This window comes from Aotus nancymaae, unplaced genomic scaffold (genome assembly GCF_030222135.1).
Source record: "Aotus nancymaae isolate 86718 unplaced genomic scaffold, 86718_ANA_hifiasm-v0.15.2.pri h1tg000022l_1, whole genome shotgun sequence".
NCBI lineage: Eukaryota > Metazoa > Chordata > Mammalia > Primates > Aotidae > Aotus > Aotus nancymaae.
In genome coordinates, this window is record NW_026988435.1 from 1,715,772 (window position 1) to 1,776,719 (window position 60,948).

General features: G+C 44.5%; 3 non-coding genes and 5 pseudogenes across 3 annotated transcripts; 4 read left to right on the forward strand and 4 right to left on the reverse strand.

The window, feature by feature from the left end:
* Positions 1-1,713: 1,713 nt before the first annotated feature.
* TRNAG-CCC (transfer RNA glycine (anticodon CCC)) lies at positions 1,714-1,784 on the forward strand. Its single transcript has one exon. It is a non-coding gene; the product is annotated as a tRNA-Gly (tRNA).
* A 6,568-nt stretch (positions 1,785-8,352) lies between these two features.
* On the reverse strand, positions 8,353-9,588 carry LOC105707701 (FAM231A/C-like protein; annotated as a pseudogene).
* Positions 9,589-13,067: 3,479 nt separating this feature from the next.
* On the forward strand, positions 13,068-13,139 carry TRNAE-UUC (transfer RNA glutamic acid (anticodon UUC)). Its single transcript has one exon. It is a non-coding gene; the product is annotated as a tRNA-Glu (tRNA).
* Positions 13,140-14,593: 1,454 nt separating this feature from the next.
* On the forward strand, positions 14,594-14,913 carry LOC135276346 (large ribosomal subunit protein eL42-like; annotated as a pseudogene).
* A 1,176-nt stretch (positions 14,914-16,089) lies between these two features.
* Positions 16,090-16,163, forward strand: TRNAN-GUU (transfer RNA asparagine (anticodon GUU)). The gene has a single exon. It is a non-coding gene; the product is annotated as a tRNA-Asn (tRNA).
* Positions 16,164-21,493: 5,330 nt separating this feature from the next.
* Positions 21,494-41,137, reverse strand: LOC135276332 (NHP2-like protein 1; annotated as a pseudogene).
* A 2,247-nt stretch (positions 41,138-43,384) lies between these two features.
* LOC135276333 (neuroblastoma breakpoint family member 6-like protein) lies at positions 43,385-52,898 on the reverse strand (annotated as a pseudogene).
* A 5,447-nt stretch (positions 52,899-58,345) lies between these two features.
* Positions 58,346-58,851, reverse strand: LOC135276347 (ras association domain-containing protein 3-like; annotated as a pseudogene).
* Between the last annotated feature and the right edge of the window lie 2,097 nt (positions 58,852-60,948).

The following is a 60,948-nucleotide window of genomic DNA, read 5'->3' on the forward strand; positions in this document are numbered from 1 at the left end:
CTGAGTATTGGCAAGAGCTGTTAGAATGATGAGCATAGAGGGAAACAGGGTGCAGAGAATAAGGCATTAGTCATTGTACTGAAGAAATAAAGGGACTTGACATGGCTTTAGGCTGAAGTTAGGTGCAGATTAAAGCTGCGGAAGGGTCACTCGGCAAATAGTGTGGCACGTAAATGGTGTGGACTACACTGGCTGTAATTTATCTGCTTATGTTAATGGTCACAAGAGCTGATAGTGGAAAAGTGTGGTATTAAAGCAGCAGTAAGCTTGTGGAGTATCCAATACACTTAAACACCATTTTTTGAATTGAACTGAAATTGATATGTTGTGAAAACGAGAGTTTATCCAAAGAAAGATTTTCTTTGGGAAATAGGATGGATGGTGGTGAGGATAAGTGTCTAGGCGGGGTAGAGGCAGCTTTCAGTGTCTGCTGAAACACCCACGGCCACTGCATACTCTTTGGGAGATGCTGGCTTGGGGCTGATCAGAGTGTTGAGGTAGAGGGTGGTACTTGATGCTGACAGGGAACTCCCTGGTGTGTTGAGTTTTATTATCTGTGACTCTGAGATGCATATGAGACCTTTGTAAAGTTAGAAGTTGAGAGTAGAAAGTACATGTTTGTATTTTAGAAAGAGATTTGGGAATACATGTAGCTCTGGTTGATATAGACAATATGTGAAGGTTTATTGGCCAGAGCTGGTATGTGTCTTGCATGTTGGGTGGAGAATGGATAGAGCCACAGCTCTGCGAGGTCAGTGTGAAGGGTGATTTCCTTGTTGGGCTCAAGTTTATAACTCAGCTGGGACCTGGCTTGGCTTCTTGACTAGGGAAGAAGCATGATTTCATGTCACAGCTCCTGTCTTTGAAAAAGTCGTAATGACTCCCAGACCCTACGTGTGGGCAAACTCTAGATTTTTCTCTTCATTGTAAACCCTCCAGGGAAGATTGAGGAAAGAAACCACTCTACTATTTGAACTTCATCAAAAGACTAATATATTAATATTTTGACCATCAATATTTCCTTAAACCAGTCTACTCCTTACATAGCTAATACATCAAGCATATTAACTTAGGAAATTGGATTCTCCCAGACAACGAATCATTGACTGCAAACGTTATTAATCTTTTTGCATCACATTTCCTTTAAATGCATTCTACATCTTTGAGCACACAAATAATAGTATTATAATGATTATAAGACCGATCGTTAATTACTCTTTTGCTAAAAATCAGCTACAAAGCACTAACTCAGTGGACCAACCTTTGTGTCTTCATTATCTCTACCTTGATTCTGGCCTTTTATTTTCTCTTTCTTCTAATTCTAATTCTGCTTCTGCTTCTCGTTTCCTCCTCGTTTAGAACTTTACTCACCTAAACCACCAGTTAGGTTACCTTCTCAGAACCAAGGCAGCAGTTTGAGGTTGACAATTGAAGATTTAGGATCAGAAAAAAGAAACACGAATGAATTTTTGATGTTTCATTATCAGGGGTTTGTAATTCAGGTAGAAAGACCTTTTTCAGAGTTAACAGTTTGATCTGAAAAATAAGCTGTTTTAATATTTATAACATTGTCTAGTAAAAGTTTTCTATAAAAACATTTTTTGCGGATGTCTTTGTTAGCTTTTAGTCGACACTTGAAAAAGCCGCTTGTAAGAGTTTCTAGTCTTTCTGTATACTTCTTTCATTCTTCCCCCAGACCCTAGTAGGAGAGAAGCATTGGTGGTTCAGTGGTAGAATTCTCGCTTCCCAGGCGAGAGACCCGGGTTCAATTCCCGGCCAATGTAGTTAATTTTTGAGCTTCACTTTCCTATTGTTCCTTTACCCTTCTGCCCTGCAAAATCATACTGCATAGCCTAAGAGTGCATTTAAAGGCTTCATCACCACAAGGTGAAGTGATGACAACAGTCACCAAGGTCATGCAAAAAGACATTCAGGAGACTAACGCGGGACCCTTGCAGTTGTTGGACTCCACAAACCACTTAGCAAAGTGGCAAATACGAAGTGTTGCTGGCCAGTCGCCGCGGTTTTCATATTGGTACCTGTTAGTTTCATCTATTCTCTCGGCGGATCCCTGCAAACCCAAAAAAAAATCAGGTTCCTGATTCACGTGCTGCACCTTAGGCTTCCCACTGAGGCATAATGGTGAGGATCAAGAAATGAAGCTCCCGGAAGGAGAGACGCTGTGGGCGGGGCAGTCACCTCAGAGGTCCAAGAGGCATCAGCGACCCAAGAAAGGGGAAGTGTGTGGGGAAGAATCTGCGTGGAGATGAGGGGAGCGTGGAGAGTGGTACTTGTGCAGTGGACCCTCGGGGCTGTACCCCAGATACCGAGAATCGAATTTGCTAACATCGTAGCTACCGGGGCCTCCGAGTGTTTTGTGGGCCCATTAGTGTTCAGAGAGGGATTCCGGAATCTGCGTCTGGCAATGTGTGTCAACAGGTGTTGGCCTGAAATTTGGCTGGGCATAGTGGCTCGCGCCTGTAATCCCAGCACTTTGTGAGGCTGAGGTGGATGGATGGCTTGAGGTCAAGAGTCCAAGACCAGTCTGGCTAACATGGTGAAACCACGCCTCTACTAAAAATACAAAAATGAGCCGAGTGTAGTGGTGTGAACTTGTTATTCCAGCTACTTGAGAGGCTGAAGCAGGAGAATCACTTGAACCCAGGAAGCAGAAGTTGCAGTGAGCCAAGATGAGGCCACTGTCCCCAGCCTGGGTGACAGAGGGAGACTGTCTCAAAAAAATAAAAAAGGTGTTGGCCTGAAAATTACATTTATATTTATTTTTTAGTTTTTTTTTTTTTTTTTTTTTTTTTTTTTTTTTTTAAGAGACAGGGTCTTGCTTTGCTGCCCAGGCTGCATTGCAGTGATGCACTCCTAGCTCACTGTAGTCTGGAACTCCTGGGCTCCAGTGATCCTCCCACCTCAGCCTCCAGGGTAGCTGAGATTACAGCTAAACCACCATGCCTGGTCCAAAAAAATATATTTGTAATATAGGAAAGCAAAGAACAGAATCTGGGAACTGTTTACCTGCTTGTGCTGTGAGGATGTTACTGCACTAGAGACACAACAAACGGCAACGGGTGATGAATTTTCTTCCAAAAGTTTTTAGAAGATTTTCTCTCCATTTAACAATCGCTTAAAATCTAGGACCAGCCACATTGGGGGAAATTTTTTTTCTTTCTGTTTCAAAAGTGAACCTCAATTTATTCAATATGAAAACTTTTCTAAGTGTGACTCCTCTGTACGTGTTGTGTATTAGACAATGCTGATACTAGGTTAGAACTAACTGGCTTGTTTTCTTTTTGTATTTAAAACTCTTTGGGGGATCTCTGACTTTCAAGAAGAAATTCTGAACTGCAATACATAATTGTTTTCTGTTTTTGTTTTAGAGATGAGGGTGTTGCTTTCTCACCCAGGTGGGAGTACAGTGGTGTGGCCACAGCTCACGGCAGCTGGCATTACAGGTGTGAGCCATGGAGCCTGGCCCATAATGTCTTATTTTATTTAGCTCTAAACAACAATCAGATGTTAGGGAAGAAAAATGTAGAAGGCCTGATTCATGAAAAGGAAATTGATGAATTACTTATGCCATGCAGCAAAAATGTTCAGACTCTAGAGTCCCAAAAGTATCTTATAGTTTTGCTGAAGGTGGCTGGTTACAAATACCAGCTGCTGCCAGGAGGCCAGTTGCAGAAATAGGAATGTAGCAGTTTTGAGTATTTCTTCCTTATGTTTATATAGATATAAATTCTTTGTTTTTTTCAGTCTTTATCTCCTTAGTCATCTAAAATAAGGTGTACCAATTTTATACCTTAGTACATCTGTAATTTACAGGAGACCACGAAGAACACTGAACATATCAATGAAGGTTTTGGGTCCTCTTCTCCATTTATATATAGGATAAATGTTAAGCAGAAAAAATGGCTTTGCTATTGTTTCTACTTGGATGCCAAGTTGACAAAGGGTGAGCTGATAATTAGGCCCTTCCAGGGAGCCTCTCTGCCTTAGAGATATTAGCAGGAACAAGCAGAAATTTTATGTAAAGGAGAAGCACACGTCCCTGAGTGGGCTCAAAGCACCAACCTTTGGGTTAACAACCCAACACGCTAACCTATCGCACCAGAGATGAGAATGCTGGCTTCGTGTGATCCCAAGAAGAAGAAAATACTATTAAGTAAGGCTAACCTGTAGTGCCTTCGGCCTTGCTCTCACTTGCTTCAGAAGTCAGCGCCCCTTGAGATACTCAGGTCTGTGACCGCCGGTGCCTGAGCCTCGTGGGGGAGCTTGTACACCCCTCGCCAACTCTCCTGCGATCGGTGCCGTCGGTGCAATCGGTGCGGTCAGTGCAATCGGTGCAGTTGGTGGGAAAGGATCCAGGAAAATGACTGCGTCAAAAGAAGAAACTTGAAAAAGAGTGAAAGAGGCTAGGCGTGGTGGCTCACGCCTGTAATCCCAGCACTTTGGGAGCTGAGAGGGGCGGATCACGAGATCTAGAGATTGAGAACATCCTGGACAACATGGTGAAACCCCGTCTCTACTAAAAATATAAAAATTAACTGGGCGTGGTGGCTCGTGCCTATAGTCTCAGCAACTCGAGAGGCTGAGGCAGGAGAATCGCTTGAACCCGGGAGGCAGAGGTTGCTTGTAGTGAGCCGAGATCGCGCCACTGCACTTCAGCCTGGAGACAGAGCAAGAATCCCTCAAAGCAAAAACAAAAACAAAACGGGAGCGAAAGAAGGCAGAGGTGGAGATGAGACAACGAGACCTCCCAGGAGGCTTGTTGTAGAGGCAGTGGCCGGTCCTGAGAGGTGAGATTTTTTGAAATCATGTAGCAGAATGGGGTGAAGGAAACGGAGAGGCGCATGAAAGAGAGAAAAGCAGGAAAATCTGCAGACGTCCAGGAATAAAGCAGAGAAAATAGTGTGTGTTTTTACATTAAAAAATATAAGTAGTACGATGGTTGTCAGCAGGCTTCGAGGTCGTGTAGTGGTTAATACCTACAGCCTCGGTTCTAATCCAAGTCACAGTAGTGTTTTCTACCCTGTGATTGTGGCTAACAGACCTGCAGTTTGCTTTGCCTTTAATCCCAGTGACCTCCAGAGAGCAGAGTAAACCGCTAGCCCGGAGCGCACCGCAGTCAGAAGAGGAGTTCAGCCCACAGCGAGTAAACTAGGGGCGGCCTGGCCAAAAGGAAAACTTGGACGTGCTCTTTGTCTCACAATCCCATGGGCAAAGATGCCACCTCTCAAGGACTCTTTCTCTGTAGCTTCCACTGATGAAATAATACGGTTATAGTCTTTTCTGGTAGAGAAAACAGCTCTATCAGTGGGACTTTTGAAAAACCCAAAATGAGGAAGAGCTTTTAATGAGTTTACAATAAAATCTACACTGGTTGTCATGACTACACCGGCTCGCCTCCATTCCCTGTCCACTAATTCTTATGAGAACAGTAAATTATTATTATTAATTAGCAGTAGTAGTATAATTATCTGAGATGTAGTCTTGTTCTGTGACCCATGCTGCAGTGCAGTGGCTCAGTCTCGGCTCACTGCAACCTTCGTTTCCTGGGTTCAAGCAATGCAAACAGTAAATTATTAAACTACAGTTCACATAAAGTGCACAAGTCTTTAGTTCAATTTGTTTAACTTTGATAAATGTAATCACCACCCAGCTCAAGTTAAAAAAATTGTCATCACCTGAGAAAGGCCTGTAGAGCTCCTTTCCAGGCAACTCCCACCCTGTGTCCTCTTAGTTAATAACTACTCTGATGTCTATTGCCATAGGTTACAATTGCCTGTTCTTAAAATTCACATGAGTGAATGTATATATCTTTGGTATTTGGCCTTTATTCTGTAGTTATGTTCATTATACTCATGAGATCTATTAATGTAGTATCATAGATCACTTCTGAATTTTGGTTTTGATGTTACTGAAGTCTTGTGATGAATTTTTTTTTTTTTTTTTTTTTTGAGACAGAGTCTCACTCTTTTACCAGGTGCCAGGCTGGAGTTCAGTGGCATGATCTCAGCTCACTGCAACCTCCTCTTCCTGGCTTCCAGCAATTCTCCTGCCTCAGCCTCCCGAGTAGCTGAGACTACAGGTGTGTGCCACCACACCCAGCTAATATTTGTATCTTAGTAGAAACAGGGTTTCACTATGTTGGCCAGGATGGTCTTGATCTCTTGACTTCCTGATCTGCATAACAGTCTTTTGTGCACTTGAGATTCATGGAAGTACTTCAATTGTTGAGTAATGACCTGATTATAAGTTTAACATTAGTATAATTTGTCAGTCTTCTAGAATGGTTTTTCACCAGCAATGACACTTGAAGTGCTACCAAATTCTTGTCAGCATTTGGTGTACTAACTTTGTGAAATGTAGCTATGCTTTCAGAACGGTCTGGCCAACATGATGAAATCCTGCCTCTACTAAACATACAAAAATTAGCCAGGCATGGAGGCATGCACCTGTAGTCCCAGCTACTCAGGAGGGGGAGGTTGCAGTGAGTGGAGATGGTGCCATTGCACTCCAGCTTGGGTGGGGAAAAATGTAGCCACACACTGGTGAGTGTTTAGCGCTATCTCAATGGGGAATTAATTTGTACCTGCCTAAAGAGTGATACTATCTAGCATATTTTCTTATGGCTTCCAACATATAAGATATTCTCCTTTGCAAAAGCCTATTTGAATATTTTGCCTGATTCTATTTGGCTTAGCTCTCTATTACTGATCTATGGAAGTTCTCTTACATATTCAGAAATTGAGTCATTTTTCAAATAAGTATATTGCAAATGAATTTTCCCAGTCTGTGGCTTGACTAACAACTGAAAATTGTCAACTGAAAAATTACACAAGTTATAAACTTAGAAAGGAGATTTTATTTTTTATAAAGGTTTCAAGCGTGCAACGTGGCCATTCTGACAGACTGGGAGGCATACCCTCCTGCTGAAACCGGAAAAGTAGGTTTCCAGGGAGGGAAGAGTGGAGCAGGTATTTATGTAGATCTGGCTGGCCACATATGCATATTCAACAGGGAATAGGAGAGCTATGAATATTCATGAAAGGATCCTGCTGCATGCATGCTGAAGAAACATGCCTGCTACATGCAACCCATATTGACTTTGGGGTGGAGACAACATTTAAATGCATTATAATTAGGCCTCATGTTCAAAAGGTGAAGGAGGGACATAAAGGCAATCAGGTGCACAGCCTCTGTAAACTGGCCAGAACCAGTCCACAGCCAGAGGTCTCTTATCGAGAGAAAGTGACTGAAATCAGTCTCTTGTCCAATCAGAGCTGTAGTTATGGCTTGTGTGTGGGGGTGGCTCAGTCAGTGTGTGGTACTGGGTGAGCTGCGAGGGCTTCAGCATTGCTTATCTCAAGGCCAGTGCTGGTGTAGCTGCTAGAGAACAAAGGAAGAAGAAAAATATCTGTGGCAATTAGAACATACTTTATTCTTTAAGTTGAGGGGTGCATGGCTTAACCTTGCCTGGCATGGCCTTACATCTTGTGTATAATGTGGTGTCTTCCTGCTGTAAAGAGTCTGCTCTGACAGTCTCGTGGTCTCTGTTTTAACATTAGTACTGGTTGCGTGTGTCTAAACCAAAAGAGGGAGACAGTCTAAGGACAGGTGCCTGACCTTCCAGATACTGGCCAGGAAGTCAGTGCTTAAGACTTCTCTGGGGTCTCCTTGGCGAAGGGGTCTGTCTAGTTGGTTGGGTGGCTTTGGAGTTTATTTTTAGTTCTCAAAGCATTTAATTTTGATGAAATTTTGCCTTATATTTTCTTTATTTTTAAAACTTGTTATGCTCTATAAGAGATCTTTCTAATCAGGATAGTAAATGTATTATTTTAATTTTATCTCTCTATGGGTTCCAGAGTTCTAGTTTTAATTTTTAAATCGATGACATCTAAAATTCTACTCCTAACCAAAACATTCTTGGGGGTTACCAAGACAATTTCAAAAATCTTCCATAAATGGTCCTTAAAGAATTTACTGGGATCCTGGGCTGCAGGGCACAGTGGCTTTAGTGCACCTCTGCTCTTAAGACTATTCAGAAACTGTCTCTGTGAATCCAACACGCTGTTTAAAGATCAGCAATTTAGGGCTTGCTTGCGGCTCGCAGTTATGTGGCAGCTGCTTTCTGGATCTCGTGAACGCCTGCATGAATACTTCTCCAGGAATTTTCTAACTTTGAATTCTTAAGGTATTTCCAGTGGCTTAGTGATCTCTTTCTTTTGCTTACTGCCACATACATACCACCAAATCCTGCACTCCAAGCTTCTTCTGCACCCTGGACTCCCAACCTCCAGTTAGACAATCTACATCTTCCCGCACCTGCCTCAAGCTCCATCAGGCCACTGTGCCTCCCGCAGCAAGCAGGCCAGGTGGGATCTGGATTCCTTGTACACTTCTGAGGCAGGTGGCCAGGGATGTGGATGATTCGGGTGGGAGTGGGTAAGGTTGAGGGCAGGAGTACACTGCAGTCTTCTGTCTTCGACCTCCCTGATCCAGATGCTGCTCTCTCTCCGGTTATCTGCCTTCAGCCCTGTGTGGGAAATCAGGTCTGCACCCTGATCTTCCTGACTTCTCATTTTGTGAGGAACCTGAAGGGATGAACCATTGCTCTTGTTCCGTGCATTCTGTCCAAAAGGTACCATTCTCTCTACTTGCTCCGGGGCCTACCCACTTGTTGGGGTCTGTGAGAACGGCACGTCTGCTGGGGTCTCTTGACCTGGAAGAGAGTCCCAATAACTGGAGGACAGAGTGCATGCAAGAAAAGATAGACAGAAAAGCAGGGTCTGGAGGACTGAATGGGGAATGCCCCCATCAGCAGTTTATTCTGTGCACAGGGTCTCATTATATACTTTTCAGCCTGCAGTGGCTGACATCAACATTGGGAGATTACTTACAACGAAAGGAGAACAGAACGTTACAACATCATGAGCCTGGGATTCAAGATAAAACTAGTTAAAGGAGAAGCATACAATCAACTGTCTTAAAGATTGATCCATAAATGATAAAACAAACAGGTGACCTTTTCCAACTTATCAGATAATCCAGAACACAAAAGCAAGATCCTATTTTACAAAGATCGAAGCAAGCTACAAATCTTAAAGATAACAATTGCAGATGTCATGTGAATAGTCACAAGGTTCCGTGACTATTTGGTTAACAAAGTCATAAAACTACCCCAGAGCAGGTACTTCAAGAAACACAATGCCTAGTAAAACCACACAGCCTTCACCCAGCCCTTAGGTCAGTGGACCAGAGATAAACTTCTGCAAACTCCACTTCTTTCAATTCTTTCTTTCCCTTAGCTCGACTGCCTCTGGGGGGAGAAATGTGTCTGGCCTCAAACTCCATTATGGCAGGGACACTTAGGGGTCTCTACGCTGGAGCGATCCCCACACCCACTAAGCTGTGGTGCTCAGGCTGGAATGTCACCCAGTACAGAGGCTGTGCAGCCCTTCAGTTCTGACTGCCCCACAGCAGCAAGACAAAGGCCACCGGGCATGCTGTGGTGGAACAGAATTCAGAGGCATGGGCCAAAGGTGTCTCTTTCCACAGTCCCTTTGCAGACCCCATGGAAGTAGGCACCCCTTTGAGGAGCAAGGTGGCCCAAGCCCTGGCTTCACATGCAGGCTCTTTGGTCCAGTGGGTCCTCTCTGTGCCTGGTATAGCCAACTGTTCATGCATCTCACCTGATTTCCCCTCCTCCACCACCTGAGCTCCTCCTCCACCCCCTTGCTCTGCTGTCCTTAGCACAGCAAGATCCCCAGCCCTTGGAAAAGCCCTATCCCCAGTGCTGGGGGAGGGAGTTGGGTCCAGGTCATCTAATCCCAGAAGAACAGAGAACTTGAGGCAGGAGAGAATCCTTTCCCTTTCCCTTGCGGGGTCTCTTGGCACAGCCTATCCAGGGGCCTGTCAGGGTCCAGATATCCTCTACCTTCCTTGAGGACCTGAATTTCCAAGTCCCCAGGGTTGGTCAACGTGGAGTCTTTCCCATTGTTCATCTAGGAACTGTAGGAATATCTCATGGGGCCCTCTCTTACCCATTAGAGACACCCAGAAAATACTCCAGCAGAAACTGGGTACAGGGCACTGGACAGCTATAATTATAATTACAAGATGTGGAGGTCAGATATATTTTGTGACAGTTTTCTCTCTGTCTGTGGCTTGCTGGCCTTTCCACTTTCTCAGTAGTTTCTTTTGATGAGAAGATATGACTAATGCTGATGAAGTCTAATTTATCCTCTTCCTTTTATATGCATTTCTTTCTGTGTCCTACTAGTTGGTAGGCTAATCTTTGCCTTCCAACAAGTCTCAAATTATCCTGAAAATGCTTTATACTGCTAGCTTTTCAGTTTTGGTATAAAATTACTTCTGTGTGCAGCATGAGGGAGAATAACAGTGTTGGTTTCCTCCACCTCCACAGGAAAGTCCATCAATTGAAATGATTTATTTTCTTCAATTGAACTGCTTTTATTGACAACACGTTTATTGACCCGTATAGCTATGGATCAGTTCCAGGCCCCTTCACTCCGTCTATTTATCTATTTGTCTCTCCCGATGCCTTGCCTATAATAGCTTATAGTTAGCCTTAAAGTCAGACAGTGCAAGTCCTTGTTTTGTTCTTTTTCACACAGTGCAATAAATTTTGAAACAGGCAATAACTCATGAAACCCTTGCACACATCAGGATATGCTGTCACTTGCTCCCTTTCTGATATGGTTTTGTTGTGCCCTCACCCAAATCTCAACTTCAGTTGTATCTCCTAGAATTCCCATGTGCTGTGGGAGGGGCCCAGGAGGAGGTAATTGAATCATGGGGGCTGATCTTTCCTGTGCTATTCTCCTGATAGTGAGTAAGTTTCACTCTCTGATGGGTTTATCAGGTGTTTCCCCTTTTGCTTCTGCCTCATTTTCTCTTGCTGCTGACATGTAAGAAGTGCCTTTTGCCTCCCGCCATGATTCCGAGGCCTCCCCAGCCATGTGGAACTGTAAGTCCAATTAAACCTCCTTTTCTTCCCAGTCTCAGGTATATCTTTGTCAGCAGCATGAAAACGGATAAATACACTCTCATTTCAGAGTGCGACACATGCTCTCACTCACGTATGCTGGTTGCTGACTTGTGACCAAAGATTGTCTATTGTTCCCTCTGGGGACAATGAATCTCCAGGTGTCTGCAGGAAGGATGAACATGCAAAAAGTCCACAACACTCAGCACAGAGTCTGGATTTAGTCCCACTAGTATGGATGGGACTAATACTCTTGAAAAAGGGACCCCAGAGAGTTCTCTCACCCTCTTTCTGCCCTGATGATATGATGAGAAAGTGGCAGTCTATAAGCAGAAAAAAGCCCCTCACCATAATCCTACCATGTTGGCACGTTGATCTCAGACTTCCAATCTCCAGAACTGTGAGAAATAAATTTCTGTTGTGAGTTAGCCACCCAGTGTATGGCACATTGTTATAGAAGCCCGAACTGAGACAGGTGGAATCCCACGGAAAGTCTCTAATTTGCTAAGCTGGTCATCAGGTGGGATGTTGTCAGCTGGAAACAGGAAGAGCTGGCATTTCGTGCATAGGCAGGAAGAGAGTGGACAGAACCATTGTCATTGGCTTTGTCTGCCTTGGCAAACTGGAGACCGGGACTCGGCTCACCTTCGCCAGCCACAGGAACACTGGGAGGACCTCCAGAGGAGGTTAAGTCAACTAAATGGTAACTTTAGATCCTGAAACCTCATAGGATTTTTTCTCTTCCCTTTGATCTCTCTTCTGCCTAACCAATATGACAGGAGTCACCGCCTTTCTTTCCCTTCAGAAAGGGATCCCTTTCAGACAGGACCGAAGTGGTCAGCTGTTTACCCTTGGTTTCTCTGCAGACTCAACTGAAGAAACCTGAAGCTCCAGGAGAGGCGCGTGAAGCCAGCTGTCTGCCTGGCTGGCCCTGGTCAACAGGCTTGGAAGAGGCCGATTTGGAGGACAGAATGGAAGAAAAGACCTAAAGGCAGAATCTCATTGTGTCCAGATGTTAAAAGCCTCAAATCCTGAAATCCTACTGTGTAGGGGAGGGAGGGAGTCTGGAGCTGGTTGGACCCCCAAGCCTTCATCTGGAGACTCATCTGCACAAGCCCAGAGAGCAGGACTATGCGCATCAATGGTTCTCAAGAAGGGGCAACTTCGCCCTCACACCCGTCTCCCATCCCCGCAGGGACACTAGGCTGCGACTAGGGGAAGCGGGGAGGGAGAATGTCAAACCGCTGGAATCTCTCTCGTCAGCGGAGGCGAGGGATGCTGCTAAACACCCTAGATCCACCCGAGGGTCCCTCCCACACCCCAAAGTAGCTATTCCGCGGAGGTGGAGAAACTCGGGTGTAGATCAATGTCCACTCACTTGGCCGACAGGAAATCATGAATTGGCGACTAACTGGATCTTGGATCTGAGAAAAAACTCCAGCGTTAGAGGAAACTCTTGGGTTTTGCCCGAAGCGTATGGAAGTGTGGCTTTGCAGTTGCCTAAGATGGGAAAATGGCAGTCGTCGCAGGTTGCAGGGGGAAGGTCAGAGACCAGTTCAGGGCCCCGATCCTTCCTGGAAAGAGTTTTCCATCCAGCCCGCCTCAGTTTCTGCATCCATTTGAGTCCTTTATGATGTCAGGGATGCCGGGGTCTGAGTGCTCTATGATGCTGAGGGTTTCCTGGTCTCACCACGGGCACCTCCCTGCTCCCGTCTCCTCCCGGCAACCTGGTGCGTGGCTCAGGCCCCAGCAACCCGCGACCGCCTTTCCATGGACTGCTGCCTGCAAAGGCGCATCTCTAGGTCAGTGGTCACGTGCAGCTGGGAGGCTGCACGTGGCTCAGGAACTCGGGACTTGTGACCTTGGTGGGCCTCACTGAGCACCCATTGCATTGCCTGTGTGCTCTTATTTTGGAGATTAGAGGGAATGGCCTTGTGAGATGACTTCAGGAGCCATCAGTGACCCCCAAAAGGCAGAAGTCCTCCCAGAAGCACAGGGAAACTGTCACTTTGGACCAAAGACAGGAGAGACACCACTGTCTTCTGTCTCCCTGGTGGTCTAGTGGCTAGGATTCGGCGCTTTCACTGCCGTGGCCCGGGTTCGATTCCCGGTCAGGGAAGTTTTGGCACCAGCTTTTCTCCCACGGGAATCTTCCTACTCTGCTGTCAACCAGCCTGCTCCAAGGGCCAGATGCAGAACAGTCTCCGCTGTGAGTTGTGAACCCTGGTAAAGGAGGGCAAGTCCTGGTGGACTGCCTCTCAAGACACCACTCTGGCTTATCTCCATGTCAGTTATCCACTGAAGTAGCCTTAGAGAGTGACTGAGCATCTAACTCAGGTATATGCAGCCGTGCAGAGTTGCCAGCCCCTGCAGATCTGCACCAAGAACCACACCCTTTTTGCCACTACCGCACCAGAGGCACTGATGGGGCTGAGCTGTGAACTAAGAGAGAGGCCAAGCCAAGTCATGGTATTTGTGTGTACACTGGCCCATCAGCTGAGCCTCCCCACCTCGGTTTGCAGCTACCTGCTTGTTAGGCCTTTGGAAGAGGTGACTGGAGGATGGTAGAGGAGTGAGCGCAGATGACATCCTCCAGGGCCCTTCTGTTTGGAGATTGAGTGGTGGAGGAAGATGATGTTCGCTGACCAAACAAAGGCAGCAGGTGGAGTAGGCACACATGGAAAACCGTTGCCGGTGTCCTAAGCAGAAGGCAGGTGTAAAAATCAGCTCCACGACGTCCGGCAGAGTGGCTGGGGTGAGAGGGTGGTGGCTGCGGGGTGGGAGCCCCTGCTGATAGGAGGCCTGGGTTGTCACGTGGGTGACTGGGTGGAATCTTTGGAGGAGGGAATGGCGGAAGCTTCCATCTTTGGTGGAAGAATGGCGAGCGGTGAACACACCGCCAGGGGAGAGGAGGCTGTGCTGTCCCTGCAGGTTATGTGCTCATTCATACTTATCTAGCAGGGGAGAGACTGTGGTCACGAAGGGGTTCTCCAGGGTGAAACCTCCTCATCGCACTCTAGACTTGCTGATTGAGGTGATTTCCTCAATGTGGGAAACGGTGTTTGTGCTAGACGAGGGCTGTGCTGACATAACCGGGTTCAAGACTGGCATCGCTTCACACCCACCCAAAAACGTTTATGGCTTCCTTCTCTCTCTCTTTTTTCTGTTCTAAAGTTGCCTCATCTTCACATCTCATCATTTTTCAAGAGTGTCTCTCTCTCATTAAAAGCCCCACTAAATATATGAAATATCACAACCAGGAAGACTGCAATGACTACATTATTCATTCGTGGAAGCTGTAGACCAGCCAGATTGACAGTCGCTTCATAGTTTCTGCTAAAACAGTGAGACATAGAGCACGTTAAAGGTTTCTCTTTGACGGGCCCCTTGTTTGTGAACTATTGCTTTCTGGCTTTCCAGCTGCAGATAAAGGCTGCAGCTGGTGAAAAAACTGAAAGCAAAGCAAGAGACATGTGGGTTCACTCCAGTGGGTCCAAGATATAGCCAGACTGTACCAGGATTAGGATTAGAACCGCGGTTGCTGCTTTCCGTGCCGGTAGCGCTCACACCGACATGGTGAATGTTCCTAAAACCCGCCGGACTTTCTGGAAGAAGTGTGGCAAGCACCAATCCCACAAAGTGACACAGCACAAGTAGGGCCAGGATTCTCTGCATGCCCAGGGAAAGCGACATCGTGACAGGAAGCAGAGTGGCTATGGTGGGCAAACTAAGCCGATTTTCCAGAAAAAAGCCAAAACTACAAGGAAGAGTGTGCTAAGGCTTGAGTGCCTTGAGCCCCCTGCAGATCTAGGAGAATGCTGATTACTCAAAGATGCAAGCATTTTGAGCTGGGAGAAGATAAGAAGAGAAAGGGCCAAGTGATCCAGTTCTAAGTGTCATCTTTCCTTTTATGAAGACAATAAAGTCTTGAGTTTATGTTCAAAAAGAAAAGAAAAGAAAGAACCGAGGTTGCTGCAGGCATGCAGAGCTCTAACTGCTGTAGAATCCCAAGGCGCCCCACACGTACTGCCCGTCGTTTTGCTTCCCTCCCCCACCCCGCCCTCTCCTCTCTCTTTCTTTCTGTCTTTCTTCTTTCCTTTACTTCTCTCTTTTGACAGAGTTTTGCTTCACTGTCCAGGCTGGAGGGCAGTGGTGAGATCTCGGCTCACTGCTACATCTGCCTCCCAGGTTCAAGCGATTCTCCTGCCTCAGCCTCCCTAGTAGCTGGGACTGCTCACGTGCACCACCACGCCCGCTACTTTTTATATTTTTAGTAGAGATGGGCTTTCACCATGTTGGCCAGGCTGGTCTCGAACTCCTTACTTCAAGGGAGTGATCCACCCACCTCGAGATCCCAAAGTGCTGGGATTATAGGCGTGAGCTACGGCGCCCGGCCCCCTGTTTTTTTTTTTTTTTAACATGAAATCATTTACACTATTTTTACTTCTTTATTCTCGGACAGCTACAGGTTCTTGTGATTTTCTCTCATGTGTTCTCCTCATTTTCCCCTCTCCATTCTGATACATGTCCCATCTCCTCTGCATCTGGCCGGTGCCCTCTGCACAGGCATCCTGGGTGGTCCCGTCATCTCGTCCTGGTGTCCTTTGCTTCTTCCTCCTCCCTTTCCTGTTTCCCCTTTTGAAACCCCTGCCTCTTCCTCACTCCCGCCCCACCGACCTCATCTACTGAAGCTGAGTTGAGTGAGGGGAGAGCAAGCAGAGCAGATGATTTCCTGAAGGTGGCGCACAAAATCCAGAAAGAGCCACGAGGAGTCATTTCCCTTGAGCCTCACTAGGCTGAGGCTGGGGTCACAGATCCAGGCATTTCCAGAGGCACTGGCTTCTGAAGCAGGAGCTGGTCAGTGTAGGGCAAAGGCCATCTGACCACCCCTTTGGCTTCAGAGTCACCCAGTGCACGAGTTTCTAACGGGAAAAAATGATTAGTCAACTCAACCTCTCGTTTTGCGAGGATTTGGAGTCTGCACACTAGTCCTGCAGAAAGCTAATGGCAACCCCTAGAGTTTAGTGATTGCTTAATCTATGTTGAGATGAAAACAAAAGGTTTAGATTGTCTCTGTGGCACAATTGGTTAGCACATTTGGCTGTTAACCGAAAGGTTGGTGGTTCAAGTCCATCCAGGGACTGCTTTTAAATGTTGGCAGTTGTGCACAGATAAATGTTGGCATTTGTTCCCAGATGTGGTGGCTCATGCCTGTAATCCCAGCACTTTGGGAGGCCTAGGCTTGAGCTCAGAAAAAGACCAGTGAGACTCATATCTCTTAAAAAAAAAAAAAAAAAAAGCCAGGTGTGGTGGCTCACATCTGTAGTCCCAGCACTTTGGGAGGCCAAGGCAGGCAGATCACCTGAGGTAGGAGTTTGAGACCAGCTTGACCAACATGGAAGAAAACCTGTCTCTACTAAAAATACAAAACAAAACTAGATGGGCGTCGTAGCACTTGCTGATATTACAGATACCATCTACTCACGAGGCTGAGACAGGAGAATTGCTTGAACCTGTGTTATAAATGCCATAATCCATCTAGATTACTTTTGGTCAGACGATCAGATGTGGTTTTTTTGTTTTTATTTTTAAGATGATTCTCACTCTAATCACCAGGCTGGAGTGCAGTGGCACCATCTTGGCTCACCGCAACATCCACTTCCGGGTTCAAGTGATTCTCCTGCCTCGGCCTCCCGAGTAGCTGGGATTACAGGTGCCTGCCACTATGCCTGGCTAATTTTTGTACTTTTGCTAGAGATGGGGTTTCATCATGTTAACAAGGCTGGTCTTGACCTCCTAACCTCAGGTGATCCGCCTGCCTGGGCCTCCCAAAGTGCTGGGATTACAGGCATGAGCCACCACTGGCCATCCTCTCTGCTAATTCTAATATCATGTTAGGTCTGTTCAATTTTGATTATCTGATGATTTCCCTCTTTATGGGTCATCGTTTCCTGGCTCTTTGCATACTAGGTGTCCTCTAATTGGATGCTGGACGTCGTGAAGTTTACCTTCCTGCATACTAGCTATTTTTAAATTCATTTTTTGTCCTTGCCAGGAGGAAGTCATATTTTATAATTTCTATAAATTGTCTTGAAGTTTGTCCTGGAATGCACTTAAGTGATGTGTAAAGAGTTTGATCCCTTTGGATCTTGCTTTTATGAACTTTTAGGTGGTTCAGGAATAGTGCTCAGTCCAAGGCTGATTATATTTGATTACTAAAGCATTATGAATGATGAATAATTCCATTCTGGCTGGTGTGAATAGATACTGTTTTCTGCACTGTGTTAGTAGCTGGGGTTACAGGGACATGCTGCCATGCCTGGCTCATTTTTGTATTTTTAGTAAAGATGGTGTTTTGTCATGTTGGCCATGGTGGTCTCAAACTCTTGACTTCAGGTGATCTGCCTGCCTCCACCTCCCAAAATGCTGGGATTACAGGCATGAGCTGCAGAGCCAGGCCTAAAAATATATACTTTTGCTGGGCATGGTGGCTCATGCCTGTAATCCCAGCACTTTGGGAGGCCAAAATGTGCAGATCACCTGAGGTCAGGAGTTCGAGACCAGCCTGACCAACATAGTGAAACCCCATCTCTACTAAAAATGCAAAAATTAGCCAGGCGTGTGCATGCCTGTAATCCCAGTTACTCAGGAGGCTCAGAAAGAAGAATCGCTTGAACCTGGGAGGTGGAAATTGCAGGGGTCCTAGATAGAGTCACTGCACTCCTGGGTGACAAAGCAAGTCTCCATCTCATATATATTTATATATATATATGTATATATATTCCCATATACTTGGCTTAAGATCCAGATATAGCTTCAGATTGGTTTTCTCTCAGGCAATTCAACCTGTTCTGCAGCTGTGCTCTGAGATGGAGGGTAGTCAAGCAGGACCCCCAGGAAATAACTCCTGAACTTTCCGAGACGTCATCACTTACTCGGTTTCAGCCTATGGAGAAATTCAGGCATTAGAAGAGAATGAAGAGAACTTTATGAGATGTCCTGATCTCAAACTTAACTTGTTGTGTTGCCCTCAACGTCCCCTGCTGAAATGATTGCCTGGTGACAACTGTGCCCTTCCCTCCTCAGCACTGTGACTAGCAGGACACGGCATGAGGTGTGGTTCCCCGTGAGCAGATTGTTAGTTAGTAATGGCAGTCCTTTCATGTTTCTTTAGAATCACTTGTGTGTTTCCAACCTTCACAAAAGCAAGGGTGCTGCCACCCCATTTCAAACGGGGGACTGGGGTCCTTTCACATGTGAATGGAACATGATAACCCCTGCACTACAGAGACCCCTCACAGTCTCTGGCACAAGACGTATTTCTGAAAATGTTAACATCTGCCATTTTTAACTACTGGAGTCTCCAATACAAGAAATTCGACTGCTTTTCAAAATTTTAGTGAAAAAGACACCAGGAAACACAATCCCTTAGGCAGAGAGGCTGAACCTCGTTGAGGGTTCCTCATTTAGCCCCAAAGCCAAGATCCTAGGGACCCTCAATCTGGCTTCGGGATCCCACATCTCACGCAGGGTTTCCGGAAACTAAGCGCCCCTGTGCAGGATTCTCCCGGCTGACTCTCTCTGGCTCCCAGAAGCTGCAGGCATCAGTGCGTATTGAGCATCGGAGCCCTGAGTGCCCCACGCCGCAAGAGTGTGGACGCTGCCCCTTCAAGGCTGCAGACTGTGCATCGGGGGCCTTTTTCATCAGCACCGGCCATCAGGCTCTTGGCTCTTGACAGGAAATCATGCTTCGGGTCCTACCGGGAGCCATAGGACCCTCCCTGCTCGCCCTTTCCCCAGCTTGAGGGGTCTGACCGGCTCTTTCCTTGCCAGCCCTTTGGCCTCAGCACCTCCACATCTTCCAAAGGACATCCTTCACTGCCACTCTCACTTAGTCTATTCAACTGAATTTAAGCTGTACTTCTTCACATGTTCAAGTTCTAGCAGGTACCCTAGCAGAGGCTGTATCTCAAGGCATTTGGCTGTTTGAAAATATTGAACAACCAACTCAGACCAAACTATGCTTCTTGGCCTGCATTGAATGTATGTGAATCTCAGGCTGTGAGGTTTATAAAATGCCAGGGTTTCACTGAGCCGTCACTGCCGAAGGACACAGGCAGCCTATTCAGATTTCATGATCACAGCATCTCCACCTCCATCTTGAGATTTTTTTTTTCTAAGCGCCGTTTTATTGCATTCTTTCATTCATAAGACTTGAAACTTTTTATTTGCCTTTTTAATGTTCCTGCTCAACAGGTCTTGAAGTGAATTGTAAGAAAGAGGTAAGGGCAGTGTTCAGAGAAAGGCAGCATCTGTGAAGTTTTCACATTTGCCCCACAGCAAGAGGTCAACAGGCAGAGTTGCCTTTTGCTTAAAGATGTTAATATTTTCTCTAAGGTCTTCTTTAGAAGAGAATGTGAAACAAGTTTGAGGAATGAAATGCCATTTGCTCCAGCAGCTGCTTTTCTTACTGCGGTGGTTACCACGTTTCCTTCACGTCCAAAGTTCAAATGCTCCCACCCCAGGGAAAGTGACAAAATGTTGACTTTTCAAGCAATGTGCAGCTTGAAGCTTCTCTGCAGGCTGAACAGGAAGTGGGGGTTCCTGACTCTTCAAGAGAAGCCATACAGAGAAGTCTTAAGCGTGTCTCTGGACCCTGAGCACAGGCCAGGAAGAGGCTTGAAGGTGAGGGCAGAGTCAAGAAAGGCTGGAAAGACAGGCTGACCCACTCTCCCCAGGGTACCTTCTTCAGGACAGTCATTTGCTCTAATTCAGTGACCAGGAAAGGAGAGACTGTGCAGAGCAGCGTCCCCACTCCAAACATAAATTGCTACCTAGATGTGGAGTCTGAGTAAAATATCAGCATCAAAAAGAAGTCTGGTTGGCCAGGCCAGTGACTCACGCCTGTAGTCCCAATACTTTGGGAAGTCTAGGCAAGCTGATCCCTTGAGCTCTGAGTTTGAGACTAGCCTGGGCAAAATGCCAAAACCCTGTCTCTGTGTAGCATGCCTGTGGTCCTAGCTACTCCAGAGGATGAGGTTGGAGAATCGCTTGAGCCCGGGTGTTTGAGGCTGCAGTGAGACATGATCATGCTACTGCACTGCAGCCTGGGTGACAGAGCAAGACCCTGTCTTCAAACCAACCAATAAAAACCTGTGATTTTTTTTTTTTTTTTTTTTTTGCTCTGAGTATTGCATGGATGAGAACAAAGAATTCCAACTAAGGTGGAAGCAGTGCAGATGTGAAAGGTTTTATGGGAAACATCCAGTGCTCTGTCAGGGACCCCAGGCCTGGCTTGTAAGTGGTTCCATCCAGGCTCTGCGGGTTCCTGCAAGTCTCTGTGTCCTGATGTTGGAGGTCCCAGGGGCTGAGTGCTTAGCCTCTTCTCAGCCTGGGTGCCTCCCTTTCCTTTCTCCTGGTAATCTGGTCCACTGTCCGGGCTTCCATGGCCATCTCTCCAGAGCCATGCTGTTGCCTTGAAAAGAGACATCTCTAGATCAGTTTTTTCCCCATTAAATTGGAATATGAATGTATTTATTAGTGTGCTCACCAAAATAAATGACACATTAATTAGCACCCTCCTCATGGGATAAAGAATACATATGACCCACACTGTGGCAGGAAACAGGGGTGAGGGCTATCAGAGCTGCTACCACGTGTCCCCTGAAGAAATCTCGATTCACCAGAGTGAGTTGCTTCCTTGGATTCCATCATCTCTGCTGTAGCTACCAGCCAGGTCTCCATGATCTTCCCACAATACTTCACCACAGCAGCAGTCCATGTTATTTGCCCTTGCCACTCCTGCCTCTTTCAAGACCCCAGTCCACTGACCCATGTCTCATGCACCCACCTCAGAAATCTCACAGCACGTCTCTTTTGTATGCTGCTGCCCGGCCGCCATCAGGGCACAATTGTGGGGTGAAGGAAGAGCATCCAAATGCAAACAGCAGGGGCACATTAGTAAATGACACTTGGACATAAACCTAACAACCTCACGGAACACACGTTTTCTCTGAAAATGATACATAATCCCCTAGAAGCAAAGGAAAGCCCTCACTCATATGGACGTGTATGAATGATTCCACACCCAGGCCAAGGGATACATGGTGGATGCTGTTTACTTCCATTGCACCTGCACACAGTAGAAAGTTAGCGGCTGAAAGCTAGAAGCAAATCTGTAGCCCTGTTCCCATCAGGCTTTCCTGGCCCTTCCTGCCTTTGATGGTGATACCACTCTGCTTCCTGTGTTCTGAACATTTGTTCATTTTTCAATAGAGAGAATAACAGGATGAATGATGACAGAGAGAGGGTAGATGGAGAGAAGGTGGAAAACAGCCCTGTAAAACAGAACAAAAACAATACAAAACCCCAGAAACCAGATTTAATTCTACAGTATTTTATAACAAGAGAAAGCAGCTGAAAATAACCTCAGGAGGAGGAGTCAGCAGAGAGAATGGAGCCGAGGCCACAGGTTTAGACTAGGAGGCTTTCAGTGGATTGCTGAATGGACTGAATCAGCTGTGAGCCTTTGATGGTGACAGAACAGGTGATGACCGGCCTGGAGACCCCACACACCCACCCCAGTGTCTGCTTGGAGTACACAGACATTCCAGGCAGGCCCAGCACATTCTCATCTTCACACAGCAGTGGAAGGTGTGAAATGATCTCTAGCAGCTCGGTGTCTACAGCCACCACAGTGAACTCACACATACCTCTGTTGAGGGCTTTGATGTCTTCATTGGCTCCTGTGTGAAACTGTTATAGTTACATGACTGCTAAAGGAGGTCCGATAGTTTCTTGGTGAGGAGGACATCTGTGAGGGGACAGGCCTTTGGGTTTACATCGACCTCAGAGCTGCAGTTCCAGTGGCTCCGCACTCCTCAGGGAGCACAGCAGACGTCAGAACCTCCGGCTCAGTTTTGACTTGGGCATGTGACAGCCTTTGTGGGCATCGCGTGCACTTCACCTTTTGGAGAAAACTTTGAAAGACAGGAGGAATGAAAGAAAGTGTCGCTAGTTCCCTGGTGGTCTAGTGGCTAGGATTTGGTGTTTTCATTGCTGCAGCCTGGGTTTGATCCTGGTCAGGGAGGACGTGCTTGGACAAGGTGTCCAAAAGCAGCAGCTCTTCCCCTTGTTACTACAATTCGCGAGGTGCCCCAAGGCCCAGATGCAGGAGAGTTTCCGACAACTCCGGTGAAGAGGAGGTAATGGCGATGCTCTACCTGTTCCTCATGCGCTCGACAGAAAACCTGGTTCCTACCCTTTTCCTCCATGGGCACCCTGGCACTCCTGTTCTTTTCCTCCTCGGGCACCCTGGCACTCCTATTCTTTTCATGCCTCCATTCCTCACATGGCAGTACTGGCTTTAGAGGTCAACCAAGCAGCTTCCTCAAGGTGACACAGCCATGCATCGATTGACAGCTGGGTGGGGTCCTGCCCTACTTGCTGGGCTGCCGTTGCTGACAGAATGAGCTCTGCTTCTGGTAATGGCTGCTTGTGGATTTCAGAGTAACTCTCCCACAGATAATGACTACAAACTAGAAAAACGTATTTCCGAAAAAAAGATTTGATGTTGGAAGACTGAACAAAAGCAGGCAGACATGTGGAAGAATAGTGTGGAGTGAGTTTTCCATTTTGCAAACTTTTGGTGGAGAGCTGTTAACTGAAAATTCATGCAATTTGTAAGGTTACAGAGGAGACTTTATTTATTTAATTTGAGATGCAGTCTCGCTCTGTCCCAAGCTGGAGTGCAGTGGCAGGGTTTCCACTCACTGCAACCACTGCCTCCTGGGTTCAAGTGATTCTCCTGCCTCAGCCTCCTGAGTAGCTGGGGATACAGGCTTGCACTACTGCACCCAGCTAATTTTTGTATTTTTAGTAGACACGGGTCTTCACCATGTTGACTATGCTGACCTTGAACTCTTGACCTTGGGATATGCCTGCCTCAGCCTCCCAAAGTGCTGGGATTACAGGCGTGATACAACGGTGGTGGTCATCCTGACAGGCTGAGAAATGCAGAAAGCCCAGAAGCAGGCACTTTGAGGGAGGGAGGGGCAAGACAGGAATTTAAGTTGAATGAGTTGGCCAAACATACATATTCAATGAGTTATAGGAGGATTCATGAATATTTATGAAGATGGTCCTGATGCATGCTTATGGAACAGATATTCACATAATATACAACCTTGTTCACCTTGCTGTGGATACTTAGCATTTAAATGCATCACAGTTAGGCCCTATACACAAAGGTCTTTTCAGGACACACAGGCACGCAAATGCCCAGCTACTGTAAATCTCACAGAACCAGTCCATGGTCGCTGGTCTTCTCATCAGGATAAAGTTACTGAAATCAGTCTCTTGTCCAATCAAGGCTGTAGTTATGGCCTGTGGAAAGTGGGGTTCAGTATGTAGTGAGGGGTGAGCAGCAAGTGCTTCCACGCTCCTTCTACTCAAGGCCAGTGCTGGTTTAGCTGCTAGAGAAAGAACCCTGTGGCAGTTAGAACATAGTTTATTCTTTACTTGTATGGGGTGTGTGATTTCACCCTTGCCTGGCATGGTCCTAGGTCCTATTTATAATTTGGTGTCTTATTGCCATAAAGAGTCCCTTGTGTCAGTCTTATGATCACTACGATAACATTAAGGTTGGTCAGTTTTGTTCAAACTGCAAAAGGATGGGAATATAATGAGGCTCGTCTGGCCTCCTGTTTCTTCTTGGCCAGGGTCTCAGTTTTTAAGGTTTGCCAAGGGTCACGTTGGCCAATGGGGGGTCCATTTAGTCAGTTGGGGGACTTAGGATTTTATTTTTAGCTTATTCAACAAACTTCGGTCCACCTTACTTGGGTTAGCTAAATTACAATACAAAACCAAACTGTCTTCCTAGATTAAAGGAACAGAGGACAAAGTTTGGACAACCATAGCAGCTGGAACATCAGGGGGTTGGGTGGAATCTCAGAAAGGAAACAGCACAGTAGCGTGACTATAGCTAACTGCAGTTAGCTATAGTAAATCTGTGAAATATGCAGTAGTATATTTCACAGTAGCTAAGAAGAGAGAATTTGAAATGTTCCCAACACAAAGAGATGATAAGATGTTTGAGATGATGGATATCCTAAACACCCTGATTTGACCATTACACATTGTAGGCATGTATCAAAATACCATATGAACTCCCATAAATATGTATAATTATTTTGTATCAATTAGAATATAAAAATAATAAGAAGAAAAGAGGGCAGGACAGAACTTTTGGAGGTGATGGTTTTTTGGGTTTTTTTTGAGATGGATTCTTGCTTTGTTGCCCAGGCTGGAGTGCAGTGGTGTGATTTCAGCTCACTGCAACCTCCGTTTCCCAGGTTCAAGCAATCCTCATGTCTCAGCCTCCCGAGTAGCTGAAAGTACAGGTGTGTGCTATCACACTAATTTTTTTATTTTTAGTTGAGATCATGTTTCACCATGTTGGCCAAGCTGTTATTGAACTCCTGACATCAAGTGATCTGCCAGCCTGGACCTCCCGAAGTGCTGGGATTATAGGTGTGAGCCACGGAGCCCAGCCAAATAGTTTTATTGTATACATTGTGGTGATGATTTAATAGGTCTATATTTATTTCCAAACTCAGCAAGATGTATTCATTAAATATATACAACTTTTAGCATACCAAACATACATCAGTAACTTGTTTTAAGAAAAAAATACAGCAAATAAGAACATATAGTTATATAATTGTCCTGTGATTAATTGATGACAAACAGAGAAAGATACAAAATCTAAGAAAACACAGAACACCTGTTGACAGATATATTTGTACAAGAATATTCAAGCACAACACTTTTTTCATAATAGTCCAAACTGGAAATATCCAAATTGTCCATCGGCTGTGGTGTATTCCCACATTGGAATGACACTCGCCAGTAACACCCAAATCACCTAGATACATATAATAATGTGGATATATTTTAAAGATGTGAAAAAACCCACAACACAAAAAGTGAATTTATGTGAATTTCAAGAAGAGAGTGACATAAACTATGGTGATAAACAGAAGAGTGATTAACCGATCATCAGAATAGTGATTAGCTAAATGGAGAATGGTGGGATTGCCTGGAAAGGAACTCTATGGACCTTTTAAAATTTAGTTTATTTTTTAAATTTGAAAAAATATTTCATAGAGATGGGGGTCGTGCCATGTTGCCCAGGCTGGCCTCAAACTCCTTGGCACAGTCAATCTTCCCACCTCAGCCTCCCAAGTGCTGGGATTACAAGCATGGGCTACCATGCCTAGTGTCTACAGACGTTTTTGGGATGATGAAAATTTTCTATAACTTGATCTAGGTGATGATTACATGTGCCAGTATTTAATAACCTGTCCAGTTAATATATTTGAATTTTACATTATGTGAATTACATTTCATTAGTTTGCTCTTTAGCATAAACATGGCTGTTGGGGAATGGAGGATGGAGACAAGTCAGTGTAGACCATGGCGAGGAGTTTTAATTTTATTTTAAACTCAGTAAACGCTCATTTTCATTTCCCCCACCAAAAAAAACCCTGCTAATATCTCAACCAGAAGAACAGCTATGACTACACAATTTCATTAGTGGAAAGTACAGAGAAGCCTTCTTGAGAATTGGCATTTCACCTTGTGGGGCGATTCAATGCATGCCCAGACATGAGGCACCTCCAAGTTCCCAACAACCTAGTCCAGGGGTGTTCTGCTGGTCCTCACTGGATCACGCTGGCAAGTCAGTGGTAAGCCTTGTTCTCTGGCCGCAATAAGGGTTGCAGCCACTGTGAGAACAGTAAAAACCAGTTATGACCACACCACTGCATTAGTGGAAGCTACCGCCATGGTGGATTGAAAGGCGGCACTTCACCTTTTGGGACATTTTCTGCTCAATGGTGAGACATAGGGCGTGTCCTGAGCCCCAGGTGTGTGCACTGTGGGCTCTCCTTCCCCTTGCCTGACCGCACCACATTGCAGCAGTCAGTGGTAAACCCCGCTGAAGGACTCAGCCAGTGCGGGATTGTAAGCAAACCAAAAGACCCCTCAGTTTCTACCTAAAAGATGCCAGACACAACATTTTGGATTGGAACTGAGGCTCTGCATTCACAATGCAAAGTGCTCAGCACTATGCCACCATGGCACACCACTATGCCACCATGGCACACCACAAACTTGCTGGCAGATGCTGAGTTTTCTTTAATATTTTTGATGTAAAAACATTCACAATATTTTGTTCTTGCATCGCTTGCTTTCTGACAGGTGGAGTGGTAAGAAGCACAAATTCCTATATCCTGTTCTTTCAAAATATGTTTAGTTTGATCAGAATGCAGGATATTGAACAAGATAGCTAGCCTATCCCGTCCAAAAACTCAGCGACAAAAGCAAAGAAATGGAGGGACTGTTCTAGGAAACTAAAGTGCAATTGAGGAACTTCACTGGGAACCTGGGGAGGAACATCAGTATCACAACTCACTTCTCTCTCTCTCTCTCTCAAATAAATATTATGTATACATATGCATATATATCTTACATATGTATATAATGTATTACACACCACACACACACATACAGACACACACAGAGAAAGAGAGTTTAATTAAGCAAAGAAGAATTCCTGAATCAGGAAACTCCAGAACCAGAATAGGTTCAGAGAGGCTCTAGTGATACCATGTAGTGGAAGAAGATTTATGGATAGAAAAAGGAAAGTGACTCACAGAAAACAGAAATGAGGTATAAAAATAATCGGATTGGCTACAGCTCTGAGTTTGTCTTATTTGAACCCAGTTTGAATAGTTGGCCACCTTTGATTGGCCAAAACTCAGTCATTGGCACAAGAGGAGGTTACAGGCTGTTGGCCGGGTGTGGTGGCTCACGCCTGTAATCCCAGCACTTTGGGAGGCCGAGGCGGGTGGATCATGAGGTCAAGAGATGGAGACCATCCTGGTCAACATGGTGAAACCCCGTCTCTACTAAAAATACAAAAATTAACTGGACATGGTGATGTGCGCCTGTATTCTCAGTTACTTGGGAGGCTGAGGCAGGAGAATTGCTTGAACCCACAAGGTGGAGGTTGCCATGAGCCGAGATCACTCCACTGCACTCCAGCTTGGTGCCTGGTGATGGAGCAAGATGTCTCAAAAAAAAAAAAAAATTAGATTACAGGCTGTTTACACATCCAGTTAGCTTACAGTTCACTATGTATGGAGAATCTTTAAAATATATAGAGAGGCGGCTTTCAGCTAATGATATGTATGTATCTTTAAATTAAGATATTTATGCATACACATATTATTAAATTAAGACATTTATGCATATGTAATGTTATTATTACATATATATTATGTAATAATATTTTATTAATATATTACACATATATTATTACATATATATTATTACTTATATATTACTTATGTAATGTTATTTATATATACATACATTTATGCATATATAGTGTTATATGTGTATATATAACACACACTATATATGCATAAATACCTATATACATACACATACATGTGTATAGATGTGACATTTTCTAAACAATTAGAAAATTTCCATCTGGACTATATACTATATAATATTATTGAATTAATGTTAATATCCTTAGCTTTGATCATTATATTGTATTATAATTATGTAGGATAATGTCCTTAATCTCATGAAATACATGCTGAAATATTTAGGAATGAAGTGGAGTTTTCTTTTTCTGCATTTACTATGAAATATGAATGAGTGTGTAGAAAGAGAAAAAGGTAAAGAAATGTTAATTGATGAACTTGGGTGAACGGTGTAGAGGTGTTTTTCATTTTTCAACTTTTCTATAGGTTTGAAATCTTTCAAAGTAAATAATTGTGGAGGAAAATGTAATGCATGGGAGGCTATGAAGATCTGGCTGAGTTCTAGGCTAAAATTTGGCTCTCTGTGGGTCTCTGCCTTGCAGGAGGAGTGACAGCTCTCAGTACCTCTCGCTGCCAGAAGAAAGTGTAGGTTTCCAGTCTGCTGTATGAATCTATCTAAGGGATCCCCTCCTGTCACCCAGGATATGGGTGAAGTGTCTTCTTAGACCTTCTTACATGAATCAGGCTTCTAGCTTGGACGTCTGGTAGGTAAGTTTAAGACTAATTTGTATGTTTCAAAGCTTCTGAAGAAGACATCCCACTTTTTCATTGGATTCCAAAAGACAAGTCAATGTGTATGAAGAATTTATTTTCAGAAAAAGAAATCCAAAGGAGAGTAAGTTATTTGTAACCTAACAGTCCCATTGGGGTATATTGTTTTCACCTGTTGGTCCTACAGAAATCTCAAGGATGGGAATTTGGCCTATCCAGGAAGATGTTTCCAGATCTTGAATAAATAGCAAACTTTTAAGTTCATTCTTTGGCAGAGAGTCTACTGAGGCAGGAAAGTGGCAGGACTTCTTTTCCAGTGGTGGTCTGGTTGACCAAAGAAGGATCTGGTCCAAATAGCGTGCAGTAAAGAAGCTGACCAAAATCAGCAGATGGAGACAAAAGCCACCTCTAGTTACTCTCAATGCTCATTAGCATAAAGACACTCCCACCAGGGCCATGACAGTTTATAAATAAAAACATCAGCATGCCATGGTAATGCCCAGAAGTTACCTTATATGGTTCTGGAAACTCCCCATCCCTTTTCCAGAAAGTTCTGAATAACCTACCTCCTAATTAGCATCTAATTAAAAGTGGGTATACATACAGCTAGCTAGCAGCCCACACACTGCCTACAGGTTACACCTGCCTCACAAGAAGCAGCCCCAGTTTATCTAGAGTTGCTTATTCTTTCACCACTGGGTTGCCCTTGAATTCTTACCTGGGAGAAGCCAAGAACTCTCCTGGGCTATGCCTCAATTTTGGGGTTGTTCTGTCTTGTATCATCTGGTGACCACAAAGACAAGAGAAGACAAGAGAAGACAAGATGGGATGGGACACGACACAGGACATCACAGGACACAGTCAATAACTGTTTAAGGCATGACACTTGGTTGTGAAAGTCCCTTACTGTGTTGACCCTGAGATGCCAGAGTCACATTGTTCTGTGGCCCCAACTTGGCCTTTGGGGTTCACCATTGGCCACCCCTTGGAGTTCCAGCATTTGCTGTGGGGAACCTTATCGGCTGATACTTGGGTACTCTGGGGTTTTGGCATTTTGTTGTGTGTGAGAGTTCCACTGTCACTGTTGGCCTCCACCTGGATGCTCTGGGGTTTTCAGCACTGACATTCCCTATAGGATCGTGGATTAGAGCCCCTCCCCTGGGGGAGTGTTGATGTCATCTTCTCTGCCCTTCAGTTAAAAAATTACCATTTTCCCTAACAGCCAGTTGTCAGCCCCTTCTTGTGTGACCTTGCACAAGGCCATGCTGTACTCTTGGTCACAGGGGCAGGGGTTCCTGGACCCCGAACCGAAGTGACAACTACCCATAGTGGCAGACAAGCAGCAGCCACCCAAACATTTTGCTCAAACATTTCTCTTCAGTGTCTGTGGCTGCTGGGTAGACTCTCTGGCAGCTCAGGGGACAACACTGTTCATGCCTTCCCTTCCTCCCTTCCGTGATCACCTGGTTTCTCTTAGCCCCTCTTTGCCCAAACTGAAATGCTTTCTTCACTCTCTGTGGAATTGAGACCCATCATTCTACTGCTCATTCATAGTTCCTAGTCCATTTTCCTAATGCTTTGTTACCTGTACTTACATCTTCTCTGCAGGAGGTGGGAATTTGAAAGGAAAAGTTAACTGGGCTTTTGCTAGACTTAGAAAAACTTGTGGGTGGAGTAGAGATCCTTGCAGACATGGGGATCACAGCGAGCATCCCAAAGGACTCCCCACTAGGGTGTCTTTCAGGCAATTGGGGCAAATTCAAATTAGATGGCTCAAAGAAAAAGAAACACATTTTTCTTGGGAGAACAAGAAATTTGGCCTGAAACTTGTTCTTTCCATCATAATACTATTTTACAACTGGACTATTCAGTAGAAAGAAAGGAAAATGGGGGGAAGCTCCTTATGTACAGGCCCTTATGGCCCCTTACCAGGATTCTGACTTAAGAGTCAACTGCAGGATGTGTCTGGCTCATGTTACTTCCAGGCACCAAGAAACGGCATGGGAGATTCTGGATGCTCCCTTCCTAGTGGCACCCCCTGGAAGGCCCATCCCCTCCTGAGGGTCTTCTCAGTCCCCCAATTCTGAGAGGGGTGATGCCAGTTCTCCAGAGCAGAATTCCACCCAATGGCATGAGGAACCCCTCTCCCTTATTCAGTGAGCTCCAGCCTATATCCCCCACTGCCCAAGGAAGTAAGCCCAGCCAGTACCACCAGGAGTGGGGCTCTACATCAGCCCCTGGAATGGAATCTGTGTCCATTGTGGGACGTAGCTGGCAGAGACAGGGGAACAATCAGAGTCTGTGTGCCATTTCCATGTCCAAATTGGTTTTATTCAAGGAGAAATGTGACTGGGGTTTGAAGGATCCAGGGCAGTTCATAGAAGAGTTTGTTAGGGTGATCGTGTCTTTTGATTTAACTTGGCACAACTTGCAAATATTATTATCCACTTGCTGTCCTAGAGAGGAGAAGCAAAGGACTCTGGGTACTGCCTGTGAATATGCAGATAGAGTAGCTGCTCATATCCAAGGCCATGCCATTTATGTAGAAGGAGATGCAGTTCCACAGAGAGACCCTCAGTGGGATTACCAGAAGGGTTCCCACGATCTTCAATGTAGAAATCACAGGCTAACTTGTTTAACAGAAGGTATGAAAAGGTGTGTGACTAAGCCAGTTAATTATGACAAGGATAGAGAAGGAACTCAGCAGAAGGATGAAAATCTTGCTCTGCTTCAGGGCTGCTTGGTTGAGGCACTCAGGAAAATACTAATGTAGCCTCAGACACCTTGAAGGGTGGGCTCTACTGGGCATGCATTTTATTACTCAATCTACCCCTGACATTAGGAGGAAGTTACAAAAGGCAGGAGTGGGACCCCAAATTCCACAAGCCAACCCTTAAACATGGCCTTTGGAGTTTACAGCAATAGCCACAGGGCAGAGGAAGAGGAGAAAACCAAAAGAAATGACCAAAATGTGCAACTGTTAGCAGCTGCTGTCAGCCTCCTGTGCCTTCTGGGTTACCCATGGTAAGAGAGTGTTGCAAGAGTGGCTTTGGAATGCCCAGACGAAGGACAGCTCTTCAGCCCCTGGGCTGGAATTGGTGAGCCTTCTGTAAGCAAGAGGGCCACTGGAGGAAAGGCTGCCTCAGGCCCCAAAGGGAGTCTCAGCTCCCCAGGCCCCTAATGGCTGAGAGAACAGAGGACTGACAGGGTCCAAACTTCCCTACAGCTTCCACCAGACACCTTACCATCTCCACAGAGGGCCTCAGGTAACTCCTGACATGGCAGGTAAAAATATTGAGTTATTGGACATGTGAGCCACCCTCTGGGTTTTGAGCCGGTCCTCGGGGCCGCTGTCTTCCCACACCTATACTGAAATGAGGATGATGGCCGCCAAAAGCCAGGTGAGTCACCCATTCCTTTAGTTGCACTGCAAGGAACCACATGTTTTCCCACAGATTTTGGCTTATCCCAGAGGGCCTTATTCCTTTACTGGGAAGAGACTTACTTTCCCAATTACAGCCCACAGTTCAATTTGGAGCACCTCAAGAGAAGGCCACAGGCTGGTATGGGACAATTCTCCTAGCTCTAAGTGCATGTCTTAACACAGATGAAGACGTTCCTTCCAGCACATGACTTCCCCTCTGTTTGGGACATGGAAGTTCCTGGAAGAACTGTTAATGTACTCCCAGTCGGGTTATTTTGAAAGGCAGTATTAATTATCTATGGGAAAAACAATATTCTTTTATGTGTGATGGATCACACCTGTAATCTAGCACTTTGGGAGGCCAAGGTGGGCATATTACTTGAAGCCAGGAGTTCAAGACCAGTGTGGCCAAAATGACAAAACCTCATCTCTACTAAACACAAAAATTAGCTGGGTGCGGTGGCGGGTGCCTGTAATCCCAACTACTCAGGAGGCTGTGGCAGGAGAATTGCTTGAACCCAGGTGACAGAGATTGCAGTGGGCCTCTCACCACTGCACTCCTACCTAGATGAAAGAGGGAGACTCTGTCTCAAAAAAGCAAAAAGAAAGAAAAGCAAAAAGCAAAAAACAAGGAAATCCAATATCCTTTTAGACCTGAGGCTCAGAGGGCATCCATCCTCTAATAATGAAGTATGGATTATTATTCTGTCAGTCCCAATGTAACACCCCCATTTTTCCTGTTAATAAGCCAAACTTATTAACAGGAAAATATAGATTTGTTCAGGATCTGAGGGCAGTTAATGAGGCGGTAGCTCCAGTTGCACTAGTTCCTAATCCTTATACAATAATAACCCACGTCCCTGAAGGTGCTCACTGGGTCACAGTGTTCAATTTCAAAGATGTTTTCTTCCACCTGCCTTTACACCTGTTGACTCCCAGTACCTTTTTTCATTGTGACTAATCCAGACACTCATGCTGCATCTTGGTTTACATGGACTGTGCTTTCCCCAGGGTTTTACGACGGTCCCCATCTGTTTGGCAATGCATTGGCAAAAGAATTAAGGTAACTACAGTTAATTAATGGATCTCTCTTGCAATATGTGTATGACCTATTAATTTCCAGCCCTACTAGGGGACGATTCTGATAAAAATATAACTCCAGTATTTACTTTTGTGACAAAACAAGGGTAACTGGTATCGCCTCAAAGGCCCAAATTTCTGTCCAAAGGGGTCATGTCATGTATTTGGGACACATGGTCATTTTTGGAACCAAGATCTTGGCCCAGGGATGAAAAGAGACCATCCTGGCACTCCAGCCCCCTCAAATTAAGAAGCCTTTTTGAGAATAGCTGGATTCTGCCAGATTTGGATTATTTCCAGGTTTGGGCTTATAGCAAAACCATTCTATGAACCTTCAAAAGGGAGTGGTCACAAGCCTTTGAATTGGAATGGGACCTGTCAACAGGCATTCTTCACCTTAAAAAAAAAAGCTAGGAACAGCCCCAGCTTTAGGGCTTTCAAAGTTAGAAAAACCTTTCACCTGCTATGTGGAAAACAAGGGACAGCTTCGGATGTTCTAACTCAAAGGCTTAGGAATTACTTTGGACCAGTGGGCTATTTCTCTAAACAGCTAGACCAGGTGGCAGCTGGGTGGCCAGGATGGGTTGAGACCTGTGGCTACCATCACTCTATTGGTGGGAGAAGCCACTAAGTTTAACTTAGGACAACAATGAGATATCACAGCACCCACACTTAACCCCATGAAGTATGGTACAGAGGGTCCTGGAGCCAAAAGTGTACCAATGGCTACCAGGGGACCAGCTGCTTAAGTATCAGGTCCTTCTGCATGACAGCCCGGATGTTACCCTTAAAGGATGCTGATTTTTAAACCCTGCTACTCTGTTGCTGGACTTCACGTCTCAAGAAACATATTCCCAACTCATTGACTTCTGTGGGGAAACCATGGAAGAGATCTCTAGAAGGCCAAATCTTAAAGACAAGACCTGTCTAACCCCAATGTTGAGTAGTTGGAGATGGAAATAGCTTTATTTATGAGGGAATAAGAAAGGATGTTTAGCCAGCAAGAAGTCATTGAGGCCCAGGGTTTACCTTCTCAGACTTCTGCTCAAAAAGCAGAATTCACTGTTCTAATTAGGGCATTCCAGCTATGGAAATATTTAAGGCCAAGGACAGTGGCTCACAACTGTAATCCTAGCACTTTGGGAGGCAGAGGTGGATGGATCACTGGAGGTCAGGAGTTCAAGACCAGCTTGGCCAACATGGCGAAACCCCATCTCTACTAAAAATACAAAAATTAGCCAGGCATGGTGGTGGCTGCCTGTAATCCCAGCTACTTGGGAGGCTGGGACATGAGAATCATTTGAACCCAGGAGGCAGAGTTTGCAGTGAACTGAGATCATGCCACTGCACTCCAGCCTGGGAGACAGAGCAAGACTCTGTTACAAAAACAAACAAACAAATAAACAAACAAAACTTGAGAGTCAATGTATTTACTGACTGTGAATCTGGGTTCCCGGTGCTCCATGCTCAGGCAGCCATAGAGAAGGAAAGGGGACTATCGACAGCTAAGGATCCCCCATACAACTTTACCCAGATCTCGCAACTTTTAGATGCTGTCCAACTCCCAAAGGAAATAACAATTATTCACTGCAGGGGACACCAGAAGGGAGACAATTTTATTATTAGAGGAGATGGCCTGGTTGAAAGAGCAGCTAACGCCACAGCTAAGGCTGGCATTCCAGGCTGCTGTATTCCATCCATGTCAGCAGCACCATACTGCTATACCCTTAGGGAAATTAAAGGGACCGAGCACAAGGCTTCCAGCGAGACCCCTCAGATGGTTGCTAGAAAATAAACTCTATTCTTTGCAAAGGCATAAGAATGATACAAATAAAATAAAAATTAAAAAATCAACTCTATTCCTGGGGCTGAGAAAAGGGAAATCATGAAACATTTTCATGACGCCTCACATTTGGGATAGGATTCTCCATTCAAACTAGTTTCTCAAATATTCTTGGAGAAAGGATTGTTCCAGACTGTAAAAAGTGTTACAACTTGGGAATTTGCCCCATACCCTGATCCCAGCTTAAACCTGTGCAACACCAAGGAACACACCATGGGGAGACTGGAAGAGAGATTTAACCCAGATGCTGCCTTACAGGGGACTCCAGTGTTTGCTAGTATTTACAGACACTTTCACCAGGTGGATAAATGCTTTCCCCACAAGGACAGAAAAAGCACTGGAAGTGTCCAAATTCTTACATAAAGAAATCATCCCAAGATCTGGGTTACCAAAAGGTTTGCAAGGTGATAACTGACCTCCCTTCACAGCTAAGGTGACCGAGTGAGGTAACGCCTCAGCTTTAGGCATTATCTGTCGTCACTCCTCATGGAGTCTCAATCTTTGGATCATAGGGAAAGCCAACCCATGACATCAGCAAAATTCTTTCAGGGAACCTCAGAAGCCTGAGTTTCTCTCTTACTCATAGACATTTTGCATGTGAGGATGGCTCTTTGCAAAGGGAACTTTAAAGCTTAGTCTATTTGAAATGACATGGAAGGCCTTTTTTAACTTTAGACCTCCTGTTTGATGAAGAGACACATAGATTATCAACTTAGGCCAGGTTCAAAAGGACCTTCTATAATATGGAAATGAATGTAACCTTCTCCCACAAGGAAAAGGATTAACTCCCCTATTCAACCAGGAGACTTAGTCTTTCTAAAAACTTAGAAAGAAGGATCCCCCAACAATCAATTACAACCAAAATGGAAGGGCCCCTATCAGGCATTATTATGCATGCCACTGCTGTTAAACTTCAAAGTTTCTTTTCTTTCTTTTTTTGGAGGGAGGGAGGAATGGAGTCTTGCTCTGTCACCCAGGCTGGAGTGCAGTGGCACAATCTCAGCTCACTGCAACCTCTGCCTCCTGGGTTCAAGCAATTCTCCTGCCTCACCCTCCTGAGAAGGTGGGATTACAGGCATGCACCACTATAGCCAGCTGATTTTTTTTTTTTTTTTTTTTTTTTTGTATTTTTAGTAGAGAAGAGTTTTCCCCATGTTGGCCAGGCTGGTCTCGAACTCCTGACCTAGTGATCTGCTTGCCTCAGCCTCCCAAAGTGTTGGGATTTAAAGGTGTGAGCCACCACGACCAACCTCAGACTTTCATAGGAGTCCTCACAGATGACAGAGGAAGATGCCATGACCTACACTTGCAAACTCCCAGAAGACTTAAAGCTATTGTTTTGCAAATGCACAGAGAAGTATTAATAACCTGATGCTGTGGATGAACATGAAGGCGTAAGTTTTTCTCTTAGTCCTAATTACAATGTTTTCTATCTTACAGCTTTGCCCTGCTGATGGAATTCAATAAAGGAACCTCTAGCAGCAAACAGCTGCTTTTTATCCTTCCTAAGACCTTGCAGACACTTGCTTTTTACCTTTTCTAGGACCTTTAATAGGTATCTTGTTATGACTTATCTTTGGTCCTTGCTTGTTGAACCTCCTTGTGAAGTTTGTATCTTCTAGATCACAGTAATTCCATGTAAAGATGATGCTGGCACTGGGCTTCCAACCCATCCCCTCTTCTGACCCAGAAAATAAAGACATCCTGCCTTTGGGCTGTTTAGAACAGCTTTCCAGAGATTTGACTTCTCCGATGCTAGGCAGGGCCTATGCCCATAACATCAGCAGGAAGCAGTTGCAGAAGATGAGCCTCCACCCTTCTGCAAGCCCCTTAAGATGAAGGAGGACTGTGTGATCTCCACAGGGAAATGAGGTAGGAGACCAGCAGGACTTATTTTCTAGTCACAATCCCACTGACAGAGCAGGATCTGGTCAGAACAGGGTGCAGAGAAGAAGCCTGCTGAAACCAGCAGATGATGATGAAAGTGACCTCTGGTTGCCCTCACTGCCATTAGCATAAAGACACTCCCACTGAGACCATGGCCAGTTTAGAAATGCCACGACAACACACCTTGGCAATGGCCTGGAAGTTATTTTATGTTTGGAAACTCCCTGTCCCTTTTCCAGAAAGTTCTGAATAACCTACCTCTTAATTGGCATATAATTAAAAGTGGGTATAAATACAACTAGCTAGTAGCCCACAGGCACCAGCTCTGCGCACTGCCTATGGGGCCAACCCACAGTAGTTTCTGGGAGGAAATTTCCCAGGCTAAGAACCAGTTTGGGGGCTTGCCTGCCCTGCGTCACTGTCACTGTTTCCTTGGGTCTCCCAGGAATGTACATGTGTGAGGCTGCCCTGCTTATAGATCTGTGTAACTGCAAGGAAACAGGATATCTTGCCTGCAGCTTTCAGAGTTGGAGATATATGTAGCTTCACTACTGAGCGCTAACATTAATTTTGGAATCAAGTCACGCATTCAGAATTTCTGTGGCATACGTGTAGTGAACACATTCATGATTGAGTTTCCTGCTTTTAGCTGGAGCAAGAAAGTTTATAATTGTGATTTGTACAAAAAACTCATAGGCACTTAATCTTGAGTCCAAGTCCTTGCCATTTTCCTCCAGCTGCTGCTGACTCCAGTTGTACACAGGATGGGGAAAGGGGACTATCTGTGAATCTAGGCATCACTGTCCCTCGGGCAGTTATCACATCTGCAGGCTGAAGGGATATGATTATCCATTTGGAGTACAAATCTGGAGTGGCTGCAAAATTTGGTTCTCAGAGATGGAGCTTTTGTGTTTGGATTTTCAATTGTTCTGTTGTTTTAGTTTTTCTTCTCAACTGGGTAACTGTGACTAAGCTTTGTTAAAAGTAGAGAACTTCTCATAGTTCCAACATTAGTTGTTACCTGAAACTGACAAACACACACAGCACTGAACATCAATCTTTGGTCAGGTGTTGCTGATACCTAACTGAGGCTGAGTGAGAGCTACATGGTAATACAGGCCAGGTGCAAACTGAGCGCAGCTCAGTGGATAATCTCTGGTAGTGAACTACAGGCTGGAAGAAGATAGTAATAACAGGTGGAAAAGAAAGTCTCCTGAAATGAACTAGCTGGCCTGCGGTGTAGGACACAGGACCCACCCAGCTTATGACTCTAAAAGCCTTGCTCAAGACCACTGCAGATGAGTTAGCTAGGTCTCTACCACCTCCTCACCATCAGCTGACTCTCCCTAATACTCCTCTGGCCCCCTTCAAGTCAAGTAGCTGGGCTTGTGCAATACGTGTGCACATCATAGGTAAATACTTTGCAGGCAGCATTGCTGGGTGCTGTGGGATTGACATAAACTCCCACATATTGCCAGCTCTGAGCCATCAGACAAACCTGTGACTAAGTGACTCCAGTAGTCTAAGGACAGTTCAGACCGAGAGGGTGTTTGGAAGCAAAATAATCCTTTGGAGTATTATGGAGAAAAACAGAGGTCTTTCACACTTGCCAGGAAGGGATGTGCTTGCTCAAAGCCACTGCAGATGAGTTAGCTAGGACTCTACCACCTCCTCACCATCAACTCCAGAGGAGTATTATGGAGAGAAATAAAGGTCTTTCACACCTCCCAGGAAGGGATTTGCTTAGCCTCAAAAGTGCACATTCAGAAACAGCTTGTCATGAAAAAGAGAGGACATTTTGTAGAGAAATAACCCTCCTAAATCCATGTCCTATTCCTTTTAAATAAGTGATGGTGCCAAGGGAAGAGCCCAGAATGTGGAAGCAGCAGGTGCTCAGACACCACCAAGTACAGCTCCATCCTTAGCCAAGGAGACAGTGGTGATGAGAGGCTAAGGCCAGATGATCTGTGAGTGAAAGACCTGGGATGAGAATTGAGGCCTCACATGTTTCCATTACATCACAGAGTTTAGGGGAAGTTAGAGGGGAGGCTTCAATCTGGAGAAGTCTAACAGGCTTTATGTGAATACTAGGTAGGATGCATCACATAGTAAAAGAGTGTTAAAAAGCTGATCACAAAGAATTGTATATTTCTCACTGCATCTTGTGGTCAAAAACGTTTGAGAAACTGCTCTACATAGGCAAACCATAGGTTCAGTCTATCCATCTACCTCTTTTTCTCTTCTCCTTTTTCCATGCTGTGCAAACAAGACCATTGAGAGATGAAGGCAAATTCCATCAATGGCTGATGTTAAACCTTTTCTATGTGGTAGCTGCACATTTGGGACACCTCTATGCTGGTGACTTGAGATTCTAGTAGATAGATGGTCCTTTTCTTCTCTAGCCACGTGTTACAATCACTTGGGAGCTTTTTAAGACTACTAGTGGCTTCCACCCACTGGGAAGCATTTCAATCAGAATCTCTGTGTGTAGAGCTCAGGCACTCATGTTAGTTAAAACCTCACCAGGCTTTATACTATGACGGAATGATTTAAAGCTACTGAGTAGACCCACCCTATTTCCCACCATTCTCTTTGTTTCTCTTTCACCACAGGCTTCTTTCCGACTCTCACCATCTCAAGTAAATCACTGTCTTTCTCAGTTGGACTTCCAAGGCAAAGTTGGCCTCTGGATTCCCTTTTCTCAAAGCTAAATCATCCCAAATGCTCCCTTCAAGTCAATAGCTGGGCTTTGAGACACCTGCACATCATGGGGAAATACTCTGCAGCGGGGTTGCTGGGTGCTGTGGGATTCACATAAACTCCCACATTTGCCAGCTCTGAACCATCAGGCAAGCTTATGACTAAGTGACTCCAGTAGTCTGGGGACAGTCTTAACTCAGAAGGGTCTTTGGAAGGAAAAGCAAACATAGGAATGAGAGGGGAAAAAAAATAAAAACCCATGTGATCTTGGCTTATCCCTAACCAAGCTTGTGCAAGAACGGACATTGAGGTGGGCATTGTGCACGGCAGAGCTGAGTAAATGCCAAGTCTGGAGTTTAAGGGACAGGCTGAAGAGATTCTGCAGGTTTGTAAACATTTTTGCCAATTTGACCATGTTTTTTCGTGTTTTTTTTTTGTTTCTGTTTGCTTTTTCTCCTCAGCAGTAAGAGCTAGACACAACAAGGTAGCTGGGATATTATCATTTCAACCAATAAATGTGCATTTTGCCAAGAACCAAATGAACTATGCTGATTGCAGTTTTTAGTGCTTTATTACCATCAGTTTGAAAATTAGCACTTTTGTGCTTTTTTTGGCTTATGGCGCCTTTTTGGTTTCATACTTCCTCAAAGACAGTAACTTAGAATGTAAATTATGATTGCTTATACTTTCAGTACTCTAGGGGAAAGTTGATTTAATCTTAATAAAAAGCATTTAATTAAAACAATTGTTCTCCTAATTCTTTTCACCTTTTAAGTTTGTTCTTCTTTTCTCCAATTTGCAATAGCGGACTGTGGCTTGCACCTAAATAGGATATTTCTCTGAGCTGCTTATTGCTGGAACCTGGCAGTCTGGGGTCTGTTGGGGGAGTATCTGGAAAGCAGCCCTCTCCAGGTTGAGAATAACTATGAGAATTGTGGGTCATAAGGCTTTGGGCAGCTCTGGCCTCCCCGTCCTCTTTGGTTTCTACAGTGGGGTGTGACAAAAGAAGGGACCCTTCTGAGAGTGACTTCACATTGAGGCTTTTTACCACTTACCTTTGGAAATTTGATTCAGGCAAGCCGGGGGAGTCTCTGGTATTCTTCTCTGAGAACTCTGTTTTCATTATGCAGCCGGACAATGGAATCTATGATCTGCCTGTAAAGCTCAGAAGGTCATCCTGTTCCAGGAAATCATGACAATTTAGGCAAGTTATACATGTTTGCTTAAGAGAATGCTTTCTGCACATTTCATGTTCTTCATCTCTATCTTAGCCTAGGAAGAATCCCTGGGGACTCAGGGGTAGAACTTTCATGTGATGGGGCAGGAGGTTCATTTTCACATGATTCTCAACAAATGCCAGCACATCACATGCATTCACACCCAATGGTTGTAATAGGAAGAAGGCTTTTCTGAAATAGTTGCTACTTTGGTGTGGGAAGGGACCTGGTGACTGTTCTTCTGGCCCAGTACAATGTTGTGAAATGGTGGCCTGTGTGTGAGAGCAATCTAAGAGGAAGGGCTTGGAGAGAATGGCCTTGGAGTGGTAGAATGAAGAGTAACCAGGACATTAGGGAAGCTGATGAGATGGCAGCAGAGGAGACTCATTCTGCTACATGGGTGCTCAGAAACCTGTGTTTTACTGAATGCCAATCACAGAAGAAGCAGAGAGACAGCAGGCAGTGTACAGCAGCAGATAGAAGACAGCAGACTGACTAGGAATCACAAGAATGATTTTAGAGGTAGATACCCCTGAGATGGAGGCAAATCTCTATCGAAACATATTTATTCACCTGTAAGGAACAATGGTAGCAGCCGCCCTACCTCTCTAGCTGGACATTTATAGTGAATAAGTGAAGTACATCAAAGTGCTTGAAATCTATAAAGCTCTGCCCTAGTCACATGCATTTAGAAAAATACATATTGCCAGAAGCAGACTGACTGGAGCCTCTCCTGCCATTTTCTTCATCAAAGCTGCTGAGATAACATTCCGGCTTTTCTTACAAGCAGTTGTTGATGAAAAGGGTTTCCTTCAGGCGCTGCCGCTGGCTTCGGAGCTCCTCTCCTGCAGCCATTCCCCCAGGACATGGAGTGAGATGGGAAATGAAGAATGCCAGTCACTGAAGGCGTAGTCAGGGGCCTCTCATCAAGATCCCTGCCTTTCACCATTATTTTGCCAACTTCATCTTCTCATCAGGGAACAGAAGGCAACTTCCTGTAAGAGCTCTTGGGGTTTCAAACAAAGCATGGCCAAGTGCTGAGCAAACTGCACAGGGATGCCTCCCTACACATGGGAAGTGTAGGGCAGCGGGAAGGAGGTGGGACATCACTGAAGGTCTCTGAGCAGGGCTTTTCCAGCACTGGGAAAGGTGTGACCACCTCCTCGAGATGTCTTGTAGGTACTAGGGAATATCTTCCTCTCTACAAAATATTTCTCCTGAACTTTTTTTTTTTTTTTGAGCCAGAGTCTCACTCTGTCACCCAGGCTGGAGTGCAGAGGCCCCATCTTGGCTCACTGCAACTTCCGTCTCCTGGGTTCAAAGGATTCTCATGCTGCAGCCTCCTGAGTAACTGACACTACAGGGATGCACCAGCCTTCCTGGCTAATTTTTGCATCTTTAGTAGAGATGGGGTTTCACCATGATGGCCAGGCTGGTCTTGAATTCCTGAGCTCAAGTGATCCACCCACCTAGGCCTCCTGAAGTGCCAGGATTAGAGGTGTGAACCACCGTGCCCAGCCCAGAAGATCTTTAACAGATAGTAAAGACCTTCATCTTCACCTTATGCTGAAATTGGAAAGAAAAGTAAGGATGCCTTCATCAGAGGATGGTATGAGTAATAAAAGCCACATACTTATCCCCACCACTGACAAAATGACAAGCCTAATACGGCTTATATTAGTATAAAAGCTCAGTGAGGGAATTCATAGAGTCTCTTTCTCTTGCCTAGAAGAGTATATAAGGCATGTGGCTCCCTAACAATCCAAAGTTTTGCCCCCAAAGTAAAGTCAAATATTCAAGTAAGGGAGAGGAGATACAGGTTAAGGTTTGAATCTGTGTACACACCAACGAGGCTACCAACCCAAGGGGCTCTTACATACCTGGAGGAGCTCCAGTGGTGAGAGTGGAGTTATTCTGGGAAGAGGGCATGCTGGTGACTTTGCTGCCAGATTCAGCCTATTCTGCAGCAGATACCGTAGTTGCTGGTTTAGACTGAAGTACATCATTGAGACTAAACTTACAAAGATCTTAAAAATACCTTGGGGCTGCACAAAGATTGAGAATCTTGGCTATTTACAAAGTGTTGCCAAGATGAAAGTTTTGCCTTTATGGAAATCCCCTGGTATTCTAGTAGTCAGATGGAACCTTATGGGAGAGCAAGCGCCCAAGGAGAGATGGAGACTGGAGCTTGAAGCCCAGGAGCCATTACAATTGCACCTCCAAAAATATTGGCAAGCCTGCCAACAATCCTGGGATGGCTAAAACAGCTAAGGGAGACTGTTCAGAAACTGTAATTATCAAGACTATTTCAGGAAGGCAGGGTGCGGTGTCTCACATCTATAATCCCAGAACTTTGGGAGGCGGGGGGTGAGTGAATTGCCTGAGCTCAGGAGTTTGAGATCAGCTTGTGCAACAAGCCAAGACCCTGGCAAAACAAATAGCCAGGCTTAGTGGTCTCAGCCACTCAGGAGGCTGATGTGGGAGGATCCTTTGAGCCCGGGGTTGTAGGTTTTGGTGAGTCAAGATCATGCCACTGCACTCCAGTCTGGGTGACAGAGCTAGAGACCCTGTCTCAATAACAATAACTATGTGGAGTGACCCATTGAATACTGGCTCCTGAGAAAACCTAACCTCCCAGGGCTTTTGCAGATTTTAGACGTCTAGCTTTAAATACTTGGTTTGGTGTCAATTTACTTTTCAGTGTAATTTTCTGGCTGTAAAATATCTGCCAGTATAATTCAGGAAAACTGCACAGAAAGCAAATAGGCATCTCGCTTTGGTTTTTAACCATCTCACTTTGGTTTTTAACCATATAAATATAGTTACAGAAACCAGGGATACCTGGTTGGTTTACTTTTTGATAAGATTGACTAGTTAACTCAATGTGACAAATTATTAGAAGACCGGAACCAATACAAGAGCTGCAAAGAGAACAGGGAACCATTTTTTAAAGGACACATTGTGTAATCAGTGAACAAAATAGGGACAATCAGCAGTTTCTGCTTTTTCTAGATTTTTCTAGATCTGGGACCTTTAACCTCTTGAACCCTGGAATCCTCTCTAGATTTGGTTAGTCCATTAACAGCCCTTCATCATCTAGAGTTACCTGGGAGCCAGTAGCTTTTGCCTGTCTTCATCTTTCTTCTCTTTGTGATTTTCTGCCAACCAAAATTAGAAAGCGCTAGTCAGAAATTAAGCAGGTCCCATTATGGTCAGGGACATAACACTTTACATGTGTGTTCAGAATGCCCTGTGAGATTATTGCAGGAGGCCTCAGGTTGTTTCTTTAGTGAAGTGGTCTGGCAGGCTTGCCTGAGCCCACTGGACAGGGCATCCCTGAAGTGCTGAATCATCACCATGACATCAGCTGCCTGAAGCAGAGCAAAAAGTTTAAAATGTCTTTTGCTCCCCAGCTCAAAGAATACTTCCCGGCTGCTCTTTGGACCCTCCAGTTGTAACCTTTCTTCCTGCCACAGACTGGTTTCCAGACAATGACTGTCCCATTGCTGCTCTCACACAGAAAATACTGCAGTCTCTGAGGGGACAAATACCCTGTCCCACCTCTACTCCAAACAGAGGACAGCCAGGTGCCTTCAAGTCTGTCCCTATTGTGCCTTGTTCTTCCTCAGATGTTCTTGAGAGTCATTTTTTTTTTTTCAGTTTGTGAGTGAGAATTGGGAGTAATTCTATGAAAAATATTCTAGTATAAATCAACTTTTCCAGTACCAGTTTCTACTATGTCCAGTGCCTAAGGTAACCCCAAAAGATTTGGACAGTTTATTGGGACCTGAAAATAAATAGATAAATAAATAACCCCAAAAGAGAAATACACTTATGAACATTAGGATACTACTTCAACTGATCTCTACAGCAGCTGTGGAATGATGATTTTACCCTCTTTACAAATGAGGAAACAGAAGTTCAAGAAGGACCAATCACCTGTACAAAGTTAGTGAACGCAGTGCTGAGACTAGAGCCCAGGTAATTCTGATTCTTAGCCCAGGGATCTTCCATTCTAACAAGCTGCCTTCTGTCATACTCTTCTTTCTGACCACGGAGATTGAATGGAGACTTTTGTTTCCAGCCAACTTGGAGTAATAGGGACCAGATTTGTCCTCCACCTTAAGCAACTGGAAAACTATTTTCAACTATAGCTTCAACATTGGACGTAGTGCAGTACAGTGCAGTGATCCCTGGGAGAGAGAAAATAAAAGCGGTAAGCCCTAAGATTACTCCAGTTTACCACCTGAGGTTTTGAACTGCAGAGAAGTGGGGGAGGGCCCAGGCAGAGCCTGTAGTAAGTTTGTAGAAGTTAGGGTGGTGACATCACAGGACAGACTGGAGAGTAGATTGCTGCACAGAGAGAATGCCTTGGATACCTGTCTTCAATCTTCAGCTAAATGCTGATTAGTACATGTATTTGAGGAAATGATGCAAAGCAGGGAAAAGAACTTCTCAAAAGGAATCGTGTCTGTAGCTCACACAGAGCTTGCGACACTTGGTGTTTCCATCAGCTGAAGTGAAAAACCCTTTTGATAAAGGGAGCATTGGTTAGAACAGGGGTCCCCAAATGCCAGCACTGGTCCGTGGCCTGTTAGGAATAGGGCCACACAGCAGAAGGTGAGCAGCAGCCAGAAAGAATTACCACCTGAGCTCCGCCTCCTGTCAGATCAGCGATGGCATTAGATTCTCATTGGAGCACAAACCCATCTGTGAACTGTACATGTGAAAGATCTAGGTTCCACAAGAGATCTAGGTTGCACGCTCCTTATGAGACTCTAGTGAATGCCTGATTTTTGGACGTGAAACAGTTTCATACTGAAACTATCACCCCCACCACTACCACCCTACCCCCACCCCATCCATGGAAAAATTGTCTTCCATGCAACCAGTTCCTGGTGCCAAAACAGTTGGAGACCACAGGCTTCGAATATGCAAAGGAGTATTACCCGCAATGTAAGCTATGGACTTTGGGTGATAATAAGATGTCAGGGTAAGTTCATCAATTGTAATAAATGTACCATTCTGGAGAGAGATGTTGATAGTCTAGGAGGCTATGCATGTGTAGAGGCAAGGGGCAGATAGGAATGGTTTGTACTTCCTGTTCAATTTTGCTGTGAATCTGAAACTACTCTAAAAAATAAGGTTTATTTTTTTAAAAAGGCATATTTCCTCCATAGTGGGAAAAAAATAGCCATTGACTAATGTCTGATCTTATCCTGCCTTAAAAAATTTAAAAAGCCAGCTTGAAAAGAAGCAAATTGTTTTTAACTAATTTTATTGTATACCAAACAAAGCTAAAACAATTTTAACACAAAATGCAAAAAGTCCAGCACTCAATGAGTTACTATTGGCAGTGTCTAACACCAAATCAAATAATGTTAGGAATGCAGAGAGACAGAAAACTAAGATCCACGATGAAAAAGGGAAAAAAAAATCAATCCACTTTAACTGACTTAGAAAGGACACATCAGATGAGAATTAAACACAATAGGAAGGGCACAGAGACAGAATTTGTAGACAAGAACATTGAAACAAATATAACTATATTCCTTGAATTAAAGAAGGTAGGCCAGGTGCAGTGGCTCATGCCTGTAATTCCAGCCCTTTGGAAGGCTGAGGTGGGTGGGCCACTGAGGTCAGGAGTTCAAGACCAGCCAGACCAATGTGCTGAAACCTCATCTCTATGAAAAATATGAAAATGAGCTAAGTGTGGCATCACATGGCTGTAATCCTAGTTATTCAGGAGGCTGAGGCAGAGGAATTGCTTGAACCCAGGAGGTGAAGGTTGCAGTGAGCCAAAATCTCACCACTGCACTCCAGTTTGGGCAACAGAACAAGACTCTGTCTCAAAAACTAGAATGAAATAAAATGAAGATGATAGGGGAAATATGAAATGATGTGGAGTTACACAGAAGACATTAAAAAAAAGAGCTGAATTAAATTTAGATGAAAAATAAAGCCTGAGATGAAAATACACTGGCTAGGATTAACAGCAGATTAGATGCTGCTTAAGAAAGGTTAATCAATTCCAAGACATGGAACTAAAAAGAAACAAAGAGAAAAAAGATACAACAAAAATGGACAGACCTTTAGTCAGCTGTGGTACAATTACAAAACAGCTAACACAAATATAACTGGAGTCTTTGAAGGAGAAGATAGAGATAAAAAATAAAATGTATATTATATATATTTGTTATATATGCCATGTATATAATATATTATAATGCCGTGTATAATACATATTATATGTCATTATTATTCAAATTTGCTGAGAACTATAAATGTGCAGATGCAAGAAACTAAATGAGGTAAAACAATATATAAAAGATAAAACTATACACGGTCTTATCATAGTCAAATTGCTTAAAACCAGTGATAAATAGAAAATCTCAAAAGCAGCCAGAGGAAAAAACATATTATGTACAGAGGAACAAAAATAAGAATTACGGCAGACTTCTTGTAGGAAACAATGTAAGCCAGAAGCCAGTGGAATATCACTTTTCAAACACTTTTTAAAAACAAAAAAACTGTCAACTAGAATCCTACATCCAGTGAAAATATCTTCCAGAAGTTAAGGTGAGTTCTTATACTCATCAAGATGAAGTTGTCTGCTATACTCTATCTCTCTTACTGATTGAAACTACTAAGTTTCAGGCCAGGCACAGTGACTCACACCTGTAATCTCAGAACTTTGGGGGGCCAGAGAGGGTGAATCACTTGAGCTCAGTAGTTCAAGACCAGCCTGGGCAACATAGCAAAATCCTGTCTCTACAAAAAATATAAATATTAGCCAGGAATGGTGGCACACACCTGTAGTCCCAGCCACTTGGGAGGCTGAGATGGGAGGATTGCTTAAGCCCAGGAGGCAGAGATTGCAGAGCCAAGATCGTGTCCCCTGCTCCAGCTTGGGTAAGAGAGCGACTCTGTCTCAAACAACAAAACTAAGAACTCTTGAAAGAATATTAAAGTGATTACCTGAGTGCTCTAAAGAGAAAACAATAGAATGCGGATTTAGGACCGTAGTCTAAAGTAAAATAAAATCTCCAATGGAGGTAACCTTGTACTTTTTCTCCCCACTTTGGGGGACTTGGGAGGAGCTAAGGGTCCTCAGAGCCTGTAGCCAGCTTACCTGTTGCGAGGTTTCTGGCAAGGATCTCTGTCAGCTGGCTTCCTTCTACCATTTGCTCACAGAGTCTCTGTCTCTGGTCATAGGCAATGCCAGTGTTCCTGAGGAGGCTCTCAGAAGACTTGACTGTGTTCTTCACATGCTGGGTGAAAAGGCAGCAGACACTGCTCCCTTCCTGTATCTTCTGCCATAAGTGGGTCAGTTCTTCAGCCTGAGCATGGATTAAGGGATCACGTATTCTAAGATGGGAAAGAAGAGTAAAATGTATGAGGGAATGTGGTGAATAACAGGTTATAGGAGCTTCAGAGGAGAGATCTCTTAGAATCCCCATAAGGAACTCCCCAAGTTGAATTCTCTCTCTTTTTTTTTTTTTTTTTTTTTTTGAGACAGAGTCTCATCTCACTCTGTTGCCCAGGCTGGAGTGCAGTGATGCAATCTTGGCTCACTGCAACGTCCACCTCCGAGGTTCAAATGATTCTCTTGCCTCAGCCTTCCAAGTAGCTGGAACTACAGGTGCCCACCACCATGCCAGGCTAATTTTTATATTTTTAGTAGAGATGGGGTTTTGCCATGTTGGCCAGGCTAGCTTCAAACTCCTGATCTCAAATGATATGCACACCTCAGCCTCCCAAGGTGCTGGGATGAAAGGTACAAACCATCACACCTGGCCCAAGATGAATTCTTCTACACATTGTTTGACTTGCCTGTGGCAGAGGAAATGAAGAAACAGCCTCGGGTTTGTCTTTTTTTCTTTTTTTTTTTTTTTTTACTTACTGTAGTTTAAAAAATGTGCCTTTTTTCCCCACTTTAGCCCAAGTACATTTTCATATGATACACATCAAGCATTATGCAGTAAATAAAGCCAGGTTCAAAAGTGTTGGGCAGGCATTTCTGGTATTAATTGAAAGTTAAAATGAAAATTTAGTGAAAACGTCAAGGATAGCATTCTTCTTAACATGAAGATAAGCCATAACCAGTAAGAAGGCAATTTAAACTAGAGTTCTAGCCAGGCACACCGGCTGACACCTGTAATTCCAGCACTTTGGGAGGCTGAGGAGGATGAGTCACCTCAGGTTGGGAGCTTGAGACCATCCTAGAAAACATGGTGAAACCCCAGTACTAAAAATACAAAAATTAGCCAATGTGGTGGCATGCACCTGTATTCTCAGCTACTTGGGAGGCTGAGGTGGAAGGATTGGTTGAATCTGGGGTGGGAGGTGGAGGCTGCAGTGAGCTGAGATGACATCACTGCACTCTAGCCTGCAACAAACTCTATCTCCAAAAAACAAAAGAAAAAGAAGAAAGTTCTGAGTAGTAATTTGATTGCTCTATGTGGGATTCATTGTTTTCTAATTATTGTATAAACATTTCTCAGAGTGATATGTGTGGCTCATGTTGAATTGTAACCCCCAGTGTTGGGAGGGACTTGCTGGAGAGTGACTGGACCCTGGGGGTGGATTTCCCCCTTGCTGTTCTCCTGAGGGTGAGTGAGCTCTCACCAGGTCTGCTTGTTTGAAAGTGTAGCACCTCCCTCTTCGCTCTGTGTCTCTCTCCTGTTCTGGCCATGTGAAGACCATGCCTGCTTCCCCTTCGACTTCCACAATGATAGTAAATTTCCTGAGGCCTGCACAGAAGCAGAAGCCTGTACAGCCCACAGAACCATCAGCCGATTAAACCTCTTCTCTTTATAAATCAGTCTCAGTCTCACATATCAGTCTCAGATATGTGTCTATAGCAGCGTGAGAATGAATTAATACACATCAGTCTAAATGTAGAGTGTGAGTTCTGTGAATCTAAAGACAGCACCACCTATTACCCAATGTACAGCACCCAGTAGTACATACACATACAAGTGGTTACTCAGTTAATGCGTAGATCCATGTAATCCCAGAGCTGGAGTGAACATTTACAGTCATCCACCCCGTCTAATGCCTGAGTGTCCTCCCTGCTATGCTATTCTTCTAAGTAGTCATCTACAGGTCATCTTTCAAACGCTAGTCCTTAGAGTTTCTAGAAAGTGTCAGGGGAAGTTAAGACATACACTAAGCAGAAACAGGTTCCAGACCTATCTCCCCTTCAACCAAATATCTCTGCTTTGCTGAGTTTTACATGTTTGAGTGTCTATGATTTCCTTTCAACAAAGGATTAAAAGAAGTTTTGAATACTATAATCTACCCTATGTCTGAAACCCTCTAAGGATAGGCAATGCTGGTCCTGAGCAAATTAATAATCCATTTTCCACACAACAGCTGCTCAATCATCTATCTATCCAGTAGCCCTACCGTCAACACTCCACCTAGGATAATGTTTTTTTAATAAAGCTTGGAGAAGAAATATTCTATCATGAAGGGCACTTCAGAAAGCTTGAAAATCATCTCTTATAGAAAATGTTAGTCCATTAATGATAATCACCACATCTATAAATGGGAACCAATATAATCCTAACAGAAAGTTGTTGTTCAGGGTTTTATATGCATTTGGGATGGTTATAATACTTGCAATGGTGCATGTAATCTTCATAACCCTCTAAGGTAGATACTGTCCATATTTTCATTTTATAAATGAGATAGCCCAAGTAAGTCACATGCAGAAAAGTGAAATAAATTTGCTGAAGGACACACAGATAGAAGCCACACTGCTGGTATTCCAACGCAGGCAGCTGTCTCTGTGTTATTAATATGCTATTTAATGGAAAACCCTAGAGACCTGACTCTGCCATAGCCTCATTGTGCCTTAGTCTAGTTCTGTGTCTGCTTGTACATTTCTGCCCTTCTCCTTGCACAGATTTGCCCTTTATTCTACCAGCTTGGGCTGCCCCACTTCAAGCAGCATTGATTCACTTCCCACAGAGGTACCTCCTTACCGGAGCCTTGCAGCTGGTCTCGGCATCTCAGCCAGTTCCCTCTCCTTGAACTCCAGCTCCTCCTCCAGCACAGACTCTATAAGATCTTTGTACTCTTCACATTCTAAGAAAAGACAGGCATGCTGCATCGGTGGGAGGCTGGACATGCTGCTGCGGGGTCACTGCCTGCAGCACAGGAGGCAGAGCCTATCTCAAGGATAAACGTATCCCCAGTACCAGGCTTTACACTGGGATTTCCATATCTTTATTCCTCAATCTCTCAACTACTCCCTGTTTTAGAGCTGAGGAAAGACAAGCCCACAGGCAGATAAAGGAACTTAACAAGATGGCTCAACTGGAATGAGGTAAAGTCAGAATTCACATCCCCTGAGGTCTGACTCCAGATCTTTTTGTTTGTTTGTTTGTTTGAGCTGGACTCTCACTTTGTTGCCCAGGTTGGAGCGCAGTGGCATGATCTCAGCTCATTGCAGCCGCTGTCTCCTGGTTTCAAGCACTTCTCCTGCCTCAGTGTCCCAAGTAGCTGAGATTACAGATGTGTACCACCACACACAGCTAATGTTTGTATTTTTAGTAGAGATAGATTTCACCATGTTAGCCAGGCTCATCTCAAACTCCTGACCTCAAATGATCCTCCCGCCTTGGCTTCCCAAAGTGCTGGGATTACAGGCATGAGCCACCATGCCCAGTCATGACTTCAAATCTTAAGGCCAATATACCAAGCCCTACAGCCTCTTAAGTAAAACACGAACATGAAGGCATAAAATAATGACTTCCTGTGTGTTTGGGAAGACACTAAAAAGTGTAGGACTGATGGTTCTCCTGTTTCAAGAGTCTCAATAATCCCCAAATATTTCCAAGATTTAAATATTCATCTGGATATGACTGTGTAAAACTGTATATGGAGGAGAAAGATCCAAATGAAAAATGCCCAAATGCTAACAGGTGGTGTTGTAAACGGAGAACCACCACAGCGTTTGTCATGGTACTGACGCAGTAGGTTTTAAGAATTATCGTCATGTGACCATCATCACTATCCAAAGAGGTTGTCACTAATCTATTACCAGCACAGATGAGAAAACTGAGGCACAGTGATGATAAGTTAGATTTGAACACAGGACATTTGGCTCCGGGGTATATGCTCTTTAATCTTTGCACAATAATACCTTTATACTAAGCTCTTAGGTAATATTTTTCTTCTCTAGCTTGAGAAAATTTTGTCCTACAATTATAACGATAATGATAATGAATGAAGTTTAAAAAAAGATGAGTTTTTCCACACACGAAAGCTTGCCTTTTCACTTCTTTAATAAGGGGGCTTTTGGCTTTACTTTCTATGACAGTAAGTCGGACAGCAACTTTTAGCCACCCCACACCCTGCAATGGTTTATTTTAAAGTAATTGTAGAAATTGAAATGCAAACTCGATCTCAGTGTTAACCAGAGTCCTCCCCCAATTCCCTGTTCCTCTCATGCCCTTGTTCCCACTTTTCCTTGTCATTACAGCTTCTCCCTTCGCCCACTATTAGTAACGGGCTTGGGATGTTACAGTGGATTTACAGACATGAGAGCTGACTCTGGAGAGGAAAGGGCCAGACCCTACCTTGGCCTGGCCTTCTACTGAGAACGGCGGTCTGCTGCACTTGGCCTTGTTCTCATTATGGCCATGTGTCTCAGCTCTGACCCTGGAGGTCCACCTGCTGTTGCTTGCTGTTGGCGAAACTGATACTCAGGGAGAGACAGCAAGGCTGTTACAAAGTCTCTGATTTTCAGGAAATACCCTCAATCTAACCCGAGCATGAAAAATGGCTTATTTGAACTTATATGGGAAGAGAATCTTGATCCAGGCATCACGAATTTTCTCCATGTCTGCTATTGAAGTTCGCATCTCCACATATCTGTGACTCGTTGAGAACAGGCAGTTTTAAGTTCCTTCAAGGCAGATAGGGTACACTATTACTGTTTTCAGCCTTGGTGCTGTTGGCACAGTGCTTTGCAAATGGGTGCTCTTATAAAAGTTACATTGAATCCTGAGATGTTTTAACCAATAGCGGTATTACATGTCTGTAGAAGCTGATATGCATTGCTGAGAGGGAAAGACAGTTTCATCCCTAAACCAAGGCTTTAGCTTCTATTCCTCACTACACTCTCCCTGCAAATTTCACACCTTTGTGCTTCAGGTTTTCTGTCCTCAGCAAATTGAGAGTACAATGCCCACTTGTGCCTTTCTGGGAGTGTAGTCAGGATACAATTAATTTTGATAGATAATAAAGTCTGCAGTGTTTCATTACACAGAGGAACGATGGACGATCATTGATCACTTTGGTGACCGTGCCCCTAGGGGATCTACTGTATTTCTGCAGCTGGTTGGCAGTCTGCCATGTTTCACTACACAGAGGAAAGATGGATGATCATTGATCACTTTGGTGACCGTGCCTCTAGGGGACCTACTGTATTTGTGCAGCTGGTTGGCAGGGAGTAGGCAGTAGCTTTGGGTGTCAGGAATGTCTCTTTGAGGTCTCAGAAGTTCTGCTGGCATTTTTCAAATTCAGAGCGCAAGTACTGATTGGTTTCCAGGATGCTCATTTCTGCCCTTGGACCAAAACAAGGGGTGGGAGATACTGCCATGCTGAAGCTTGTGGAGGGAGCAGAGCCAGAGCCTACGGAGAAGAAACCCGAACAAATAATGCTTTCAAAACAAACAGGCCAGGCACGGTGGCTCACGCCTGCAATCCCAATGCTTTGGGAAGCCGAGGCGGGTGGATCATGAGGTCAAGAGATCGAGACCATCCAGGCCAACATGGTGAAACCCCGTCTCTACTAAAAAATACAAAAAATTAGCTGGGTGTGGTGGTGTGCACTTGTAGTCCCAGCTACTCAGGAGGCTGAGGCAGGAGAATTGCTTGAACCCAGGAGGTGGAGTTTGCAATGAGTGGAGATCGTGCCACTGCACTCCAGCCTGGTGCCTGGTGACAGAGTGAGAATCTGTCTCAAAAAAATAAATAAATGAAAAAAAAAAAAAAACAAAGGAATGGATTATGGTAATGGTTGCACTACTTGGGTAAATTACTAAAAAGTATTCAACTCTACAATTATAATGAGTGGCTTTATAGTATGTAAATTATACTTCAATAAAGATTGTTTACATTAAAAAAAAAAAAAGGAACTTCAACGGGCCTAAAGAAAGCAGGTCTGAGTCATAACTTACTTTTGGGATAAACTTTGGCAGCATCCCACAACTCTGAATATCCTTAGCCACAAAAACAAGGCACCAGGTGGCTAAGCTTAGAGTCTAAGGTACTGTCTGTGATTCAGGCTCTGATAGGAAGGCCAGAGGTAAGACCAAGTGCCAGGCAACGGTGTGGAGTCACAATAACAGAATTAGAAGGTGGGGGCATCATGGAATATTAGGATCTCTGCCTTCCAGGTGCCTAGGCCATGTGGAAACACAAGGTCTCTCCTGAAGGTCACCACCAACGGAGACCCTCCCTCAGCGGTCATTCTCAGCATTTGTATACCCTTGTGACATACCACAGGCCTCTCTCTTTCTAAAATTTACCCACATTTTCATTGTTTGTTATTGCAAATGCACAGAAAACTTCAAGGAATACATATTTCCCAAGTTCTAGCATTGTCTGAAGGACGGTCATGAAGTCACTTTTTCCTGATTAAAAATGTAACACTTTTACATAGTCTCGGTATTCTTCTTTAGTTCTCCAGTTTTCTACAGCATTTTAATACTATCAGAAAAACCCTGAATATTCTGCTCACTGTGTCAATAATTTATTTATAAGTATTTCAAGGCCAGGTGCAGTGGCTCACACCTGTAATCCCAGCACTTTGGGAGACCAAGGTGGGTGGATGACTTGAGCTCAGGAGTCTGAGACCAACCCAAGCAGCATAGCCAAATGCTGCCTCTACCAAAAAATTTTAAAACTTGGCTGGGCATAGTGCTGCATGCCTGTAGTCCCAGTGATTCAGGAGACTGAGGTGAAAGGATCGCTTGGGTCCAGGAGTTTGTGGCTGCAGGGAACCAAGACCATGCCACTGCACTCCAGTCTTGACAGCAAAGTGAGTCTCTGTCTCAAAAAATAAAACTAATAAAAAATAAAATGATTTTGGTCAATGTCTTAATATTCGTATTGCTGCAACCCAAAGTTATACTGGCATCTTTTCCCCACTGGGGAAGCATGTTAGATTTTTTAATTTGTTTTTTTAATAGACAAGGTCTAGCTCTGCTGCTCAAGCTGGAGTTTAATTGTGTGATCACAGCTCACTGCAGCCTCCAACCCCCAGGTTCAAGGGATCCTCCTGCCTCAGCCTCCTGAATTGCTGGGACTACAGGCACTTCTCACCACCCTCAGCTGTTTTGTGTGTTTGTGTGTGTAAATGGGATCTCACTATGTTGCCCAGGCTGGTCTCAAACTCCTGGGCTCAAGTTATTCTCACACCTTGGCCTCCCGAAGTGTTTGGATTACAGGCATGAGCCCCACCCCTGGCCTATGTTGGTTTTTCATTTAATTTGAAGACAAGTTTGATACTCATAACTCCTAACCCCTCTCTCCTCTTCTATGTGTCAGTTGCTTTGTGTTATAATCTCTATATACATATTTTGTGCTCGTCACTTACGATTTTCATTTTAACTCCACAGGCTCTCTTTCCAATTTGTCACAACCACTGAAATAATTTATATATCTCTCTCTCTTTAAATACATGTAGTAGCCACCTAATTTGGAATGACTTATAAACTGTTACTATTTTATATGTTTGAAGCAGTTTTTATGGAACACTAAAGATTTGCATTGACCCAAAGCCACTGGCCTAAGGATATCTTCTCAGACGCAGCATAGCATAAATCAAGGTCATGGGTCTGTGGCAGTCAGTGGTGATCCACAGCTTTCCTGTGCAGTGGGATAGAAGCTGAGGTTTTAATGACAGGCACAGATAGGCAGAAGAAAGTGATGCCCTGACTCACCCCCTCACTTCCTGTGTATCACTTCCTCCCTGGTTTTGTGAGACTGACACTAGGGAGACTCTTATGGAATACCTGTCTTTTCCCTTCAGCTGTCTGACTTTCCTGGGCTACTGGCCTACACATGTGTAACCATGGTCACCTCCATTTTCATGACAAACTGAAGGAAGGAGGGCCAACAACCTGCACACCCTCCATGCTGACCTGCAACTATCCTGTGTGAGAGTGTTAGTCAGTGAGATGTCTCAAAAACTATATGATTTCAATCCTTTTACATTTATTATGATTGATTTGAAGGGCTAGCAGATGGTCTATCCTATAGAATGTCCTCTGTGTACTTGAGAGGGAACATATTCTGTTCTTGTTGGGTGGACTATTCTATAGATGTCTGGTACGTTGTGTTTACATCTTTTATTTCTTTATTGATCTTCTGCATAGTTGCTCTATTCATTATTGAAAATGTGGTATTAAAGTCTCCATCTACTATTGTTGAATTGTCAATTTCTCCATTCAATTCTTTTTTTTTTTAACTAATAACTTCAATTTTTAATACTGGAAACAATTTTGCCACTCTAGAAACAATGTTAGGGGAGAAAAATCTTCCCTACAAAGATAAACTTAAACCCATCAAAATGATAAATATTGTAACTTTTTACTTCTGCCATTTCAGATGCTCTCCTGCAATACTACCCCTTCATTTAACATGGTTCCTGTCCCATCACACACTGAAGAGAAAACAGCATGACAGCAAAGCTTAGACAGTTGAACATAATGATCTGTACAATGATTCTTAAAAAGCCTTTGGCCTTAGTGGCCTTTTTTCTTCACTTACACATTAAAAATGCTGCTGCAGTAACCAGTGTTTGGGAAAAAGCTCAGTCTTCAAGACCCATGAACTGACAGAATTTCAATACAGTAAGTTTCCGATTTGCAATTTGTAGTGCACATGACAGTGAGCGAGGCTCTGGATGAATACAGATGAGGATGCCTCGTTAGACAATCTACCTCAAGTAGTTAAAAAAAAATTCACAGATACCCATCAGCTACTGCTTTAGGTTCTAACAGTGTCTTAATCTGAGAAACAAATGCCTCACAAAATATGTTTACTGAGATGAGTAAGTAAAAAACCAGGTGGCTGATAACAATATACTCCACCCCGGGCCATAGTCTGAGTTACAGTAAAACCAGCATAAAATCACAAAGGCGTTCCCTGAACAACAAAAGGAAAGTGCTGGATGACAATGTCACTAAAACCTCATCAATGTATTAAAGAGAAGTTACATACAAAATTAAACAAGATGTGCCAAACATATTTGATCGCTGCTAATTCTATTCTTTTTTCAACTTTCCTTAAATGCTCAGGAAGATACGGTTGTCTCGGTAGATTGTGTGGCACAGCATAACAACTTAAGTCTGCCTCCAACAAGGTGGGTGTTCTCTGAAAAGTCAGAAGAGCCACCAAGAGAGGAACAGAAATGCAATAAAAGGCACAGTTCACTTGGGCAAGGAACTGAAGCACCTTGGAATTTCAAAAAGAATCCACTAGGAGTCACCAAAGTGTTAACAATTCCTTGGGAATTTATAAACAAAAATATCTAGACTAGAAATAGAATATAAGGCCCCTCTGGAACCACTGCACGCCTTTCCCTCCGTTCTCCGATTAAACTGCTGCATAAAATAAGGTGATTTAGCCTGTTTTAAGGAAGGCTTCTATCGCACCTGCAGTTTCTTTGGTTGGCATAACGTACTTTTGTTAAAATATTTCCATAATGAAGCCCTGCTGTGTGGTTAGCTGGGTGTGGACTTTCCCCCCTTTCTTGGGGGCGCTCCTCCTCACAGTCAAGTTGTCCTTTAGAACTAAAGATTGAGTAGGGTGGAGTCTTTATTCAATAGCCCTGTTCTATAATATGTAAGAACAGATTTCAATGTTGAAAAGAAAGTGAGAGGGAGAGGAGAGGGAGGGGGGAAGAGAGGGAGGAAGGGAAGGAACAAGAGAGGGTGGGGAGGGAGAAAAAAGGGAAGGGAGTGATGGTCACAGAGTTTACTTGATAAATATCCTAGCTAACAATCAAGGGAAAAACAGTCGCCCCTACCCAAATTCCACCTCAACGTTGAAAACCACCTCTGGGGGAAACACTAGATACTGTATGCATCTTAACAAGAGTGAGCGAATCGTCACTGTTCTGCCTCTGCAGAGAAGCTACACCGATGAGAACTTCCACTCCAAAAGGGCAGAATTAGCGGGTCGGTTCCAGCTGCATTGAGGCCCACGTCGGCCCAGGACGGTAGCTCCACCTGCCTGATTCTCTGTTCCATCTGCTGCAGAGTTCATGGGTCCCTCCGTTCGTTCTAGCTTCCGCCTCTGTTTCCACATTTTACCCACCAGGAAACCAAGAGATCCTCAAATGGGTTTAATCTCTCAACACTGAATGCTTTTAACTCATTTATAAGCAACTACCCCTTTCTCCACTACACCTAACTGAAAAGCCACGGAACCTTCCACAGCCCACAGCGCTCGCCCACGCCACACGCTTCCCCAAACTTACACTTTCCTCTTTGTCAACGCCCAACAAAATCTTTCACAACAAATTCCTCAAAGTTCCTAGATTCCTGTGCCTTTCGATTCACATGGATCGATTCCTCTGACATTAAAAGAAAAGAGAGACAGACAGGTAGTTTCAAACCAGGACAAGCATTCAGAAAAAGAGATTCCTAGTTAAGCTTTTAAAAAACTCATCTGCCCATCCATAAGCTTAACAGCATCATCACATAATTAAAATAACTAAAAGAAAATACAGAAAAAAAAAAACCACCCCCAGCGTTCATGCTTCTAAGCGCCCTCGAATGCTCCTGCTGAGGCTACAGGTTCACAGCTTGCCAAGAGGTTACGCTGCGGTGCTGAACAACAAGCTTGCAGAGTCCCTTACGGGGGACACTAAGGTGCAGGATGCTGTGTGACCAGGTTGGGGGAACAAAATCTACAGATAAAAAGGGGAAGACCCTCGCATACTGGAGCAAGACAGCAGCCCTCCGAGAAGAGAGGCTCTTGGTGCTGTTCGGTACGTCGGTCCCACACCGGGCCTCGCGGGCAGGGAGCCCTGCTTTAATCGGGCTTCCACACCTCACCGAGGGCTTTTTCCAGCTGGTGTCTGTAGGCTGTGTAGCGCCGCTTCAGCTTCTGCAGCTGCTCATCTTCTTCCTTGTCCAAGATGCGCAGGAAATTCTGGAGCTCTGGAAGGCTGAAGGTTTCCCACTCTCCAATTCATGTTCATGAAGAACAAAACTAAGTGTGTCTGTTCTGGGCCCTGCTACCAAATGCAGGTGGACTGGATGTTCCCGGTCTGTGAGCTTGCAGGCGTCGACTTGATCTTCCCTGTGATGACGCTTAGAAAGTGCGAACTTGGCAGCGCTCTCAGTCACCAGAAACTTTCTGAGCAGGGCCTCGATCACTTCCCCGACAGTGTTTGTGCTGCTGACACGAAGCATCTTCATACAGCCATTGCTACTGGGAGAGAGATTCCCAGAGTTTAGAGAGGTCTGTGGAGGTTTGCAGAGTTCCATCTGCACTTTAATGAAGCCAGTGTAAATCGCATTTGAATTCACGGTCATCTTCAACGTGTCTGGGATTGCTAATCTGTATTTATGAACTTACTCATTAATCTCCTCTTTGCTGAGGTAACTGTGGGTTTCTCTTTCTAAACGTCTTGCTGGCTGAAGCGGGGCTTGCCCTGGAGCGCTCTCCTGAAGAAGGAGATCCTGGCAATGAAGAAGTCCTCGGCATCCTCCTCCAGGCTGTTATGCTGCCAGTCCCAACGCATGCGTGCAGCCCCCCAGGGGTGCACCCGCCAGCCCACCCCGCAAGGTTCCCTGTGCATGATCCCGGCCATCCCGTGGCAGCTGCAGTCGCCGCTCAACTCAACCCTCTTACTTCAATTTCTATCAGCTTTTGCTTCCCGTGTTATGAGGCTCAGTCAGATGCATATGTGTTTATATTGTACTTTCTTCCTGATAGATTAACCCTTTCATCATTACAAAATATCCCTCATTGTCTTTGGCAACATCTTAAAGTCTCCTCTTTAGGCCAGGCATGGTGGCTCACACCTGTAATGCCAGCACTTTGGGAGGCCGAGGCAGCGGATCACCTGAGGTCAGGAGTTCGAGACGAGCCTGACCAATATGGAGAACCCTCGTCTTTATTAAAAGTACAAAATTAGCCGGGCATGGTGGTACATGCTTGCGATCCCAGCTACTCGGGAGGCTGAAGCAAGAGAATCGCTTGAACCAGGAGGTGAGACCATGCCATTGCACTCCAGTCTGGGCAACAAGAGTGAAACCCCCATCTCAAAAAAAAAAAAAAAAAAAAAAACTTATCTTGTTTATTTTGTCTAGTAATAGCATAGTTGTTACTGAAACACCAGGAGTTTCATTTAAGTCTTGCTGCTCACTGCAGAGAAATCCAGTCACTGAGACAAGTAGTATTGACAAGAAATAAGGCCTTCATCAGCTTCTACAGCTGAGGAGGTAGAGATCAGTCTGAAATCCAGCTCCCTGACCAACTCAAATGTAGGGTTTAGCGAGCAGGGAAGAAATGCAGCTACATGCAGGAAAAGAGGAATCAGGGTGCAGTAAGAAGGAGGAATTGGTCAACAGGAAGCAGGTGGTCACTTAGGCAATTAGGATGGGATGAGGGGTCTGACATCTCATTGTCCAGAGGGGGTACTCTGGTAAATTTCAGTTATTTGATACTCTCTGGAAGACCCATAATTGGTTTCCTGAGAAAGGAACTCAGGTAATACAAATGTAACTTCTTCAAATTTCAAGACTGGGAGGGTCCATTTCTGTGTTTATTTAAAAGAAACCATAAACATCAGTTCTATGGGACAATTGGGTTGGTTTCAAAGTCACTGCAGCTTTCCTATGGTTGCTAATTACGTATTATGTTACATTGTATGGCAAAGGGATTTTGCAGACATAATTAAATCAACCTTAGAATGGGGAGATTACCCAGGCTGGCTAATCTAATCACATGGGTCTTTAAAGTCTGGGTCTAGAGGTCAGAGGTCAGTGAACTAGAAAGTCAGAGAGATCCAAAACATGTTAGTGATTCAATGAGGAAGAAATTCTTCATTGCTGACTTTGAAGATGGTGAGAGTCACAGTCAAAGAAATAAAGTCCTCAGTCCAACAACTTCATAATTAGTGTTACCTGCAGATATGAGCCAACAATATTTTTAAATGCATTTACAGTATGTGCTAAACAGATTCACATTGTCTCTGCCTAGTCTTCTCTTTCGCTTTGTCCCTGCGTGCTATTATGTCTGTCTAGATTGGGGTACACAACCACGAGGGCTTTGAGCAGCTTTCTCTCCTCTCCTGGAATGCTATGGCTCTCTAGAGCCAGATAGCACTGCTGACAGCGGCTGAGTACAGGCAACTGATGGTATTAGAAGCCACAGGCCCCTAATTCATCCAGGCTCTAACCTTCACCTACCCCAAAGTTCTAAGAGCCCTCCTTATAGCTTCCTATCAGTTTTATACAGATTATTACCCACAAACCTTGCTCTTCCTTGGGTCCTAAGGCCAGGGCTTCTAATATCTTCACCACTTTTGAAGTATCTGGTAACTCTTCTTTCTGATGTTCCAGTTACTGCATCCCCACTGCACACTGAGAAGTTACCAGATGAACAGCCCAAAGCCTCACATGCAA